Source organism: Pistacia vera, unplaced genomic scaffold (genome assembly GCF_008641045.1).
Source record: "Pistacia vera cultivar Batoury unplaced genomic scaffold, PisVer_v2 Contig1006, whole genome shotgun sequence".
Lineage (NCBI taxonomy): Eukaryota > Viridiplantae > Streptophyta > Magnoliopsida > Sapindales > Anacardiaceae > Pistacia > Pistacia vera.
In genome coordinates, this window is record NW_022195035.1 from 61,405 (window position 1) to 133,493 (window position 72,089).

A 72,089-nucleotide genomic window follows, 5' to 3' on the forward strand; every position below is an offset into this window, starting at 1 on the left:
CGCCTCATTGGATTCTGGAGGCACGACCCAATCCAATCGGTCTAGCCTTTGGCTGACCGTTTGAAGAGTATTATTGAACCTTTCCAAGTAACTCATGACGGCCGAGTCGAGCCGCGAGCTTGAAGGAATATCCCCCATGATATTTTGCTGGACTGGCTGCATTTCGGAAGAAGTGTCTTCCTGTACTTGGGGATTTCTTCATTGCCATAATTGGTTGGCTCATATTCGAAACCGCGAGTCATTTACTGTTGTGGGAACAATTAGTCAAAGATTTTCTGATGAAGAGCAGATACTAAATCAAGCCCTCCTTCTAACGCCAAACTGTTGATGCTCGATTTTAGACACCAACTACTCGCACATATAAAATGCTAAGCGGACTTAGAAGACACGCGTGATAAGGGAATATTAAGTTAAATAAGGGATGAGAGGCAATGTTTAAAGTGGTTCGGATACTCAAAAGCAAACCTACGTCCACTGCTATTGTATTAACAAGAGGATAAAGTTCAGGTCACATTCAGCGAGCTGAGCTACCGTAGAGAGAATAAAAGAGAGAGAGAGAAAGTAAGCTATTTTAGAGTAAAATTAGCCAATCCCGCAAATGAGAGGAAATACCTATATTTATAGTGGGAAAAACCAAGGTAATGATTACTAAATCTACAAGTGGGTAGATACCGTGAAAATCCTTCTCTACATCTCATCGTTCACCTGTCCGAGGGATTTCTTTGACTTATGCAGGGTTTAGACACATGGAAGATTTCCAACCACCTGCTAGCCTGGCACTCACCTATCGCACTGACGGGAGCGTGCCACTTGTGCCATTACGCGACGTGACTGCGTCTAGACGGTCACAGATCTTTCTCAAGTTCTAACAATCTCATGCTGACAAGGCTCCACATCAGCCTTACCTTTTCAGGTATAACAAAATCTAATAAAAAAAATTAAATTTTGTCGTATCAATGGTTTCAATTTTATTTAATTTTTTGATTTCGATGATTTAAAAGATATGTAAACATTACAGCAAAGTGGAATTAATTTGAAGGAACATCAAGAACCTCCGATACTTGAAAAATGTATAGAGATAATAAAAGGAAACGATGGTGAAGGCATGCAAAAAGGTCACATGCGGCAGGTGACAGAGTCGGCACCGTCCCCATTTGGAAGAGCAAGTTTGGTTTGGGAATTGCATTATTTGAGTGGAATAAAGTGTTTTCGGGAAATCTTGAAAACCAAACATGTCGTCTCTTGTTTCCAGACACTCACCCATCCTTAGCCTTTGTTTCCTTCTGCTGTCAATTATTTATTTATTTATTCACTTTAATTCAACAACTATTACTTCCTTTATTCACCATACTTTTACAAATCCCATCATCATCATCGTTTAGTGGTTGAGGAACTTAAAAGAAAATCACTTTTAAAGCAATGTTTTTGAAAATCACTTTATTTACGATAAATTAAATAAACTTCAATTATAAAATAATTATAAATTTGAAAGGTTTTGTCAATTGTGTTATATTATTCAGACAAATATGTTGAGTATATTTTTATCTTTGTGTTTTTCAATTTTTTTTAATATTTCAGAAAACGAAAAATAGATTTACAAAATTTATAAAAGAACACACCTATAATTCGAATATTATAACTTAAATTTTTAACAATATAGTTTTTGAATAATTAATTTATTTATATCAAATAATGTTCAGCAGAGATTTTTTTGTCTCAAATTAATCTGAATTAAAACAACATATTGATCCACATGAAAAAATTAGCCATATTATCAGAAGATCAGATTATAACTTGGAGTACAGAGTAATTACAATGAGATCGTCCTCATAGAAGTACTCCCTTGAATAAAAAAGAAGGGTACGAATCACTGAATGAAATGGGACCTACATAAGCATCTAGGAATGAGTATTGAAATCCAGTGGCTATTATCATGCTTGAGTAAAATGATAAAATAATATCTAAAACTAAAGTAGTAACACTTTAATCGAAGTCTGCGCCACTCTTTCATTTTAGCTTACGTCATCTCTAGTGTGGTACCGCATCTAAATTATTCACTACCCTCCCACTGGTCTGTGTCCATCCATCTGCAGATAAATCTTCCATCACACGGTATCAGATTAACTTCATTAGAATAACGGGGACCCACCTTCCTTTAGAGGTAAAAGAGGATTGTTACTGTACTACGCATCAAGATTTTGCTGTTGGGATTGTAAAACTAAAATCAAATTTAATTTATATTGAGACGTGCTCTTGCATTGCACCATTCAAACCACCCATCTGGTTCACCAATTTCAAATTCAGTGAGACTGTCTCCATCAACATCAAATGCCATTCCTAGTAACTACCACGTCACCCTTTAGAACCTTACAGCCTGGCAAACCTCCTTCACATTTCCCAACTAATTATATATTCCCACGTGGCACTCTTCAATGTTGACGCCTTCCTTCCTTCACAGCTGTTTCCCTTTCAAACCATTACTATAAATACCACTCTTCTCAACTTCGCACTTCACTCTCTTAACTTATAAAAAAACTATCTCTTCTCTTTGCACTATCTCATGGCATCTATTTACCATTCTGCCATTCTCTCTCTTTTCCTCTTCTTCTTCTGTTCTATCTCCCCCACGCTTTCTGCTTTAGTTCAAGAACAACCTCTTGTTTTAAAATACCACAACGGCCTTCTTCTCAAAGGTAACGTCACCGTTAATCTCATCTGGTACGGTAAGTTTACTCCCATACAACGCTCCATAATCGTCGATTTTATCCATTCCTTGAACTCCAACCGGGCTCCACAGCCCTCCGCCTCATCCTGGTGGAAAACCACTGAAAAGTACAAAGGAGGTTCATCTAACCTCGTTGTGCAGCATCAAATCCTCCTCGAAAACTACTCCCTCGGCAAGTCCCTCAAGACTTCCCATTTAATGGCTTTAGCTAAGAAAGTAAGTAACACGCTTACTTCCACCATTAATGTCGTTTTAACGGCCAAGGACGTTGCCGTTGATGGGTTCTGTATGAGGTGCGGCAGCCACGGGACTAATAAGTCGGCGGGCCGTGGATCAGACCGAGGAACTTATGTGTGGGTAGGCAACTCCGAGACTCAGTGCCCGGGCCAATGTGCGTGGCCCTTCCACCAGCCCATTTACGGCCCGCAAACCCCACCGTTAGTGGCTCCTAACGGCGACGTGGGAGTTGACGGCATGATTATAAACTTGGCCACCCTTTTGGCTAACACCGTCACCAACCCGTTTAACAATGGATATTTCCAAGGCCCAGCCAGCGCGCCACTGGAAGCCGTCTCAGCTTGCACGGGGATATTTGGGTCGGGTTCTTACCCGGGATACCCGGGGCGGGTGTTGGTGGATAAGGTAACCGGAGCGAGTTATAACGCTCACGGGGTTAACGGGAGAAAGTACTTGCTGCCGGCTATGTGGGACCCACAGACATCAGCGTGTAAGAGTATTGTGTGAGAGGCATGAAACGTGTGAAATTGGTGTAGACTATGTATATAGATAAAATTTGAGGTTTTGTTTTGTTGTAAAATAATGTGGGAAGTGAAAAGGCATAATGGAAGATCAGATGAAAATGAAAATATTATAATAAATAAAGTAAAGTGGATAAGAATAAGTAGAGTTTTTGTTTCTATGTGTTTAGGTAATGATGAGGATGATGCTGGGCCTAGGAGACCATTATGATTGTGAATAATAATAGGTGTGTTTGGTTTATTATTTTGGATAGAATTTTAGGAATAATATTGAGTAGTTGGATAGTAGAGTATTACGAGGTAAAATTTAAAAATTAATGGAAAAGCTCATAGGTTTGTTAATTTAATTAAACACCCTAATATATAAAATGATAAAAATACATCCATCACCTGTAATGCTAGATTCCAGCCACCACCGCTGGAATCTGGTCAGAAAATTTCGTTACGACACAGACTGGTCGGATTTGTGTCGTAACGCGTTGCTATAGTCTTTTTCAGTCAAATCCATCACGGATCTGGTCGGAAAAGACCAGATCTACGGTTAAATATTGCCATCGACGGTCAAAAAACGTCAAAAGAAGACCTCCTTTGGTCGTCGCTGACGACCAGATCTGTGGTGGATCTGGCTGGAAAAGGCCAGATCGGTAAACTTTTGGTCATTTTTGGTCGGTAGGTAGGTCGTTGTACAGATTCTGGCTACCACCGACGGTGGTTGTCGGAATTTGGCAAGTATGGGTTGATGGGGGTGTTTTTGTTAATTTTTAAACTTTTTTTTCTGGGGGTATTTAATGAAATTAATAAGCTTAAGGGGTCTAAAAGTAATTAAAAAAATATAGTAATATCTCTGGAATATGTGCCAAACAATATTTGGGAAATAGGATTAGGAATGTAGATATAAATACTGAACCAAACGCACCCAATGTTATTGGGCCTGGAGAACTTTATGGGTTTATGATTGTGAATAGTAATGTTATTGGGACTATTTGGATGCATCTCATCACTATTATTATTATTGATCCCATACTTGAACGAGTAATATTAGCTTTACTCCCATTTCTTACTCCTTTCTCTTACTCACTCTGTGGTAGGTGGGTATAAGAAGAAAGAGAATGGAGTAAGAAGGGAGATTAATATGAGTAAGTAAGAGAAATGAGTATGAAGAGGAAGTAAGGCTAGCATTATTCTACTTAAATTAAAGTTATGGAAGTGATGCATTATAATCTGATAATCATACTAAAGGTTATATAATAATAGAGTAAACGACATGTTCTCACCCAAATATTATTGAAATAGTAAGTTTCTACCTTCCGCTTTATTTATTTTGGATTCTCACATTTAAATTAACGTCATTAAGGATTTTTTAATTTTAACACAAAGTAGTGTTATTATTAGAAGTGAACGGTTTTAGGTACCTCTTAGAATTACTAAAAAGCAGAATCGAAACCGAAATCGGAATTGGTCGATTCTTAGCATAATGAACCAGAGTCAGAATTAATCAATTTCGATTCTCTGAGTCTTGGAATTGGAACCTGAAATACTGGTTCCAATTGTTCTCGGGTACCTTGTAAAATTATATTATCCCTATTAACTTAAAAAATGACAAATATACCCTAAACAATTACAAATACACCCCTAACAGTTCACAAAATTCCAATCTTTTAAAACCCAGCCCGACCCAGCTGGTTTAACCGGGACCCGGCCACTGAGCCGGGTCAGGCAGGATTAAAAACCGAAAATATTAATCTACCTAGTTTGACCCGCGGTTGAACCGGTTTACTATAGCGATCCACCGGTCCAACCGCTTTTGGGAGAAAACTGAGTGAACTTTTATACATGGTTTTCAATTCCAAAAAGTGGGTTTCTTTTCTGCTTTTCCCTAGTTTTTCATTCCTTGTCAAGCCCTAACTCATATTTTCTCTCTTCCATTGTCGATCTCTTCATTTCATCTTCATTATTTTCATTTCTTCTCGTTACTTCTTCATATTTTTACTTCAGGCTATTGGGTTTTTGTGAGGAGGCTATTAATTTTTGCGATTTTGGTTGATTTTGCGATTTGAATGAAGGAGGTTGCTGGGTTCTTTTTTATTTGAATGGAGTAAGCTATTGGGATTTTTCGATTTGGTTAAGTGATTTGAATGGAGGAGGTTGCTCGGTTCTTTGAGAGGAGGCTGCTAGTTTTTGGCTTTTTGCTATTTGGATCGATTTTGCGATTTGAATGGAGGAGATTATTGGGTTTTTTCGATTTGAATGGAGTAGGTTGTTGGGTTTTGCGATTTAGGTCGATTTTGGGATTTAAATGGAGAAGGTTGCTGGGTTTTTGGGAGGAGATTGCTGGGTTTCTTTTATTTGAATGGAGTAAATGGAGGCTACTGGGTTTTGGGATTTAGATTGATTTTGGGATTTGGGTCGATTTTGGGATTTGAATGGAGAAGGTTACTAGGTTTTTGGGAGGAGGCTGCTGATTTTTGCTATTTAGATTGATTTTGCAATTTAAATGGAGGAGATTGTTAAGTTTCTTTTATTTAAATGGGTTTTTGCGATTTGAATGGAGTAGGTTGTTGGGTTTTTGCGATTTGGGCCGATTTTGGGATTTGAATGGGGAAGGTTGCTGAGTTTTTGGGAAGAGGCTGCTGGTTTTTGCGATTAGAATGCAGTAGGCCATTGTTTGTTTTATTGTGAGGGAGTTGGATTATGAGAAGGAGGAAGAAGCAACCATAGTTTAAGAGAAGAATGATTGTTTTATTTTAGGATTTATAATTTTCAAAGTCATGTTGACATCAGCACCGGTCTGACCCACCGGTTAGATCGCTTCAACTGCCCAACTCAGGACCCGGTCCCTTGGCCGGGTTTTACCCCGGGTCGGGTATTAAAACATTGCAAAATTCACACATACACATTGCAACTTGTTTTAAAAAATCACATCTACTGCAACTACTGTTCCAAACTTAAAATTATAAATAACATTCATCATTTCAAATAACATAACAACAAAATAAACACACGAAGTTTAACCCCAAGGGGTCGGCTTGACAGTTAAGGAGATTTACTCTCTTCCTTGAATTTTTGGGTTCAAACCTTGGGCCATCTACCGCAATAACATTATGACTTATCAGGTCCTTTGCGCTTGTAGGGTATTTAATGAACCTCGGAGATTAATTGAAGTACGTGTAAGCTGACTCAGACATCCCAATTATAGAAAAAAAAGAAAAAAAAAAAGAAAAAAAGAACACAAGATACTGAAATACAATCAATAAAACATTTAAACATCATGGCTCATGCATGCTCCAAATTTGCCGTGGATATTCCTTCGTCAAGTCTAATCATTTCTACAAAATAAACATAAGAAAGTCAATATTATGTTAGCAACCTCCAAAATGTCCAACCAATTTTAATGGAAATTTCCAGACAACAAATTCATACTAATGACTTCCTAAAACCTCCAGCCGAACACTAACAAAACAATGCAGAAAGCATTCATATTTAATGCAATTTCCAGCAAACAATTTCATGTCCAATCCTTCTCAAAACCTTCAGCCGACCACATAACACATTAGCACAGCAAGGTTTTCAATTTTTAAGCAAAATCTCACTTAACAATTAACCACAATAATACAAATATTTTAGGTTTCAACCAAACCATGTCAAGAAAACTTTCCTAACAACATCTAAAATCTTTCCATGCAAAACTTCACCATTTCAATTTAATATAAATCACTTCTAAATTTCTAATTATCTAATTAAACAAACCAGCCCCACCAATTTGCTGGATTTTTCTACTTCAACAATCAACTCATTACACAATACCCACCCATACCATCCCTGAACACCAAAAATAACATGCATATATATAATTTATTTAAACATGCATGTAATATAAACCATACTAAATGTTTCCAAGAATTCATATATAAGTGTATATAAAAAAAAAATAACCCCATTTTGTCTGCTAATGATTGGGTTGAACTTTCAATCTTGGCTGCAGCTTATTGCTTATTACATAATTCTGCAATTTTCCCTTCTGTTGAAAACAATACCAGACAAAAAGTCCACTAAGAGTGGTTCTGGTTTTTACTTGATATAAAATATAGGACTGGCGTAGAATATATATTTGTGAAGTTGCCTAAAACCAGTTTGCAGCTTTTAAAAAATCCTGAAATATTTTAAATCTGATTTTTTTTTTTTTTTAATTGAAAACTGTTTTCATTCAAACCAATTAATTTATACAATTTTTCGAAGAATTGAAGTGGGATTTATATTTTTTAAAATATAAACTTGATCTTCTTAACCAAAGCTTATACAAATCAGTTGACCATAATTTCCACTAAAATAATTGAAATGTCTTGGGTTAGGTGCTACTGGTATAAAACACAGTTTCAATTTATGCTTATCTTGGATTACAAATTACATACCTTTGCCGGAATAAAGTGAATCGGCGCCGCAAGTCTTGCGTACTGGAGAGAATGCGCCATAGTGGGCTGGGGACGGACGGACTGGAGTGGACGCCGGACGGAAGGACTTCAGTGGACGGACGTAACAACCACAGTTCGTTCTTCCCCAAATCGTGAAATTTCAGAACACAAGAAGCCAAGAACCCTCCATCTCTAAATCCCTAAATCTGTAAATCACATTTGTTTTAATTTTCTTATATGTTAAATTACAGAACACCCCGAACATTTTTTAATTATACGCCATTGAAGCTCCGGTTCCAAGCCAATTCCTAAGGGGTACCTAGATCCCAGTTCCGAGCCGGGTCCTCGATTCCTATTGGGTTGGAACTAGAACCGAACATGGGTAGTCCTGATTCCAATTTTTTGGAACCGGAATCATCGATCTGGGTACTCACCGGTTCCAGGTCTATCCTCTACCCATGCTCAACCTTTAGCTATTACCGATGACAAATAAATTAATAAATTACTTTTAACCCCAAATTAGTAGAATTAGAAAAATAACCATCTTACTTTCAAATTTATTTCAATAACATCTTCTTTTTTAATATTCCTCTTCTTTGCGGCACATTTTAGTAGGTGATGGCGCATGTTAGTGGTGTTGTCCCTAGTTGTTTTCTAGCACTTTTCGACGACGAAAATAGCCCCCTACCCCACTTTTTGACTCCCCGACACCTCACCATCTCAGCACAATGCCACACCCCACCTCTTTCTCTTCTCTTTTCTCTTTCTCTTTCTCCTTTCCTCTCCTCCATGGTGGATCTAGGTTGGATTGCAAGGATTATTGTTGCAACGATTTTAGCTACTAAGGGGGATCTGGGTTTTTCTATCGTAGGGGTGTAATCAACATATTTCAAACTTTCCTATTTCTCAGGAGTGCTTTGAGAGAAATTTGAGATATAAAGCGTTATTTTGAAATGTTTATTTTTATTTTAAATTTAATACAGTGCAGATGCTGACTTTACCAGTTAACTATTACATTAAATAATTTTCTATTAATTTAAAGTAGGAATCTAAGATAACATTGTCTCTTCTCAACTACTTAGAAGGTTTTGCCATCAACGGTGAGTGATTAATATAATATCAATGACTACTTTACCATTTAACTATTACATTAAATAATTTTCTATTAATTTAAGGATAAAAATTGGAATAAATAAAATAAGGGGTGTAAACTTGCCATTTCGCTAATCTTTGGGTGAGAACATGTTGTTTACTTTATAATAATATGTTAAGTACACAAATTTGACGTAAAATTAGAATCATTGTTTTAAAACCCAGCCCGACCAGTTGGAGACCCGGCCGGGGGAGTCATTTCACCTAGATTCAATTGGGGTTGGATCGGGGATACTGTAGCAATAGCTGGTCCACCCGGTTTTAGGGGAAGACCGGGTTGCACCTAGTTTTCAAGCTGTAAAAATGAATTTCTTTTATGGTTTCCCCTTTTTTTTTTTCCGGTCTTTGTCGAGCCCTAACCCATTTTTCTCTCTTCCATTGTTGATTTCTTCATCTCAATCTCTTCAGTTCTTCATCTCATCTCTTCAATTCTTCGCAGCACTTTCATTTCACTTCGGCTATTAAAAAAGTCTCCTAACCAATTAACGCAAGCAACCAGTAACCTTCCCCAACAAACCATCAATACAATCCCCACCCACACCACCAAAGCAACACCATATTCCTAACTCACACATCAATCAAAGCCAATCAAATCAATTAAAGCATTTCAAAAACATGAAATCTTTTAAGGAAAAAAAATGTGAAGAAAATGGGATGGGCGGTTGTGAGGCTGTGAGAGGTATGGGCAATGGGGTGGGAAGAGAAATGGGTTGGGCAAGGTATGGGGTGCCATAGAGTGGTGGTGGGGGCATGCAACGACAAGATGGAGGTGGGGGATGCCATCGCTTAGATGGAAGTAGGGGTTGCCGTCGCTTAGATGGAAGTACGGGCTGTCGTTGCTTAGATGGAGGGCTACCGCCGCTATTGTCTATGGTGGGGTAAGGCCATTGACGATGGCTAAGTAGGACTGGCAATGGGGTGTGGGGTGATGGTTAACGACATGGTTGGATGGGGGAAAGGGTGGGGAGGCGGTGATTCACTTTATGCTATTGGATTTTTGTGAGGAGGCTGTTAGTTTTTGTGATTTGGCTGGGTTTTTTTCGATTTGAATGGAGTAGGCTACTGGGTTTCTACGATTTGGGTTGATTTTGGGATTTGAATGGAGAAGGTTGTTGGGCTTTTGAGAGGAGGTTGCGGTTGCTTTTTGTTTTATTGTGAGAGAGTTGGGTAATGAGGAAGAAGAAGAAGATGATTTGATTTTGGGATTTGAATGGAGAAGGTTGTTGGGTTTTTGAGAGGAGGTTGTGGCTACTTTTTGTTTTATTGTGAGGGAGTTGGGTTTTGAGGAAGAAGAAGAAAATGAAGCCGCCATTGTTTTGTCCGGGGATTTATTAATTTTTTAACGGTTGAATCATGCTGACATCAGCACCGGTTTGACCCTATAAAACACAGGTTTTACCCCAGGTTGGGTTTTAAAACATTGATTAGAACTCCTATAAAACATTGCTTCTTTATTGAAGCAAAAGCTAAAAGGTAAAAACAAAGATTAATTATTTAATTAAGATAAAAACTATTCATATCATGATCTAATTTCTTGAAAGAAGCCAATAATTCCTATATACAAGTATTCTATTAAGCTTTTAACATAATATTCGGTGTTTATTTAAATCCCAAAAGAATTGATTAGCAATAATAGAGATGTGCTGTTGAGATAAAAAGATAAAAACAGAAAGAAGGTGAAGTTGGCTGTTATGCCTATCAATTTCTTTATCATTTAGTTTATTAAACACTTTCTTATATATGTTTATTGGATGAAAATCACTTTTAAAAGCATTAACCAACTGTATGACTATTTGTAGAGTCCCAATTTAACGTTTGGTTTGTGGTTTAAATTTAATTTCAAAAATAAAATTTGAATTATGTTTCATATTTTTAAGATTTATCTTCAAAAACTACTTACTTTGACTAAAACTTATAGAAGACGACTGATTTTTACGTACAAAAGAAATGTTTTAAAAACATTCACTTATATCAACCAACACACATTTTGTATTTAAATTCTATATCTAATAAACTCTAAAACAAAAAAAAATTAAAATTAAAAATTAAAAATTAAATAATCAGTTAAGCATAGCAAAACAGCATGCAACCTAGAAATATAAACCAACCATTTTGATACAAGTATAAGCCAATTCATACTAATAATTTAAGCACACACATTATATTTATACCCCAGAGTAAAATACAATATTAGCATCTCCTTCAAACACACAAATACTGATACCAACATCTATAGATGGATATCTACCATCAACTGTTCTACATTAACTTAAACATCTTTACCATACTAGCACTGAGATTTCAGGTGTCCGCTTACTTCCTCTCTACTTGCTGGTGCTCACTGGATCACTTCCACCGTCATATTAACACCAGCTACTCCACAAAGATAGATAATACGCCTTGAAACCAAATTCTAAAACCACGCATACTACTATAGCTATAACCAAAGCCTTCTAGGCCCGAACAGAGGCCAAAGAATACCGCGGTCCAAGCCTTCTTTTCCTTAACCGCTCGGATATAATGAAGGCAAGCTCTAGAGATTGAGAAGCATTGAGCCTTGGATCACAGTGGGTGTGGTAACGTGAGTGCAGGTCGTCATAAGTTATAGTTCGAGAGCCTCCCACACACTCTGTCACATTCTGTCCTGTCATCTCTAAATGAACTCCTCCAGGATAGCTTCCTTCTTGATCATGCACATCAAAGAATGCCCTTACCTCAGCCTATTAACACATATTAAGAAAGCCATTATTATCATTACAACCATTGTTATTAAAGTATAATTTCAAAGAGGGCGAAATGGATGTAGACTTCACATGAAAGATACTCAGATGTCGCAATTTATGTTACAATCTAGGATGGAGGAACAACAGAGATACAATTGTGTTCTTAAGTGAAAGCAAGACAATTTGATAAACTGACCAAGTTTCATAATTCAACCTGTTTATGTTCCATCTTACAGACTCCAGTACATTTGCACCGTTGCCATCCAATTAGTGATCAAACAATTAAGTAATGTTTTATCCCAGCCAGACAAGTCATCAACAAGGAAAGTCATACACAAGGCAACTTAATATCACACTTGTCAAGATAAAACTTCTTCATCAAAAGGCTCTTTTGGAATACTTGTCTGTGTACAATAAGCAGTAGATATGGTACATATCAAGAAAATATGACCACTCCGGCAGTATTCACAAAATTCAGAAGTGGTGTGACCAGACAACCAAGTTTATGAAGTGCAAAGAAGTCTAAACATAATCCATATATAACATATATTATTTTGATAAATACCAAACTTACCCTGATTGCATCAAAGGAACGAGTTTTGAGTCCAGATGGAGCTTTTATGGTGTTTCCATGCATGGGGTCGCTAACCCAAGTGACAATTTGACCTGCTCTACGTACAGACCTTATCAGATGGGGAAGCTTAACTCTCATGTTTTCAGCTCCCATCCTTACAATCACTGTTATCCTCCCTGGCTTGTTCTTTGGATTTAGGATTTCTATGAGCCTAACTAGCTCATCTGGATCCATCTTATCGCTCACCTGTGTCACAACACATGACAGAACAAATTACTTCAATCTTTACTAAGATATCCAGAGTCAAATCACAAACCAATTACTTGACAGAAAAGCATGAATATGTATACAAGTTCAAGGCACAAATAACTAAAAAAATAAATAACCATGTAGAAAAATATTGCTAAGCATATATCAAAAACTATTGGTTCAGTTCCCAGTCTCCAGATTAATAGAGATCAGTAGAGAAAAGAATTCCAGTTTTCAGAAAAATACAGCACCTTGATACCAAGGGGATTAGCAACTCCTCTCAAAAATTCAACATGAGCACCATCAAGTTGGCGGGTACGTTCTCCAACCCAAATCATGTGAGCAGAGCAGTCATAGTAAAGCCCAGAAGTTGAATCCTCTCTTGTAAGAGCTTGTTCGTAAGGCAGGAGCAAGCACTCGTGAGATGTCCAAAACTCTGTTGTGGTCATAGTTGGGTGGCCACTTGTGAGTCCAGCAGCAGCCATGAATGCCATGGCCTCATCAACTCGGTGAGCCAATTCACGGTATCTATTCAACAACACAGACAAAAAACACTTTCAAGTAATTGCCTTTATAGTTAAGGGCTGTAGGTAAGGGCTTCTTTGTTTTCTTGAGAGAGATACCTCTGATACATGTTTTGATCATTGTTTATCATTCTCATCTAAATTTTACCATTGAGATACATTTAATCTTAGATTATCATTGATATGCAAGATTCAAATGATGATCACGCCACATATTGAAATTTTAACAATTACAGATGATAAAATTCCTGTTATGCAAATCATTTTGCTTATCCAAACGGACTCCTATTTATTTATTTTTTAAATTTATAGAAGAGTAAAAGTTATGCACCACATAATACATTAACTCAATTTAAAGCCACCGAAATTAGTAAACTCGATAAAAAATAAAAAAAAATAAATAAATAAAAATTGTTCAAAGTGGAAAGACATACCGATCACCCTGCTCACTGTGCTCTGTGAAATCGAGATTCCAATGAGTGACTCTCTGCATTGCAGCATAACCTCCGGTTGCGAATGCCCTTAAGAGGTTCAAAGTTGCGACAGATTGCAAATAAGCTCTAGTCATCCTATGGGGGTCTGGAACTCTTGATTTTGTATCAAATTCATCACCATTCACATTGTCACCTCTATAACTAGGTAGCTTCACTCCATTCTTCTCTTCAAATGGATCTGACCTCGGTTTTGCAAATTGACCTGCCATTCTTCCCACCTACATTCTCAAATTCAACCTCCACATCGTCAACAACAATTACTAGCAGCTATACCAATTAACATATTCAATGATCAACAGTATAACATTAAAGAGAATATAACTTTCCTTGTCAATCATAATTTGGAATTAATTAATTGGAAATAATAGCCATGATTGTAAAATCATACAGGAAGAAGAAATTAAAAAAAAACCTTGATAACAGGCATTTGACCACCAAACATTAGCACAATACTCATCTGAAGAAGAACACGAAAAGTGTCACGAATGTTATTGGCATTGAATTCTTTAAAACTCTCAGCACAATCACCACCCTGAAGCAAGAAAGCATTTCCAAGAGCAGCCTGTCCCAGTTTCTCTTCAAGGCTTCTGGCCTCGCCAGCAAACACGATTGGAGGGAATGTTGAGAGAGAATCAAGAACAGACTGAAGCTCGTCTTTGTCGGGATATTCTGGGAGCTGGAGAGCCTTCTTGGTCTTCCAACTGTCCAGATTCCATTTTGTGGATGACGCGGATTTGGTGGACTGGACGGCTGAGATGGGTTTGAGTTTGAGAGATGTGTAGGGGCGGAGGAGAGAGGTGTGGTGGCGACGGTGGTGGTGAATGAAGGTCTTGGAGGAGAGAAGAGAAGAGGTGGATAGAGCCATAGTTGGTGACGACAGGCAAGTGAGAAAATATCCTCAACTGAAAGTAGTAAAGAAAAAGTCCAAAACCATATTGGGCAATTTACAAATATATCCGTCTTTAAGCGTGTGAAATAACTATTTTATTCTAAGATATTAGAAATGTTAAAATACAAGGATCTAGTGAGATTTCTTCCACACACAAATAGAGTTGTATTGTATTCATGTATTGTACCTAATCTGTTACACGTACTGAGAAGAAATATATAATTTTCTAGAGAAACTTATTAAAGAAATCTGAAAATAGCTAAAAACAGTCCTATTAGGCAAAATAGCCATTTTGTATTTTATAATTAATAATGAAATATTTAATAAATACTAAAAAGAATTATGCAAATAAATTACTTAAATTATTTAACAAGTTCTGGCAGAATGATAATAACTCATTTTTTTTATGTTGAGCTCAATTTTAATGACTTAGCTAAAAATGAAGTGTAAACTTTGCTCGAAAATAAGTAAGAAGAAAAACAAAGAACTTTAAAGCTGAGAAAAAAGAAGGGAAGATGTGAGAAATATAAACTATTAAATTATAAATTATAAAAGCTGAGAAATATAAATTATTTCTTCAAATTATTAAAGAGTAGAACGAAAAAGCCTAAGATTGAAGCCAAGCCAAAGAGAGAATCCTTGTCCATATTTGGAAGTTTCAGAAAACAAAAGAAGTTACTAGCTCCATTAATTAATGGGGATTTAGTTCCAAAACAATCTCATCAATTTTAAATTCAAAATTAAAACAAGTCCAATATATAATAAGGATTGATAAAAACTTGAAAATACATATTTTGTTAGTGATTCAATTGGATTATTTGTGAAAAAATGTGTTTAATTTGTGAAATTTAACTTAATTATTTCATAAATGTCTTTTATAGGATTACGGATATGTTTTGAGTGTTTTCAGGTTCTTAAAGATGATATTCAAATAAAGGTTATATCGACAATGGAATGTGGGATGACAAGAATCAAATGGTTCGTGATTCGGAGCTGAAACGAAGAAGTTATGGCGATTTGAAGTTAAAGTGGAAATCCTGGAAAACGCTCCAATTTTGAACATGTGACAATAATTCGACAATAACTTGAGTTGTAGATTTTGGATTGAGATGATTCTTGAACCGTTGGAAAGATGATTCAAAGGGCTACAATTCATATTTTTACCACTTGTCAAGATTCGAAAGTTATCATGCTAAAAAACCACCGTCTTTTCAAGATTGCAAGTTCTAGGGCAGAACCAACTTTGCCTAGGCACAGTGCTACGGCACAACTGCGATTCTGGATTTTTTTTACATTAAATTTATGACGTGTATTTCCTGTTTTAAGAGTTCTAAAGTGATTAGGATAGTGGGAAATAAATAGATATCTTTAGTTGAGTTTTGGGAGACTAGAAGGGAGAGAAGTTCAGCTCTTCTCTGGAGATTGCAAATTCCTGCAACTTTGAGTCATCAATTAGAGAAGTTTTTCTACTCTTTCTTATAATCATGTTTTTGAATACAATGACTTTTATTATTGAAAGTATGAACTAATTTTATTTTTTTTAAGGCTAAGATATAACCCAATTTTATGAATATGCATTGAATTATTATTGCTAATTTTTATTAAGTTTTGTTTTAAGTTTTATTATTACGCTTAAAGCATTCAATTCTTAAGGGTCCTAGAGTTGAATGATTTTATGAGTTAGGTTGAGATCGAGAGATGAAACCTAATTAGTTTAAGGTAAAAAAACCATAGATTGAGCGAACGCTAAAGATAAGTTACCGCGATCTGTGAGGTTCTGGTAAATTCCATAAAATTTAATGATCTCCCATTACTTAAATCTGATTATAGATAATTCGGGTTAATAATTAAGAGTTAATTTGTTAATTGTTTGAGAAAAAATTAGTAAAATATTAGAGAGTTTGACCTTTAGAATAAGCTTAATTGGGTTAACGATAATTGTCGATGCATAGTATTAAATTGGTGTGAAATCTATGCCCTATGTTTAGTCATATTAATTTCATACTAAAGTATTAATAAAAATATGTTTTTGTTTTGTTTCTAAATTGTTTTATTTTTCATTGAATTATTCTGAAAATCTAATTGATCAAATAGCAATAAAATAGGTTAGTGTGATACTTGGTATTAGTAATTCTTTTGGGATTCGATACTCGTTACTCGAGCTTTATTATTTGCACGATTCCGTACACTTGCGGATTTCAACAAGCATCACCAGAAGCTAGCAAACAAACCATATGCAGCCATATATTTGCAAAGGCAGACATGTAGAGGGAGCCACAAAAAGAATTTTAAACATAAAATTTGATGACTCACATCACAAAAGCAAGCATTATAATTACAGTGTTTGCCATCAACAAACCTAAATCTCATCTTCCCAAAACATCACCTTCCATTAAAGAAAAAAAAAAAAAAGGACCAAAACTGGATTTTCTTGAATGTATCCACTAACCAGAGCTCTGTCAAACAAAATTGAGCCCTCAGTAGTAGGGACCATAGCGCATTGGCATTCTGTACCTCGGAAACTTCCTGCAACATGAAGAGAAGTGCCAATTTCCAGCAATGGTCAAAAGTTAAAGACCACGTATATCATGAATTTGTCCACAAAAAGTGATTAGAAATTATAAGAGAAGCATACCGATAACCATAAGGAGCGTAGAAATAAGGTGGAGGTATAAATGGAGCCCTAGATCGATATGGCATGATAGGGTTGGCTCGGCGAGGTTGATACTGCTTCATTCCAGGTACATTGGTCCGTTTAACAGTTACCTGCAGTGGTATCAGAAAGCTTTGGTCAAAGTATAGATCATAAAGAAAAGAAGCAAATAAGGAATCAAAGTTCATTACTGTGAAACTATTCAACTGCAGAAAAAGGGGGCATAAATAAAAATTTTTAAATGATTGTTTTACTTTCAATTGACGGCCATGAAGTTCAGATTCATTCAGAAGAAGAGCTTCTTGAACAGCCTGTGGTTCAAGAAATTCCACATATGCATAACCTTTTGGTTGGCCGAACTTATCAGTGCGAATGGTAACTCTATTCACTGTCCCACATGACTGGAAATGCTGCTGGACTTCTTCAGGGGTACAGGAATAATCCACCTACAAATCAAGATTGATCCCAAAGACTTCATTCATGGCCAGGAAGAAAGATATATATATCAATTGTATAAACAGCTGATGTTAATCATAACTACAACAGAACAAGAGATAGGATGGTCAAAAACATTGCTTCCTGGTTCATTTTTTGAATGAATTTCAGGGGTTCATCGCTTAGTTACCAAACAGTAGTAAAACCAGAGAGCAAAAATTATAAAGCATATGCCATTAACACAACTCTAGAATTAGAAAAAGTCAGAAGAATCTGCAATTCTTGCTCTGAGTTATGAAGAAAACAAAAAAGTTACAACCAATAGCTACCAAAGTTAATACAGCCACATACCTACAGCTACAGCATCCTATGATACAATTTGTATGTAAAAATAGATTTTAATAAAGTCCATAAGAATGTTATTAAGTATTAAACTTAGGTTTACATTTTCTTTCTATTTTAATTTGGATACTTCCTTTCTATTATTTAAATGAGCAACACTACTGAAGAAGTAAATGTAAAACAAGCAGTTGTTAACTGTAAGACTTAAAAGAACTTATCACAAAACAAGCAACTTCTTTACTTTCATACAGTTTTCTCCCCAATATATAACAAAACATACAAGCATAATGCTAGAAACCCAACCTTCACCTGCAAATATCACTCACAACAGCAACTACCCAGAACCACTTCCACAACCACACACACAGAGTCAAACAGCACAGAACTCCAAAACACACCAGAATAATCCAAGAACAAGCAAATACTGAATTATATCAATTCATATATAAACAGAACTACAACACTACACCAAGTCAGTTCCACCAACATAAGAAGAAAATAACCAGAACCAGAAAACAAGACCTACAATAAGAGCAAAATGAAGAACCAGCTGGACTTCGAGGGCCAGCACCTCCCCCAATCGTTTCCCTTTTTACTTTTTTGAATGAATCTCTGAAGTTCCCAGCAATTCTCTTTTATTCTGCTCACTTCTCTCACCATAACCGAATTCAGCATTCTCCCATTCATCAGTTGCCACTTGTCAGTCTCTCATAAACCTAGTATCACACACACAGCATGCATAAAGCCTGACAATATTGTCCATCATCCTCCTTTCACCCCCCTTGTTTCTCCTCTATGTTAGTGGATACATCACATTAACATCCCAAGCCCTGCTGAGATAAATATGTGTATATAATAGCAAAACATATTTTGATTTATTCTCTATAGAAGCCTTATTAAATAATTCAATAACAATTATTATTTCGTCCCTCCTATCTGAGATAATGAAAAGAAACCAGAGACCCCCATTTATTCAAAGTGAAGAAAAAGGAGATCATAGATACCCCACCACAAGAACAAAACACTTAGATTTCCTAAAGCATTAACTGCCACAGAAGCAGCCCCTCTGGCATGCAAATTAATAGCAAAACTACTAGCCAGTCCTCACTTTTCCATGCCTGTAACTCTTTCAAATGATTTGTCTGGATTCAAAATTCTAAGACATCTCTCCTATAGGTATCCCATCCCAGTCAAATCTACAACGGTCAAGTACATTATCACCCTAACAGTAGCTTTGATGATCTGGAGATTTTGGCCAACAATACTTTCCTTTCTCTACCTTTATTTCTTTCTTTGATCAGATAATTTTCCATTAAAAACCATCACTTTTTCGTGTAAAAATTTCCAAACCTATCCTTCATTCCTGTTCCTAATCCCTCTATAGTATCTTAATTTCAGTCTCTATGAAGGACAGAGATTTTCTCCTAATTATAGTATAGTTACACCCCCAACCCCCCCCCCCCCCCCCCCCACACCACCCCACCCCCCACCCCCAACCCCCCCCGGGAAAAAAAAAAAACATATGTTAATCATCCTAGAAGATCTTGCAAAGTGTAACTGAACTTGTAAACAAAGAGGATCCTGATTTCCCTAAAAATAAGTAACCATTCAGGTTTGGTGGCATGCCAATCATATCCAGGCACTCAATAGTTTTCTAACAGAAACAAGTAGAGAGTTACACAGAGACTAAGATAAAACCAACTAATCATATGATCACACAGCAGCTACAGGTATGGCAGGTGAGATAGATAACAGCATAATGAATGCTTTGGATGAAGACTCATAGTTAAATAAGACAGTATCTACCTATAAGTGTTTAGGGATAGACATAAAATTATGCAATAGAAGCATCAATATGGTTATCACTTTCTGATTAAAGTGATGCAAAAACTGAATGCAATACATGATTTATATGGAAGCAAATATGTAGATCCATTTATACTTTTTAGGCATACAAATATGCAGATTATTTCCGACAAAGTGATACAAATGTCATAAATTACAAATGAAAGCAATACAAAATCATCATACTATATGACCTTACAAACAATTATCTTTTTCTAAAAGCATAAAAACCTTAAAAATAAGAAGATATCTAATCTACGGATGACAGAAAATGATTCAAATAAGCAAATGTTAATGTGTCATACATATAAAACCACATTTAGATACTGTTACAGATATACATGACTTCCTAGATGATGGGGATCACATTATAATCCTTGATTATAGGGATCACTACTATCCTAATTTAGATTGATCACCTACCTAGTTTAGAACATTACAAGTGTATATAAATATGTATCCTTTTAAGCTAAGAAAGTTAAGTGTGAATATTCATTACGTTTATTTTACAGATACAAATAAAAGCGAAGCAACTACTGGCACTAATAAGCAGTGTTTTCAAAACTACTTCCACAAAGAGAACTACACAAAAAGTGACTAATGGCCAGAAAGAGCATCGACAAATATCTGATTTCTAACAGTTGAATCATCACTTTGGACAAAGGAATTGACAAGGTCAAGAACAATTGCATTTGAATATCAAATCAGGTAGGGCTTTGAGCCACTAGTTCATTTTCAGTCAATTGTAATCGTATTTTACATGCTTTTTGAAGCAAAGAATGTTGTTGGTTTAATTATAAATTAATTAAGTCAAGGTCAGATTTCTAACAGAATACCTAAAATGAAATGTAGCACTACACATGCCTGTTATTTAAAATGTATTTGTCTTATTAATCTTTTACATATATATTTTGATTTGATATTTTCTAGCCTGATTGCTTCCAAGTTCACTAATTAGGAACTACCCCCAAAGGTTTGCAGAACCATAACACCTCTATAAAGCATATGTGATCTGTCAGTTAAATTAAAGAGACAGGAACAGAACGAACCAGATTATTGAATGTTTTAAGACTTTATTTCAGGGTGATATTCGTCCGAGGTGTAATTGCTTATGTTCTATCCCTTTTATCATCTGTAACATTGTTCCAAGTTTCTACAATATCCTCTCTCATTTTCAGCACCTCAATGGCACTAAACATTAATTTTTCAACCTCAGTTCAATCCCCAATATCTAAAATCCAAGCCATAATGCTGGATTTACTATCATTTGCAGCAGACTTTTTCAGTTTTGCATCATGAATCAATGGCAATAATCAATCCAAAAATATGTCCATAGGTGAAGTCAATTAAAGAAAAATTTAGAAAGGCAAAAATATAACATAAACAAGTAAAAGAAGTCTCACATTGCCAACAAAGACCGATCGAGAATCTACTTCTTCTTTATTTGCCTGAGAAGTAGCTCCAGCAGCAGGATCTGGTGGCACACAAAATCCTAATATGAATGACAGAATGGAAGAAAGATATAACAAAGCGACTATTCATCAAAGTTTTGTATCTTTGTCCCATCACAAAACAAACCACAAAATTTCTTACCAAAATCACATAGAAAAACCATAAGCAATTTTGAATTGGATCTACATTTTAAAGAAATCACACAACTTCATCAATTTTTCTTTTTTTTCATTTCAAAATATTACTCGAATATAGCAAATAGTGAGCAAACAACTTTAATCGAACTTGAATAACAAGCCAATTAACCTTACAACCTAATACTAAGATACAGAAACAGAGAAAATTGAAAAGGGAAGTTTGGTTATAGATTTTGCATTGAAATTCCAAGTTAATAATATAATGATTGTTAAAAGAGTAACAAAATAATGCTGGACAGACAATGTAAGTTTAAAAGACCTTGTAACGACGACATGTCGTTTTGAACCTTGGTTTGCATCTCTTTGAGAGCGGCGGCTTCGTCTTCCATCTCTTTGGACCGCTTCTTCATGTGATCAAGTTCCTGCAATACAATAAGTACAGTTGCAAGTAAACCCCAAAATACAAATTGGTTTTGAAATTAGATGATAACTATTATATAGTATTATGAGACGAAGTATGAAAGAGGGAAGGCTACTGTTTCTATTTGGCTGTCGTGTGCGTCAGTCACAGTGTGTGTCATGTTGACGTCTTCTCCTTCACCTTCCATATCCATCCCTCTCCCACACTCTACCCTTTGTATCTACTCAACTCAAGATACTCAAATACTTTTCATAAAGCATTATTTTGTTGGTGACCTATGGGCATTCGGTGTATTCTTTTATATGGGTAAATGCGCGGCTGTGTTTGTTTAAGTACTTATAATCATATTGCTGAAAAAGTTGATTAGTTGTTTTTGGGTAAATGCGCGGCTGTGTTTGTTTAAGTACTTAGAATAGTAATTTTTAAAAAGTTGATTTGGGGTTGAGTTGGTTTTATAAGAATAGGATATGCATTTAAAAATGTGTAGTTAAATTTTTGGAAAATATTTTTAAAAAAAATTTAGATTATTTTTAACCCCTTATATTTGGTAATTTCACAAAGTACCCCATATAATTTAGCTCAAAGACCAGATTGGTTTACGATCAACTAGATCCAATCGATTATGTGTCATTCCAGTGACTTTTGACCACGGTCCAATGGTGGTGGCTGACTGTTTACAATTATTGAATGGGTGGAAGTGTTTTTATTTATTTATAAACTTTTATTGAGAAAAGTTGAGGTATTTTTGTTAATTTTAAAATTTTTATTGAGAAAATAATTATTGATGTTTTGAGTTGAATAAAATAGAGTTGGATTTTGAGAATATCGAAACGATGTATCTTTCATTTTTTTGGATTAAATAATAAGATAGGATAGGGTTTGAACTTTGAATAATGCTCCAAAAACAGCCCTCCCTTAAAGCTTTCAAAAATAATATAAATTCACTTATAGCTATATTGTTGATATTAAATCTAATTAAAATTGTCTTTATGTGAAACAATGGACACTGAAAAACAAAACTTTTAGTGCATTACATGTAATAGAAATAAATAAATTCTTTGTCATCTCATTTCCTTAGTAGGCCTTAACCGGTTAAACCAAACCGTAATTGGACAATTTAGTAATGTTTACTTACTCATAATAGTATAAATTTTAACAATTCATTAATGGTAGGTAACAAATTTTTTATTATTTCAGAAACATTTGAAAAAGTTTTATTATTACAGTAATACTACATTCACAAACCCTTCCACTAACTTTCTTCAACAAATGCGATGTGTCAGTTCGCAATGGGTTTCGTCTGACTAAATGCAAACTGATTAATTGTGAACTATCATGTCAGCGTTTGTGAGAGAAAATTGTAAGAAATGTTTGTCAATATATCTTTATTCCTATTATTATATCATACATATGGGGTCTATGTTAACTCCTTTATTATAATATTTGATTATTCTCTATTCCATAAGGTATTAATTATGCAGATATTCCTTGTATAGCCATATCATTAATTCCAATTTCCAAAATGTCAAGCTATGTTTAAAAAATATATTTAACCATAAAATTACACTATTTAACTTAATTACCCTTAATGAAAAATAACACAAATAAAAGCAGTGCAAATGTGCTAGACTATCAAATCTATCAAGTCTCGGATGGTCTAGCATGGTTACACATACTTTAATTAGACTATTAAATTATATTATTAAACTAGTTGACACGCCCGCGTACTGCGTAAGTTTATTTATTATATTGTTTTTATTTTATTATCGAATTTTTATATTTTAAGAAATTGTAAATGACTATTGTTTCACAACAAAATATGTCAAATATTGATTATATTAGAACATTTTGTTATTGTTCTTTTTTTTTTAATCGGGTTTTTATATTTAAAGATTGCTGAGAATCGTGATATGATTGCCATTTAGGATGTCGTTAATTGGTCCCCGTGTTTGCTGCTTATTGGTGTTGATAAAATAGAGATGATTCACATGCGTTCAATTAATGTATGCAGTACAGATCTTTCACATTCCTCTTTTAATTTGATAAAATGCAAGTGATGGAAGATTGAAATGGTCAGTTTGTAATTGAGCAGGAATTGAATTAATTAAATTCAATACATAGAAGTTGAAAGTCCCGCAACTTATGAAAATGGTTTTGACACAAATAAATAAATTAATTGAAGAACGAAATAATACTGGAACCTTTTAGTGATAGGAATATATTCCATTTTGAAAGCAAAAGAAGAGTTGCAACACTTTTCTTACAACAATTTGGTACATAATAATATAATTGAAATGACAATTTTGCCCTTCTTAAAATTAGTAGTTCCTGCATGGAATATAACCATTGCTTTGAGGTCCAACAGTTAATCTTGTACTATTTTAAAAGGTTGCCTAGCACCATGAAATGAGCAAAAATAAAATAAAATAAAACTTGTCATCCTTCATCATCCAACACAAACTCTATTCGCCACAAAACACAAACTCTATTCACCACAAAACACAAACTATTACTGGCTACAGAGTCCACAACAAAAACATGTATAACCTATCTAAGAATGTAAGTTTGCAACTTTTTGATAATAAAATATGCTTAATTGATAAACACTTTGCAATATAACATTGTTTATAAGACACAGAAAAACAAAATAAATGGACAATTTTTTTTTTAAATGGTTCATACTGTGTCTACACCAAAAAAGAAGTGTTTATTAAATTATTCTGAATGTCACCCCCATCAATGCTCACTGTGACCATCACTGCCAAAGGTTGGCTGCATAATAAAGGAATCAAAACTGAATCAATTTACGTTCAGAAATAAATAAGTAATAATATGAAATTTTATAAACAAACAATGGTTTAAAGTAAGCACCCGTGAGTGGGGCAATGGCTAGCTACATTTGGAATGACCACTTCCGGTTGCTCAACAGGTAGTGTATAGGTTGTTGTTGTAGGTGGAACAACTCTTAGTCAAGCACAGAGAGAAAGATGGGAATTGTAGTTCCAAGCTCCATGAATATATCAAAAACTGATAATGAAACAGACATCATTGATTCTCCAAAGAGCTTGATGTTGGAGCATAGTTCGTCCTCAAGTCAAGAGGTTAGTCAAATTAGCCAAATATGAATATGAATATCCAAGAATTTGTCAAACATCCACATATGTTTTAATCCAAACTTAAGTTCTACGCAAAAGTTCACTAAAAACTTAAAAATTTCTATTTGAAAAACTCTTTCTGCAAGAAGTTTGAGTTTATACTCAAAGAAAATAATGGGTTACTAAATTTAGTCTTGTTACATAAAAGCACCAAGAAAAAAAAAATTTCAACTGCTTTTAGACATTAAGAAAACTTAAAGAGTAAGTGTTTTTAAGATTACACTAAGTTGGCACATAAATCATCAAATTTTTACTCTATAAAAGAAAAGATTATCTTTCGAATATGGTCTCTGCTTTTCATCATGTTAGCTACTGGGTTTGAGAACTAATCAAGTTCATTTATTGAAAAAAAAAAAAAAAAAAAGAACAATTAACAGGATGTTACTCATTTATCCCACCACACACACATGCACATGCACACACATGCACACATACTGTATATGCATTAAATGTGATAAAGTAAGAGAAAGTTGTGCAATTCTTGGAAGCTAATACATTGTGCAGTAGCTAAAACATATCATATCCAATTTGATGGAGATCTATGGACAAAACCATACCATTATGCTCTGTACCATAATCAATTTATAACTTCACATAGAAAATATATGTAATGTATGAAAGAAATAATACCAGACATTGACGGAGTTAGAATGCCATCACCAATAACCATGATGGTTCCCAAAAGCACTACCAGTAGCAATAGAAGTTACTCATTCCTCAATTGATCTTATGTTTCATCTAGTTTTCTAGCACAACTCTTGTGTTATACAAAGGGCTGCAATCTCACAATACAAACATCAAAGAGCCGCAATCTCACAATACAAGCATCATAATTTCATGCCTTAGTCTAACATATCATAAGAAAATAATTAGAAGGAAACAAAAAAGAAATGAAACTTGTTAGAATCATTCACAATGGCTTCAAAAACAATCTCATCAACCTACAGGAAATCCCAATTCAATTAAATCACAAAAACAATCAAACACCGCTATCAAATTTCCAATAAACATTTGAATTCTTCACACAAACATACCCACCTAGCAAGGCCAAGGCTAACACAATCAAGAATCTTGAAATCAGACATCTTGAACCTTATAACATGCCCTGACTCTTCTTCCTCCACAGAAACAACCTCAGATTCCACTCAAGAAACAACCTTCCTCGAAGATGAACACTGAACTCCAAAACTTCTCCTCTGAAACATCACACATGACTTTGACTTCCCACAAACTGCCTACTAATAAGCCTTGTTGACAAATTCCCACTTAAACTCCATCTCTTAACACCCTCCAAACCCTGACTGGAACCAATCCCACATATCGCCATATAACCAATTTGCAAAAAGACAATTTTGGATCATTCTGAGAACAAAAACAATTGTAGACGTTTATTTCTCATGTCATTTTAAGGAACATATAAAAAAAAAAATCAATATTTAAATCAAGTCATTGAATTATACAAAGAAATGAATCATTCAACACATATAGAATAAGTTTAAGTTCAATTGTTGAGAAACTTATTCACTACTTAATTAAAAAACTTTTAAAATTTAAATCCAACCCATTATGTTATACAATGAAATGGAATCTTTAAGAAATGGATTAAAATGTGTAAAATAGTAATGTAGAATTATGCGTTAACTGTAGAATAAACAATATTTATATTAGCTTCTGGTATCATCATTCAGTGGGAACAATATACTGTGAATCTTTAATCTATTTTATTAATAATAGAACTGTCTATCTATATCGTTCTATTTTTTTCCTTGAGGAATACCAAGTTCCTTTTCTTTGGCAATAATAAGGGATTCACGTTTCCGTAAATAGAATATTACATGTATGGTTGAGCCTGTTATTTCTAATAAAGCATTCATTATATCTCTGTTCATCACTCTGGCAGTGTTGAGTTTGTCCAGCGTGACTTTAAGGTTTTGTAGAATACCTTCCAGTTCAGGTGAACCATTTGACGTTGCTGCTTGACCTGCTAAAAAAAAAAAAAAAATGGACATGTAAAAGTAGATATGTAGAAGGAATATAAGAGTAATCAGTTGATGTTATTTACCGCACGCTTTTGTTTGTTTGGATTTTGGATTGACAATAGTTGGTCCTTTGTCTTCCATTTGTTAATGGTATCTGTGTGAAATGAAAGAAATATTTGAAGGTGTATGGATTGTTGAATTCTCTACTCTTATATAGCTTTAGATGTCATTAAGTAATATTATATGATAATTAATGATTACAACAACTGTTCGTGTTATGTTCAATGTAATTGAATTATTGCTAATTAATATGACTTTTGATATTTTTTAGCATGTTATTGGCTATGGTTATTTTGATTTAAATGTTTTATTGATATTGGTTGAGTTTAAAATTTTTCAGATTTATATTAAATGTTAAATGATAATACGTTTTATAAAAAAACATTTTTCGTTATTATGTTTGATATTTTTGTTTATTGAATGTGAAGGGGTAAAGATATATTAATATTAATAATAATTAATTGAATTTGAAGGGGTACAAAAATATTAATATTAATTAATAATAATAATTAATATGCATGAATGAACGTTGAATATTAATGGATTAATAAAGTGTATTATTGAATTTCATGAATGTGAAAAGATATGTTGTATCTTTATCAAATTAAAAGAGGAATGTGAAAGATCTCAAATTAAAAGAGGAATGTGAAAGATTTGTATTGAATACATTAATTGAATGCATGTGAATAATTTCTATTATAGCAATCTTTTAATATTCATGGAAATGAATAACACACAAGCGAATCATTTGTAATTTATCAAATTAAAAGAAGAATGTGAAAGATCTCAAATTAAAAGAGGAATCTGAAAGATTTGTATAGAATACATTAATTGAATGCATGTGACTAATCCTTATTATAACAAGCCCAATAAACAGCAAACACGTGGACCAATTAACGACATCCTACATGGCGATCATATATTAATCCTACGTGGCATCAGAAGAAGCAGTCTGCTTCAGCATTATATAAATATATAGATAGTAAACTATAAAGTCTAATATAGTCTAACTTGAGAACATATCATTTGTTGTTTCATTAATGGTATAAATAATAAGTTATTGAATTTTATGACTAAATTTGTTTAAGATTATTGAGTTGGTATACATGTCCAAACCTCTAATTTATTTATTTTATTTTTCATTATATAGTAAATATTTAAGTGTTAATTTTAATGGAATGTACTCAATTCTAAGATGCGTTAATTTGTATTAAAATTAAACATATATGACGATTAAATATGTCTAAATTCATAAATTAAAATAATATATATGTTTGTAATTTTTAAATAATTAATTATAAATATTAAGTTGATTGTAATTATAAATTATAAATGTATTTCTAGTAAAATTTTACATAAATATCGAAATGAAGGCTAACTATCATAGATGTTTATAATTGACATTACAAATCCTTTATTCGATGAAATACAACAAAAGTTGTTTTCATTATGGCAACATTTTGTATTTTGTATATTAAATTTGACAGATTATGACTTAACCAATTTCATTAAACTTATGCGGAATAAATTAATCTTGTTCATTTGTGCTTGTGGGTATGTCTATTCATCATCAACACACAAGACAAAAAGTAAAGCATACAAATGGTCTTTACATGGTTTGATCAACTGCATACATTCATGGGATCACATCTAAACGAAGTAAATCCACTATAATAAACATTCAACTGTAATTGTAGTTAGGCAAACAAATGTAAAACACTCATTGTTTTCACAAAGCTCCAACTTCAACATTTGGATGATCCACCGTCTTACAACAGCTTGCTTGAATCCATGACTCCTTTTGGATTGCTTAAGCTCCACTCAGGCTTCAACGTCGAGTACACCCTTCAGCTCCACAACTTAAAATCATATCAAGCTTTTCATCAATGGAACCACATTCCAACAACACTCAAACAACAAAGGTTAACATGATATTTTTAAGCTTCTCAAAGCATAAAGGAACCTAACCAAATATGAAATAAACCTCAAAGGATTTTCAGAGAACAATAAGGAGAATATTCATGTTTAAATGTAAATGCAAGAATGAAGAAGATTAAATAGAATTCTTGCATAAGAACTGTAAAACCCCTCTCCAGTCAGGTATCCTCTGAATATCCCTCAATGAGAATCCCGAGGATACATGTCTGGAGAACGAGTTGTATTTAGAAAAATCTGTATAAGGATAATAATAATAATATCCAAAACATGCATATAAAATATCACGCAGAATCTAAACTTATAATTTACAAACTTTAAGAAATTACAAGATCAAAACATATTTATAGGGTGGAAGCTTCCAAATGTATTTCACAGATATTTATCATTTACATATTTACATCAAGATAAAAACATCGAGATGATAATAAATCATCTCCCCTCACGTGTAGTCCCGCTGTCTCTAGCATCCCTCGCTTCTAGTCTACCTGCAAAGCAATCAACAATGAAAGGGTGAGCGCTAATCGCTCAGTAAGGAATGATCCGTTTCATTCTAAATGTACTATTTGATCTTTATTTAAACATATTTATTAACACATCACTTATCTTTTACATCTAGGGATACTTCCCCTTTTATTACTAATTCATATGCTTTTCATCATTTTATCCCATGGCTATATAAACATCAATGTGTACACATACAAATAAGTATGTAAACATAGTACACACACATCACATATCATGACATAACATCTAAAATCATCTAACATGAGTATAAATCATCTCATGATGTAAATAACATCATAACTCATGTAATGCAACTAAATGCATATGAAACATTTAACGTCTAGCCGATCGGACCTTTCTTAGCATCTTAAGCACTTCATATCATCTAGCCTCAAATTTCATCTAGAGCTCATATCATCGGGAGGCGTGCTTACGCGTTATTTAGCATCTAAAGCATATATTCATCTTTCCTCAACCGGTATACGAGGATATGCTTACGCGTTTTCCATCGTGTCTATATGCATCTCTATCATGTCTATTTGCATCTCTAACATCTTATGGCATGTAAATACATATTTTGGTGAGCTTAATACTTTTAATTCATCTATGGATTATCAATCCATTTACATTACCTCTTGCTCACATACATCATCTTAAAACATGTATTACATTGCATCTTCATGCCATTTCATAACATTAATCATGCATTGACATCATGACCATGTATATCTTTCAAAGATCATCTAACTAATGGGTAAACATTAGTACATGGCATAATTACAATAATACATTAATAATCAATTCATAATCATAAGAATTGATTATGTTAAATCTTAAACTTTAATAACCAGTTTATGCTTCAGGCCATTTTCCATCCTTTTCTCAAACGAATTGGCTCTTGGCATAAACATAAAAGTTATAGGTCTGTGTCTTAGCTTTCTAATGCTTCAAGAATCATCTCATTTCGATTTTTATAACTCAAGTTATGGTCGAAATACAGAAGCAGGGTTACCAAAACCCCTAAGCCCATTAAATCCGAATTTTCATATTAACTATGCCACATCAATTCCTATTGACATTAACCAATAGGTTAACTTGTGGATCAAATAAACCTCCCCTTAATAGTCTTTAACATCTTAAAGGAAGTGTAAAATCTCATTTCCATAATCATCCATTATTGCTATAACATTGTAAGCTAATGCAAACAACACATCAACACTTCTAATAGCAACCATTCAACACCATGTGGCCTCCAATACTACAATTTTTGCCACAATCAGTATCCACACTTCATTTTCTTCAATCAAACATAACAACTCATAAAACATAAAGAGCAATAACTTCATGTATAATGAATTCAAGGCAATAAGTAGAATAAATGAGTTCAACTACACTTGCCATCAACTAATTCTATGCCTTAAAGCCTTAATTTAAGGTTTCATAAAAATCTACAAACCCTAGCATAAACCCTAAAGTCATGGGAGGTTCTTCCTTACCTTTTTAAAGACTTCCTCCAACAAATCCTTTGCCTTTGACTTCTTTTACACCTTAATCCTACATATATAACATTATACCTCAACATCTACCTCAAATCTTCAAATCACATCAAAACTAAAGTTTTTAATCCTTACCTTAAACCCTTCAAATTGAAGATCCAAGGCTCCTATCTTGTTCTCCTTGAAAAATTATGCAAAACTCCTTGAAAACCTAGAGAAAGAAAGCTTGTTTCATGGAAGATTTGAGAGAAAATGGAAGAAATGTTGAAGAAAGGCTCTCTCCTTTGGCTTGAACGAATTTCATCTCATTTATAGGAAAATATTTCATTTATTTTCCAAAATTATGCTATTGGCCCAATTATTTTAATTGTATAACTCATAAGTCCTTAATTCTTCATATAAGGGCATTTTGGTCATTTCACACTAGACATAATTATTACTTAATTAATGCCATTAAATGCAATGAAGCCTACTCATCCTTGACTTTTTCAATGCTTATCCATAGGCAAAATAACCATTTTGCCCCTAAGCCTCTTTATGGATAATTGATTCATACCATTCCAAATGAATTAACTATTTTGCCCTTAGTTAGATTTTATGCTTTTTAACATAAAATAAACATTTAAAGGACTATTTTGAGTTAGGAACATACCTTTGACATCTTGGGTATTACAAGAACCCCTTAGCAGCCAGTCGACAACCTTTACACATGTTTATCTAAAAGAGGAAAGTTTCTAACAACTTTGTTAGGACCACTTCTAAAAAGTAAAAAAAAATTCCAGGACCACATGTGAATAACATGACACTTGTTATACGGACCACTCATGCATAATTCAATCCTGGACAAAATCCTAACATTCAATGAAAACTTAACATTTGTGTAAAAAGGTGACTGAACGACTGTTGGCACATCAAACTCTAATGTGCTCACATGATATGTGCACACATCAACTTTGAATGTCATGACATATGAACTAAAGAAACAATTGTGCAATAAACAAAAGGATGTGTAGACATCAAAAATGAATGTGCACACACGCAAATTTCATAAGTTGATAAAAATACTTACAAAATTTAACAAGAATATATATTTTACTTTTTATATAATTATTAGTTTACTACTTATAAAATTATTGTTAGTTTAATCTTATTTTTAATTTAAAATAGTTTTAATTTACAACTGATTTTCAAATATTAGGAAAATTTTTGAACCCGGCTTTTGTGTGTGTGTGTGTGTTAAAACTTGTGACCATTTCTAATCACTTTACCAAAAAAGTGTCTATAAATTGATAATATCATATAAAACATATTATACGCAATATCAATGGTCAAAATTTCAAAATAAATATCAAACAGTGTAAAGAGTCGCTTCACATATAATTGTCTAGTTCACATAATAGAATACGTGAATTAGATTATAAGATTTAATTTGTGAATTTTACCACACGAATTGAACAATTATACGCAGAATGATCATGTAAACCATTTTCTCTCCTCTTTTTCTTCCTTTTCTTAACAACATGTGAATTATAAGCTAACTAAAGATCGTATAAAATAGAAACTTATAACCAAGCTACGTATCAACAAAATATCAATTATGAGAGCATATATTGTTAATTCATTTTGCAACAACAAAGAAAAAAGAACTACTTCTCGAAACTTGGTGATGGAGAGGCAAGAAAAGCAACTTGGTGGCTCAGTATGCCGAGAGGAAACGATGGAGAGGCAAGAGAAGCAACTTGGTTGCTGGGTATGCCGAGAGGAAAAGAAGACCAAAAAGCTTTGTAGTGAAAATGTATTTGATTGATATGTTTCTAATGTACAATTTACATCAATTTATACAAGAAAGAATAAGACTTGTAAGGAAATGTTATAAAAGAAAATAATGTCATAATATCCAGAATAAGGTAACAGCATAATATCTGATATACATACTCCAATTAGAACCATATTGTATCTCAATTTAATGCATAATATCCTCATTCCATGTCAGCACACTTTGTAGATGTTGAGCCCTCATATGTTTTGATGTGCCAAAACTAACCAAAGAGTTGATTGGTTATCGAACAAACATGCTAAGGTATGACAAGAAGTCATAACCAAAATAAAAATGCATTTTCCCAATTGGTATGATCGTGCAGGACAAGTTCTTTGTATCACAAAGTTACCCAGATGCACGCTTCTCTCAGCACAACAACGTTTCATGTGATTGTGCATGCTTCTACCCAAAATGGAGTTCAGTCACTCACAACAACACAACCAAGCAACACGCCCGTTCCATCCAAGTCAAAAGTCAAAGTTCTCATAATTCAAACTCTTCACGCCTTTGACAAATCTTGGAAGACAAGCCTTGAAAATCAAGTTGAAGTTCTTGTATCAAAAGTGGAATGACTGTTCTCCGTGGTGGAATGACCGTTCACACTCAAAGATCGTTCTTGGCTGAATGTCAACGTTCTAACAAAACGGTCATGCTTTTGGAATTTTTATGCATTTTAAGGAGCCAATAGATTGACCATTCCTGGTGGTGGAATGACCATTCACAATGGTGCTATGATCGTTCCTCGTGGTGGAATGATCATACTAGAAACCCTAAAGTTGTATGAATTGACCGTTGGTGTTAGAAACGACCGTTTGCAAAGGTGGATTGCCCGTTCCTCTGTATCTACAGGCTTTTTGAACATGCATTAAATGCAACAACCACTCTTTGCATCTAAGGGAAGAGATGAGCAATAAATAAGGTATTTTATTGCTAAGAAAGACAACGAGAATATCATAGGTACAAAGTCTTATCAAATATCATAGGTACAAAGTCTTATCAAAATCATTCTCATATATTCCCTAGAGCTAAAAATCCAAATCAAAACATCCCTCTCTTGCACTTCTTTGTAAAGCTTTGAGAGTATTGTTCTTATTGTGTGTTTAAGCCTAGTTTAAGAGGCAATCTTTCTCACACTTTTATTCAAACACTTCGTGGGCGAAATCATGTAAATCTAGAGGTGAAATCCTGTCAAACTATTGGAAGAGGCTAAATCATGTCAAATTAGTGTAAAGGGCAAAATCTGATTCTAGTGGAACTTCAAGGAGGTGCCTTGAAGAAGTGGATATAGGAAGCTTGTGGATATAGCTCTGAACCACTATAAATCTCTAAGCATTTCTTCTCTCTCAAATCATTTATTATTCCATTGTGTTGTGTGTGATCTTTCAATCAAGCTCGAAGTATCATGAGGTTATAGCCCGACCCGGTAACAGCTCTACTTCACCAATTATCTGACCCAGCATAAGCTCGTCGAGGTATAGCTTGACCCAGCACAAGCTAGTCGCGAATAATCTGAGCGATCGTTTAACTAATTCCTAGATAACTTTAGATCCCAGATATCTCGAAAGAGATCAAATTGACAGTAATCTTTGTGCAATCACAACGCTTGATCGCAAGAATATCAGAGTTGCATTTCAATTCAATTGTAATCCCTTTATTTTCGTTCTTTCCTTTGTACAAACTCTATATATAAACCCCCTCAAACAGTGAGAAATGGGTTAGAGAATACTTCTAGAATTACTATTGTAAGTTATCACAGCAAATACAAAAAATATTGGACGTAGGCTCAAAAGTTCACATTGCCGAACCACTTTAAAAATCTCTTTGCTATTTTCTTCACTGCATTTATTATTCTTTTATTGCTAGTTACCTGTAATCACACACACACCAGTTTTGATCTTATCAAGGTCAATCAGATCACTCTAGTTGGTGTAGATTTCTGTATCAACATTTTGGCGCTAAAAGGAGGGCACTCTGCCAACATCTTAGAAATTCTGGCAAACAGCCATAACGACTTAATCAATCCAAGCCATGATGGTGCATACCAGATCAAAAACCATTACTGAAAACCATGATGATGTGGAGACCACCCATCAAGATGTGTAAGAGGACGTCGCTAGGTGTCGACCACCATTGCTGCCATCTTAGCAAGCCACGAATAACCAGGGGGTAGGGACATTAAACCCCGAAAACGGCCAACTAACAGAGATGATTAGAATCATGGTTGCACAGGCGGTGCAACAAAACGTGGCTGAGCTGAGAAATAGGCAACCAATTGCCCAGAACCTTGACTAGCCGTGTTTCACTGATACCACCCCGATAAGTCAGAATTCAGTCGGGGGCCAGTTTGGCTTATCGGTGCCAAAGGGCGACTAACACCATAAGTGTCATAGAGTGCACTCTACTCATAAGTGTGAGTCCCGTGAGCAAACTAACCCCGAGAGGCGGCCAAGGAAGCAACCAATGGGTGAAAGCGAAGGTAATGGTCACCCACGAGATGCTCGACCTACCCGATGGTGTTCCTAGCGTCAGCGTGCCAGTCTTAACCCACGCCCAAAGCAAGCTTGACCCTCTCAAGCTCGCGAGACGAGTAATATGCACCAATCTGGCAATGAACGATGTTCTGGTTATAACTGATGTCGTGAGCAACGCACTGACGAGCATGATAACACTTATCAACCAAGCCATTCGCACATCAATGCACGTAATGGAGAGGGTTCACAAGCGACAGATGTGCAAACTCCTTTGCTTGAGGTAAGGCTGAATAGAGCCAGTCAGGGCAATCACAATGAAGACTTAGATAATATGCAAAAAATGTTTGATGATCTAAGAGCTCGCCAAAATGCCGCTGCGAAAGAAATAGTGAGTTCCCCCTTCACAGAGAAGGTTCATCAGGCCCCGCTTCTACAGGGATTTAGGGCCCCAGAAAGTAAGTTCGACAGGAGCGGAGACCCTAGAGACCACCTCGACAATTTTAATGACCTGATGGAGTTGCACTAGATCTATGACTTAGTAAAGTGTCGCTGCTTCACGGTCACATTGGTAAGGGATGCCAAGAGGTGGTACAAGAGACTAAAGGCGAACTTCATCAGTTCGTGGCAACAATTCTACTCGCTTTACTTGTAGCAATTTCAAGCGAGGAGACAGTTTGCAATGCCGTTTAGCTACCTGAGCAACATTCATAAGGAGAGAGATGAAACTCTGACCTTGTATTTAATGAGGTTCCAAAACGAATAAGCAAAGGTTGCAGATGCACCCAAAGAGTCAATCTGGACTTTGCTAATTGCAGGCGACAGACCAAACATGAAGCTGTGGAAAGAGCTCCAAAGCGAAGATCATGTGAGCCTGGGGAAGTTGTATTAGATGGCTGCAAAGCACCAACGAGTAGAAAGCTCGCTAGCAGCTTTAGCCAGAAGCTCGCCACTAAGAGCCCCAAATAGGCGACAAGATCGCCCATCAGATAAGCGGAGGGGCCAAGACCACAATGATAAGGACTGAAACAGGTCCCAAAAAGATAGAAAATAGATAACCGTGGGGACAGGCAACCCTTCCCACAGTACGCAGAATATACCCCCCTCACGCAAGACATAGTTCACATCTACGAAGTCTCTTGTGAGGCGAAAATGTTGCCTGCTCCAAAAAGAATGAGAGATGCTCTAGGTAGAAGAGATCGACAAAAATATTGTCGATATCACCGAGACATCGGACACAACACCAACGAGTGTCGGGCTTTAAAGGATGCCATCAAAGACCTGATACAAAGGGGCCACCTAAAGGAATTTGTTAAGGAGGCACCAGCTCGCAAAAATATTGGCGAGCAAAACAACTAGGTCCAACAAGCCCCAGCCAACGCCAATGATGATGTCTTGGTGGGTATGATCTATGGGGGACCCAACATAGCAAGAAGCTCAGGCGCGCCCACGAGCAATATGCTCATGAGGCTAGAATAGATTCGATCCCCTAGGTAATGAGCTATAAACAGAAGTCGCCAAAGTGGCCCAGACAGGAAAGCGAGGTGTTAGGGTTCACTGTTGAAGAATGTGAAGAATCCCTTCGCCACCATCATGATGCGATCGTAATCGTAGTCAGGGTCGACAATGCCAAAGTACTAAGGGTGATGGTCGTTAACGGAAGTGTAGCAAACATCATCTTCTTGGAAGCCTTCTAAGAGATATGGTTCACAGATAAGGACTTGAGGGCGTGTCCTTCGCCACTTTATGGATTCATCGGGGATAGTCTAGTTCCCAAAGGAATGATCAACCTTCCCATGACTCTATGGGCAGAACCCAAAATTAGGACAATAATGGCTAAATTCTTAGTGGTAGATTGCCCAACCATATACAACGTCACCCTAGAAAGACTGATATTGGATGATTTGAGAGTAGTCACATCAATGCGCTACCAAGCAATGAGGTTCCCAACTCCCAAGGGAGTCGCAACGATCAGGAGCTGCCAAAAAGAATCTTGGGAATGTTAAAATCGGGTCATAAATGCTACACTAAAATGGCCACTCTCAAGAACAATGATTATTATAGAGTCCGAATCGCACCCTGGACCTCTCGAGGATACCATAGATCCTTGCATCTATAGAGAAGAGCCCGCGGCAGGGTCGACAGAAGAGTTACGAGAAATATGTGTTAGCAAGGAAAATCCAACTTGCGTATTAAAGATTGGCAACAACTTGAGCAAAGAAATGGCTGATAGTTTGGCAGGGTTTCTAAAGAAAAACCTCGACATGTTCGCGTGGGTGTATGCAGATATAGTGAGGATTAGCCCCGAAGTAATGTGTCATAGGTTGAACATTGACCCAAAAGCTCGGCCAATAAGACAGAAGAGAAGGTCTAGTTCTAAAGTGCTCAAAGATGAAGTTGATAAACTCTTGAACATCAACTTCATCAGAGAAGTGAAGTACTCGGATTGGCTCGTCAACCCAGTCTTGGTTAACAAGTCAAACAGCAAGTGGCAAACTTGTGTTGACTTCACAGACTTGAATAAACCCTGTCCCAAAGACAACTTTCCGCTACCATAGTTGACCAAATAGTAGATGCGACAACTGGCAATGCACTACTTAGTTTCATGGACGCATACTTAGGATATAACCAAATCCTGATGAAGAATATACCTCCTTTATTACTGACCGTGGGATTTACTATTACAGGGTTATGCCATTTGGCCTGAAGAATGATGGGGCGACCCACTAGTGCTTAGTGAAAAAGATGTTTGCTACCCAAATTGACAAAACTATGAAGAATATACCTCCTTTATTACTGACCGTGGGAAGTGTAGCTAGGGGAGCCAAAGCCTCAACTTCTTTCTTTAGGCCAATCTTCTCCCCAACTTCCTCGACCTTTTCCTAGCCCTCACCATCAGCCTTGAAATCATCTGAGTATACATAGGCCATTCCCTGAGCTTCGGTCTTCATCCTATCGACCTATCTCTAGTAAGCTTGCGGAAGGAAGGAGAAATCGATCGAAGGGTAAGCATTCTACAATTTCTATACCAAGTAGATAGACGTCTCCTAAGCTTGAGCGATGATGGCCTCATTCAATTCCCTGATCTAAAGCCTGAGCTGCTCAGCCTCAGTTTTGGCCCTCCGTCGACCTTCCGCTTCCTGGGAAGGTCGAGTGAGACCTGTTTGAACTTTGCCTCCTATTCCGAAGCAGTTTTTTGAGCTGGAGAGAGCTCGAAATTCAACTTGTTATTAGCACCTCCCTATTGTGCCAAACTCTTCCCAACCTTGGATGCTTCGGCTTTGGCCTTAGCTCACGTAGCCTTGCTCACCTTGATCTTGTCAAAGAACTCCCCTTCCTTGACCCCGAAGGCCGCCATCTCCTATTTGAGCTACTCAAGCTCAGCTTGCCTCACTTGCTCTCATTCTCTACAACCTGGGCCTTGGCCAGAGCATCCTCCTTCACTGTCTCCGCCAACTTCCATTCTTGATAAGTGCCCTCCAATGTGGTATATCACTCATCATAGAGAAAGCCTGCTCACCGTGGTAGCCTAAAGAAAGGAAGGCAAGTCAGTGAGAAACAATGATAGCATGCATAAAAGAATAAAAAGGGCGAACTTTTAGTACCTTTGCCGTGTAGCTATACACCTAGGCTAGCATCTTGGTGGGAGATGAATCCCTAACGCTCGTGAATGTTCGTGGGGTACCACCATCTTTAGCCGCTGCGGCCTCAATGCTGATATGGTCGGGGGAGTTGGTTGATCAAAGCATCAATCACAGCTTGGGCTACTTCATCCATCTTCTTGCCTCCCTGCCGAGACGAGTTGGACTTACTTCCGTCGGTGGCGGCAGTTTTGCTCGTGGGAGCAGACTTCTTCTTAGCCAAGTCCTTGACGATAGACTTCTTTTGGCTGTCAGCCTACATGGCGACCTCCTTGCTTGAGCCAACCTGTTGCTCGACCACCTCCTGCTTATTCTTAGGCCGCTTACTAAAGGCGGCGTGCATGTGGGGAAAATTCTTCTTGTCACTCACAGGTTCCCCATCGCAATAACCTTTTCTTCTTGTTATCTTTTTACACTTCTTTAAATAAAAATTTAGATTTAAACTTCTTTAATTTTCTCATTTCTTTCTATTTACTCTTTAACATTCTTTAGTGCTTTTTCATGCTCTTATGAGTATGTATGCTTGTAGATGGTTTCATGCTTATAATTCTTTCTAAATTCACATGTTTAAATGCAATTATGCAATATGGAATGCAAACATTTCATTCTCCACCATCTACAAACTCATCTAAATATAACACATAATCATACTCATACATGCACTTCTCTTTGACATTTCATCAAACAACTTATGTGCACAAAGCAACTCTAATTTGACTACACTTTTATTGCTTTTCTAAGCCACTAAAAATTTGGTATAACATCCTCCATATTTAACGCCAAACCTGTCCAAAATGTACACTCCAAAATTTCTACTCCAATTCTTCCAAATTTCTACTCCAATTCTTTCAAATTTCATACAAACATTCATCAAACATCAAATACACCAACACAACTTCTCATGATAAGTTATAATCATCATTCAACACCAAATCCATTAACAATTCTTCATATAAAACATATACATGCATAAAAGAAACTTTTCTGCACAATATTACTTATATCATACTTAGGGTAGGATTTACTTACCTTATATGTGAGCAATCCAACACTTTAAAAATCTTCTTTGATCCAACTCCCTTTCTCTTAAATCCTATGAATATAAATCATCAAAATTCAACACTTTAAAAATTAAAACTCACTTCTTGGTGCAAGGATCTTATCTAAGGATGCTTGGGATTGAAAATCCACTCAAAAATACCCAAAATCTATGAATTTCCCTTGAAGAAGAATTGAAGAAATTGAGAGAATATGAAGATGAAGGTGGCATGAAAATGGATGAAGAGTGGCTAGGGTTTCACTCTTCAATCCTTGATATAACATAATATTATTTATAATTTCCCATTTTGCCCTTGCACTTTCTATGAAATTCCATCTATATCCCTTAGTCAATTACCAAAATACCCTTATTTTTATTGCATTCTCCATGAAATTCTATCTCTTTTCACTCCCCAAAATTTCAACTAATTTTGTGTAAAATACCATTTTACCCCTAATGAAATTTTAAGGCATTTTCTCAAAATAACTTTAACAAAAATCAACTAAGAGTATAAGGGCATAAGTAAAGCTACGTACCTCGATGTGGGCGTTACATTAAGTATAGGTCAAATGAAAAATATTGCTAACTATGAAACGAATAAGAATGCATGGGATAGACTCAAAGTTAAAAATCAAGGAACCAATATTGTGAAAAAGACTAGGATTAGAAGATTAATCATGGACTATGAAAATCTTATTATGCATGATAATGAATCCATCACTGGTTTTCATGGTAGATTGTGTGATATCACTAATGAGTGTTTTGCTTTAGGTAAAATCTTTTCTGATGTTGAACTTATTAAGAAGGTGTTGTGCTCCTTGCCTCAAAGATTCATGTCCAAAGCAACCTCCATTGAAGAATGTCGTAACCTTGACGAGAAGCAACTAAATGAATTGATTGGATCTTTGTAAACCTTCAAGCTTAGCCTGAAACGGTGGGCAAAGAAATTAGGTAAAGGGCTTGTGCTAAAACATGACGTATCTTCTGATTCTCTAGTTATTTGTGATACTAATGATAATGAAGATGATGAGTTTTCTCTAATCACTCAAAACTTTTCAAAATTACAGAAAAAGAACATGAGAAAGCCAAATGTGGCTAAAAAGGGAAAACAACCCTTTGTTAAAAGATTTTCTGACCAATCTAGTTAAGGTGGGTTCTTGAAAAGATTTCTGAGAGAAAATGAAAAGAAAAGCAAAGGGATCAAATGCTTTGAGTTTGAAGGCCATGGCCATATTACGTATGAGTGTGCGAACACTCTAAAGAAAAAGGGAAAAGTCATGGCTGCCACATTAAGTGAGAGTGAAGACACTGAGAGTGAGGGTGATGACATCAATGAGAACAAACATTTTTTGACATTTATGGCTAACCAAGAGGACAGTGATAGTGTGTCCTTGGATCACTCAAGTGATGTCTACAAAGAGCAACAAGAGGCTTATGACAAGATGTATAAGGCTTGGTTAAAAGCCATCAAGAGGATTAAATCTCTTGAATCTGAAAAATCTTCCTTGATAGAAGATAAGAAAATTTCGAATGATAAAATGAAAGCCCTGTTATCTGATTTGTGCAATAAGGAAATTTTGTTGAATCAAGCTTTAAATGAACTAACTGAGGCCAAGGCCATTGTTGAAAGGTTAAATGCAGGTTCATACAAGCTTGACGAAGTTCTTGGACAAGGGAAGATCTTTGGTGATAAATTGGGTTTGGATTTCTCTTCTAGTGCTAGCACCTCCAAACCTGGTGTGACCACATTCATCAAGGTCTCTGAATCAATTCAAAAAATTGTTGCTGCCCCACATATCAGACCGTGAAGGTAAAAAGATTCATTTCTATCTATCTTTTTTGCCAAAAGAAAGGTCATATCAAACCAAACTGTTTTAAACTCATTATATATTTGAAAAGATGCATTGGAAATCATGATTTTAATTTAGTAAGGCCACCACTTCAGCCTCTCATGTCACCACACCAAAACAATTTTTTCAAAAATCAATAAGTGTGGAAACCCAAGCTTAGGGCTAGTCTTATTGCCCATACTTCATTGCTTGCTTTTCAAGATGACCTATGGTACTTTGACAGTGGCTGTTCAAGATACATGACAGGTAACAAAGCCTTATTGACTAATCTTGAATTTGTGAAAGATGGCCATGTGACCTATGGTGATAGGAAAAAGGGTAAGATTCTTAGAAAAGGTTCTATTGTCATTCCTGGCTTCCCAATGCTACATGACGTGTTTTATGTTGAAGGTCTTAAGGCAAATCTTATTAGCATTAGTCAAATTTGTGACAAGGATTGTGTTGTGCAATTCTCAAAGAATATGCGTCAAGTCTTGAATGCTAATGGTTCTTCTTTGCTTGAGGGAAAGAGATCAAATGATAATTGCTATTTATTATCTAACAAAGTTTCTTGTTTGAGAACTAAATCAGATTACGTTGATCTATGGCAAAAGAAACTTGGACATATGAACTTCAAAGATCTCATGAAACTCTTTAAGAAGGATACTATTAAGGGATTGTCGAAGCTTGAGTTTCCCAAAGATAAAGTGTGTGGCCCTTGCCAACAGGGTAAGCAAACCAAGAGCTCTCACAAACCTCTTTCTTCTTTAACTACCTCTTGTGTTTTAGAACTACTTCATATGGATTTTATAGGTACTATTCAAACTGAAAGTTTAGGTGGAAAGAGATATGTCTATGTTTGTGTTGATGATTTTTCTAGATTTTCATGGGTTGATTTTTTAAGAGAAAAATATGATGCATTTGAAGCTTTTCATGTTAGAGTAGGTGACCTAAAGCCAATCCAGTTGTGTAAATTGACTCTTTGTTATCATGTTTTATTATCAATAAAAGGCATTTATCTATACCATATGATCTGATTATATTCGTATAAGAAAATGGTATATGTCCTTAGGATGGTAGAACCGTGACGAGGGCACTAAGTGTTTGAAATATCGATAGCGAGAACACTATGAGCACATATGGTGGCCATTCTAGAAATGTCCATAACCCCAGTATTATCCTAACCTAGGACATAGATAATATGATAAGGCTATCATAGTGTTGGATGATCCTGTCGAAACGCAACGACAGATCTCACTTGTCAAGGTTGTTTGGTGACAACCTGGTGCAACACATGGGTGCTTGCTATAGGCAAGTTCATCGGACCGACCCACCAGAGGATTCCATATGGATGGTAACCCTAATGTCTATAGAATAAATCCTCTAACAGAATGGTGGTGCATGTGATCCTTAGACTTGAGATCACCAGAGCGCTTTGTGCACTGATTGGAATACTTTGACACTAGCCCAACGTAGTTCTATTCAGAGCTATCAATACGGTAGTGATTGGTTACATCGAGGAGTGTATCAAGACTATAGTGGATCGATAGAGGATTCATCACTCCTAGGTATAGGAGAAATTATCTCATTGAATAATTTGGTAGATGGCAACGACATTAAATATGTGGTCATAGTGGGATTGAGTTGTAGCTTAATCCAATCAATTCTAGTCGTTGGTCTAATAACCGAATACGAGATATCAAGGATATCCAAGATTGACACTACTTCTATGCCTCGACCTTGATGAGATAATAGATGATGAAATGATTGAATTGCACGGTAACCGTATCATTGATAGGTAGCGGTTTCGCTGAATCCGAATCTATCGGGTGGCCATGATGTCTAGCTAGAGGCCAATCTTGGCTTGTGTCGAGTGGAGCGATTGACTGATTGTCAATCGTGATACTATTCACTACTGATACAAAGAGGAGTCTTCGGGTCGCACACATAGAAGACATTAAGAATATAATTCGTGACAGGGGTATTTTCGTCATTTATGATGAAAGGGCATTTTGGTAATCTTATAGTGTAATTAAATTTGCTGAGATTGTTGCCTAAATTTAATTTCATATGGAAATTAAATTAGTGAGATTATGTATATTTAAATATATATATTATTTAAATATAAAGGATATTATCTAATATTAATATTAATAATATGAAATTCAAATTTGGTTTTTAAATTTGAATTGAATTGAATTTAAATATAATGGATATTATCTAATATTAATATTTATTATTAATATTGATACTATGAAATTTAAATTTTGGTTTTTAAATTTGAATTAGAAATGTCATGTTTGGTTGCAAGGGGAATCTATTCCAAATTGGAATAAGTTGTTTGCTATTCCAAGTCAGAATAGGATTCTAGTGTGCACTATTTAAATGCAGCTAAAAATTAAATCATTTAATGATTGAGTTGCAAAATAGAAACCCTAGCCACCCTTTTATGAGGAAAACAATTTTTCTTTCAAGAAAAAATCTGTTGTGATTTGTTCTTGTAGGTGAGTAATCTTCCTAGCCTAGAAGTCTCTCATCGACGATATCCTTGTCTTTGTGTGGATACCGGGATTGCACTTCTATTTTGAAGTGGTTTTCGAATCCAACATCAAATTGAAGGAGCCTCCAACGATGGTATGAAACTCCTTTTCTTTGATTTGATTTATGCAAAATAATGCTATTGGTGTAAGGATCATGGGTTAAAGGTTAGCGGATCTTCAAATAATTTTTTAAAATTTCACTATGTAATAGATCCATTAACCTACAGTGGTATCAGAGCCTCTTACACTTGATTTCATTATTTAATTATCGATTGATGTTTGTCGGTGATGATTATTTGTGATTTTAATTTGCTGATTAAAATCTGGAATTTTTTGCCAACTAGTTTTTTTGAGATTTGTGTTTGGATTTTGCATCTGTTTTGTTTTTGTTTCAGGTTTAAAGAAATCAAATAAAACTTGATTTCATTGCTGGACGGATCTGCCCTTAACAGGCTGTGGGTGGCTGCCCTTAAAATGGGCAGCAGCTGCGCAAAGAAGGAGCAGCAGCGTGCAAATGCACACTGCTTGGGGCAGCGCCCCACGTGGGCAAAACGTGTCGTGTTTGGGCGCCTTCCAGCGTGCAGCAGCAGCCTTGGTGCAGGTATGTTGCTGCATGCCCTGGCATGTGGCCTTGGCTGATGCTGCAGCCAGCAGCACGGCAGCAGCCTTGCAAAGCTGCTGCTTGTTGCGCGCTGCTGCTGTCCCGACCTTTTTTGCCCCGCTTGCAGTGGCCCCGTGGCTTTGAATGGCACTTGGTTTTTCAGCCAAGTGCCTGATCTGATGTGCATGCGAATGCACATCAGATCCGGAAAAACGGGACAGCCCACGTAAAAGATGCAATGGGTCAAATTTTGGGCTTTTTCGCATTTTTGTGCAATAAAGACAAAATCCAGAAATTTTTGGATACATGTTGCTGCATGTTGGAAATGTTCAGGAGGCCCAACTGAGTGAGGACTGAATCAATGGGTCAGATTGCAATTTTTTAAAGTTGGTGGACCAAAAAATATTGCTAAACTTTAAAGGGTAATGCAAAATTTACCAAAACATATCAGAATTTAATTTTGATTGTTTGATGAATGATTCTTGTATGTGAATATGCATGGTGTCTGGTGCATAAGCCTTTGGACATAGTTTAATTTTTGGATTATGTAATTTTAAAATAGGGCCTACGTGCGCTGCATTTCTCTATTACCTCCAATGTATTTCTTTCTCTCATCTCACTCCCTTCAAATGTAACTCGAGGTTTCTTTTCAAATATGTAAAATTAGAAATGTAATTTTAATTTGAAAGTTGTGTAATGTTCAAGAAGAAGAAGCGAAGGAAGGAGAAGGTGAATTACTTGAAGAATCCAAATTTATAATTAAAACCTAGGTTAACCTACCGATTCCTCTAGGCTTGGGGTATTGGTTTTAGTTAAGGCTACTCACCAACTCGTTTTTTTACGCTTAGTATGCATGCTTAGTGTGTTATGACTATAACATGTTAAGAAAGATAAAATTTGTGAGACATAAAAATAAAAACCCCTCATCTAAAGTATATTAAGTCAAAATTGAAATGTCCTCCATCACCATGAGTTTAATCAAACCATTGTTTATTGAAACCTTGTTCGCCAAAGCAAAGGGTACACTTTTACCAGTGGGAGGTTGAATGTCATTGGAGTTTTCATTAATTTTGATGGATCGACTTAAAATGATGAGTTTTGCTTGTTCGTCAAAGCGAAGGTTGATAAACTCGTCATAGGCATAGTAGAGAAGTGCACTTGTTGTGTGTTCGTGGTGACATCACTACAAGAATTTAGGCTTCTTGCAACAAAATAATTTGTCACTATAAATATTAAAATTGTGACCATTTCGCTAATGTGAGAAATTGTATTAGTCACCAGGTTGGTCACATTAAACTCGTAGTCTTAAGTATATGGTGATGAAAGAACATTTGGTCATTATAGCCTAATTATTTATAATGACAATAATAATTTGTCACTGTAAACTACTTTATTATGATAAATTATTTGTAACAATAGAAGACAATTTTTATCACTATAAATAATATTTTGTCATAATTGATTTACATTTAAATACCAAATGATAAGCTTTATAGTGAGAAATTAATATATGATGACGAAATTGATTTTATCAAAAATTGTGAATAATGACTAATTTATCTTCTCATAATTTAATAGTGACAAAAATTTATTTGTCATTGACTTTATTGTGACAACATTTACTTTGTCACATGTTTGTTTATATGATAATATTATTTATCAAAAATTATATAGTGAGAAAAATAATTTGTAAAAAATTTAATAACATAGACAAATAATTTTTAATACAAATATTTTTACATGACAAATTTTTTATTGTCAAAATAATATAGGCATAACAAATATTTTTTATCATCTCAATGTACTTTGTTTCTCCATTTCCATAACCTTTCTTGTATATTTTTTGGGTAAAAGGTAATTGTATAAAGAATAAAAAAATAAGTCCCAACCCCTACAAAGTCAAGTCCCTTGGACAAGCCCAAGCAACTAAGCCGAAGAAAACAAAAAACGCGGCATGGATTTACATTCCAAAAAGCCACCAAACAAGCCTCAAAGAGGACCATACAAAATGACCAGCAACACAAAAACAGTGTCAGACTTTTGGTTTACAAAGGCCAACTGCATATACACGCAACCAAAACAAGAAGAAAAGGAGGAAGCAGCAGCTTGCAATCTGTAAATAATTCCCCAGTGAAAACAGCTCTGGAAAAGCTTCTGGTCAGTGGTGAGAAAAGTCTTCTTCCAAGCCTCCAAGGTTTCGACATAGAAATATCTATAGACCAAACAGTAATACTCTCCACTTTGTAGGAGCAAGCACTACTAGAAAATCACTAGTGTAAGCAACTGCGGACCTGGCACAAGAAATATAATGGCAGGATAAATCTAGAACATCAATATAAATATATATACACTTTTTAGTCAACATAATTAGAACAAAAGAATGACCTGAAAACGTGCCCAATGACCAATGTGACTTTATAATGCGCTGGAGATCCAAGAAATATAGCATTAGCATGGAATTCAAACCTTGTAAATTAGTAAAGCCTAAAATAAATCCATTAAGAAGTGAAGTAACATGAAACTAGCATTAGATAGGACCAAGAGCTTATTTCATACAAATCTTAAATAAAGTTGTAGACAATTGGATTAAAGTAATAGAAACTAACCAATGGGTCTTAAAATATGGCATACGAAAAATAATCAATCTGTCAATCCAAAATTGCTTACTCTAAGTTTTGCACAAAACTAATTATAAAAGACTTATTATCAAAGATATGTTTTATCAATAACTCTCATTCAACTGAAACGTAATAAGCTTGATACACCAAATTCACTTGTTTTCTTGAGCTATAAACATTGTATTATTAAAAGAAGTTGAATTAATTATCTTGAAAACAATGAAAGAGTGCAAAGGGCAAGTACTTTGCCACGAGAGAGTTGGTAGCAATTGAGAGAGCAATGTTAGGCTTCTCTGCAACCTGAGATATGTATATTACAAATAGTGAGAAAGAAACGAGTGAGAAATAGAAATCTATTCAATACATAATGCAAAAGAACTCAACAAGGCACAAGAAACAGAGAAAAGATAAATCAATACTACTAGTTATTTAGGATAACCAAAGAACTTAAAGCAAAGACATAACGCTGAACTCAACAAGCAATCAATAAGGCAACCCAAAGTTTGAATGTTAAGACAAAAAGTGCCATCAAACACAGAATCAATGTAACAACAAAATAGACATCTCTTCTTCTAGGGCTCTAGACACAAATAAATTTATTTAACTGTGAAAACATATCTCATGGGAACTCCTTGTTGTGAATGTGCAGATATGGGTAGGGCTGCATACAAGTAGACGGCATTCAGATGTTTGTCATAATGCATATAGTAGAGACCTCTACAAAAACCAAAAATAACCGCTGTAAATTCAAGAAAAAATCTTAAGGAAAAGAGAAAAATAAAAATACAGCTCACTAGAGGCTCTTCATAGTGGGGATGATCCTTTGAGAGGTTGTAAATGGCAAGCACAATGCATGTAGCAATGTCTAAATATGTTATCTTCTCCCACTTCACCGTCTCATCTAATCAAAATTTTTCAAGTAAATCAATCACACCAATCGAAATCTTCAAAAAGATATTTCTAAATACACAAACTATATAGACAGCAAATATTTAGATTCTCATTTTGATAAACCCAAAAACACAACAAAACATGCCACAAAGACTGTTTCCTTTTTACTCTCATCTTCAAAGAGATTCCAAATTTTATAGGCCTTTCATACCGAATCCAGGAACTCCCACGCCCCATTCATGATTCATGACATAATCTAATCATCAAAATTACAAAACAAAAAACAAAATTGTAACACAGAATCCTTCAAAATACAGACCAAAATCGAAAATATACCAAATGCATGTGATATGATGACTAAATTAAAATATGAATCAAATAAAAATCAAAACCTAGATTAACGAAACATTTTAGGGATGCTTACAAGCATCGTCGTGATGACCTAAAGAAGTGAATCCTCGCTTGCGAGGAGCAAATTAGGGGTGGAGTTTTTGAGGCGGTTGGGTGGGGGAAAAAGATAAAAAGGGGTTGGGGCATTTTTTTCTATTTATTGGAAATTTGATTTTTTCCTTAATTATTAAAAATTGGTTTTTTTCTTTTGTTTAAAAAACTTAATTTTTTCTTTTATTTAATAGACTAATTTTTAATAAAAATAAAAATGTTTATCTTTAATACATAAAATATATATTATTATTCATCATATCCAACACAAATTATATTATTCAACCTTTCATAATTTTTATAAATTTATCGACCAAAACTTTTCAATTAAGTTTTTTTTCAAGTTTTGATATCTGTTTAATTAATCAATGACTTATGCTTATAAAGAAAAAAAATGTCTATCTTTAATATATAAAATATATATTATTATTTGTCATAACTATAAATATTGTAATTGATTTTTTGTTATAATTTCAAGCTAATACATATTCATCATTTACATACATATATATTCTCATTCGCCTTATAAAATTAGAAGTTTAAATTAATCACTCAATTGAGTTCTTGCTGCAATAAATTAGAAATGGCATTAAATTAAATAGGGTATTAACTAAACCATATATCAAACACCTACCTTAAGGATAGCTTGAATTGCATAATTTACCTCAATTTTCTAATTTTATATGATCATATATTGTATATACTTTAGTATGTGACAACCCAAAAGAATGAAAACGTTCCAAAATGGATGAGACAACCGCATGTATAGTGTAAAAATTATGTTATTCATCAATCAAATATTGGTTGTAGGGTCGTTTTCTGATATTAATTACTTTAGTCAAGTTTTTTTAGTCTAGAGTTATTATTAGAAGTTGGAGTAGTATTAGGATTAAGTATTGTTAGGTATGATGAACAATATAACTCATTACAAAATTAGGATATTATATCATTAGAATCCTTTTAAGATTAGGAATTAGGATAACTTGTAAGTCTATATAGGAAGCATGAACCATAGATTATTCATTGTATTTTTATTGGATTACGATAGATTCTAATATGCTAAAATTGGTTCTTTTTTTCTTTTCGTTTTCCAAATTAAGAGTAAATTGTGTGCAAAGATCATTGTGGAGCTGCTAAAGATTAATGAAATAAATTTAAAAAAAAAAAAAGAGCAAAGAAAAAACCATTTAAAAATAAAATAAAAAAAAGACCATAGAAAAAAACCATTTTTTTTTTAAAAGAACGGTACTGCGGGATTCGTACCAGTGCACTCTTCTCTCAATTCTTTCCTTTAACCACTCAAGCAAACCTACTCATCTATTTCTCTTCCTTAATAATTATATATATTCATTTCGTTCTACATGTCTATCTATAAATACAAACTCACAGCTGAAATGTGAGGGAAACAATTGTGTTTTAGAGAGTGTTTGTCCCCTCTCCCTGCTTCTTCTCCTTCTTGCGTTTTATTTTTCTTCTTTCAGGATTTGGTTTTCCCAATTCAATTTTACAAAGAAAAGAAGAGACCAAAGGCGGCTCACTTCACCCAATTCAAATTTTCCCTTTTTCGTTGTAACACCGAAGAAAATTAGGAGAATCAAAGAAGAGTTCATAAAGACATTATCTTTTTCCCTTTTTTGCCCAATTCAGTTTTTCCCTTTTTCCCTTTTTGTAATCATGATTGAATCGATTTATTTTTGTAATTTAATCTTTGATGTAAACTTGTAATACATACATTAATATTTAACATGTGATTCAAATATCAAGTCTATAACATTAAAGCCGAAAATGTAAATATTTTTATCATTAAAGCCGAAAATGGTACATAATATTTACATTTATAAAATTGTTAATGATTTTGTATTTTTTACATTTTTTTGGCCTTTTTGAGTTTTTAAAAATAAAAATTAAAGGAGACCATATTATATTTTTTTTAGCAAATTTTGTCACGAAATATCACATTTAATTGAACTCAAATATTTTGTCACTAATACCTCCATTATAACATTTATAAATAATTTTTTTTTTTTTTTTGGAATGATAAATAATTCTTTTGTGACAAATTAGTTTGTAATTATAGCATGTATTATTAAATATAGTGACCAAAGTTTTTTATGACAATATGTTTGTCACGATAAATAATTTATCTTGGTGCTTAAATTTTGACTCAAACATTTTGTTATTAATATCTCTATTTCAGTATATATTATGACAACTTTTTAATAATAAATAAATTATTTTGTAACAAAATAATTTGTAGTTATAGTATGTATAACTAGATATAGTGACTAAAATGTTTTATGACAAAATATGTTTGTTACAATAAACAATTTACCCAGGCGCCAAAATTTTGTGACAAAATATTATGATAAATTTTTTTTTCTTCACTATATTTATTATGAATCTCTTTATTGTGATAAATTATTATGACAATATTTTTTTAGTCACTGTATATTCTCTTTGTCATACTTAACGTGATGTTTCTTTATTTTTTCATAATAACTATATTATTCGTGACAAAATAATATTTGATAAAACTAATTTTGTTACAGTACAATATATCTCTTGTAGTGCATGTAGTGTCCACTCTACTGATACTAAGGATCACACTTGAGAACAATGGCTTTAGCCATTGAATTGTGTGATTGGTTTGTTAGCTTATTTCGCATTTGAGGTTAATAGTTAGAGCTATCAACTGGTGTGAATTAAGTTTGTTGGCCAACCTAATCAACTCATTTTGGTTTGTTCACTAAAGCAAAGGTTTGAAATGGGCTAGATGGGATCTCAGTCCATTAGGAAAGCCAACGGGCTTTCTAGAGTTAATAGTGAGGGCTCTTGGCTTGAGAAAAATAGTGGAAGCGATTATTTAATAAAAGGCCTTATTAAATAATACTAATAAAACATGATGGGATTGATATTTTTTTTTTTTTTTTTTGGCACTTGTAGAGTTATAAAAAGAGCAAACAACAAACTTACAATGCATTCAATAATCAAAACAGGTTGGATGGTAGAAATTTTTCAAATTGGTATATAGATCTTTGGATTGTACTTGAGTTTGAAATACCATTGACCAGGCTCTAGCTCAAGAGCCTAGTGATTACATCAGTTGAGAATAGCGAGATGTTTGCTAAGACATCTAGATGATACTAACATTAAGTTAGCATAAGTAACACCTGAATTTCAAAACCAATATGAAAACATGGATCTTTCTACCATGATTTATACCTTCAGCATAATGAGAGGTATGAGGTGTTGAAATAGCTGTTAAGATGCAAAATGGATGAGGGTGCTGAAGTAACCTCTCATGTGCTCAAGATGATTGGGTAAATTGAAAGGCTTGAGATTTTGGGTTGTGGTTTGAACAATGACTTGGCAATCGACTTAGTCTTGAAGTCCTTACCCATTTCTTATTCTTAGTTCATAGATAATATGAGCACGAAAGAGAAGACTCTTTTTGAGCTCCTAACCCTTTTAAAGACAGTAGAGCAAGACATTAAAAGTCTAAACCAGTGATGTTAGTTGCTTCTAATACTAGTAGAGGAGTAATCAAAGGTAAAGGTAAGGCTAAGTCTAAACCTCAGGATGCTCTTAAGTCTAGGGGTGACATCAACAATGGTAGGAAAGGTAGTTTGCTTCTATTGTGGCAAGCTTGACCACTATCGGAAACACTGCAAGGCCTTCCTAGAGAATAGAAGAAGAGAGCTTCTTCTTCTAAAGGTGTGTATTGAGATTTATCTCCTGTTACATCTTGGGTCATTGACACTAGATGTGGTTCTCACATTTGTAGTAATGTGAATGGACTATGGTAGAGTAGATAGCTCGGTCGAGGAGATGTGGACCTACTAGTTGGAAATGGAGCACGTGATGTTGCATTAGTTATAAGATCTCATTGTTTGATTTTGCCTACGGGCTTGTTATTTGGAACTTATGGCTTATTATGATTTTCCCTCAGTTTCTAGAAATAATATTATTGTGTCCACCTTGGACAAGTAAGAATATTGCTTTACTAATGGATTGTTGTCTTTTAGTATAAATAATATTCTTTATGGAACTGTTTCATAATAATTTTATATGTTCTTGAAATAAACAATATGGATACTCCCAAAGTAACAACTATGCCAAGTGTGGCAAGTTGAGTTAAATATACTTGAAGGCATGTGGAAAAATATCATAATTCACCTGTCCATATACAGTCCAACACAATGGAGTGTCTGAAAGGAGGAATATGATCTTTCTTGATATGGTTAGGTCTATGATGAGTTTTAGTGATCAACCTGTATCATTTTGGGGTCATGCCGTAGAGGTTGCAACTCACGTACTGAAATGTGTACCGTCAAAGTTTGTAGATAAGACTCCATATGAACTATGGAGTGGGCGAAAGCCCAACTTGTCTTATCTAAGGATTTGGGGTTGTGAAGCTTATGTCAAGAAATTGACATCAAACAAGCTGGGCCCGAAATCTAATAAATGTATTTTTGTGGGTTATCCTAAGGAGATCAAAGGATACTATTTCTACCACCCAGAAGAGTGCAAAATTTTTGTTGCTTGTACTGCTGTCTTCTTAGAGAAAGAGTTTTTCCTAAGAAGTACTAGTGGGAGAAAAATAGAATTCGATGAAGTTCTGGAACCACAAGATGCATTAGATGAAGGACGGGAGGATGTGCAACAGGAAGTGGTTGAACATTGATAAGTGCTTAAAAATACACTTATACTTAGTGGTTTATAGGTATTGTTTGTGGGAAATTAGGATTAATTTGCATGAATTAACTTAATTGTTTCATAAACGCACTTTTCGGGATGACGGGTTTTTTTGTTGTGTTTTCAGGGAATAAGGCTTAAAAATAATATTCGGATTAGAGATGATGTTGGCAAGATAATTTGTGATGACTGGAAACAAATGGATCGAGAATCGGAGTTGAATTGAAGAAGTTATGGCAATTTGAAGTTAAGGAGGAAATTCTAGATTACTTTCCAATTTGAGCATCTCTCAGTTTTTCGACAATAACTTGAGATGTAGATATTATATAGAGATGATTCTTGAATTGTTAGAAAGCTGATTCAAAGGGCTAAATTTTATATGTTTACCACATTGCCAGATTTTATTGTTATCATGCTAAAAAATTACCATCTCTGGAGTGCTGAAGAATGATGCAAGGTTAGAAGAGGAATTGGACCATGCCGCAGCACTGTGCTGCAGCACAACAAGACCAGAACCAACCATGCCACAGCACTGTGCCACAGCACACTTAGTCCAGAATCAACCATGCCGCAGCATAGTATCGGGGCACAGTCATGACAGCTGGAAATTTTCCTTCCGTTTTTTACTAGGAAAATAGGGTTTAAGAGTCCTAAACTAACTAGAATTAAGGAAAACAAAACCCTAACCCTTGTGGGATATAAATAGAAGTCTTTTAGCATTATTTTAGCAAATCTTTGTAGAGAGCAAAAATACTCAATAATGTAGAGATTAAGAGAGAGTGAAAGAGGCTTGGACTGAAGAATTGGAGAAGATCATCATCGACTCCATTGTTCTACCCAAGGTTTCCTAAGTTTTTCTTATCTCTTGTTATTATTTTTTTATTCATTAATATGATTATGTTTTTATTCTTCTCCATGAGTAACTAATTCTTTTGTGATTGAGGGTGATTTCAAAGCCCTGGACATGTCTTGTGGTTAATAAAATCTGCATCTATTTATCTTTTGATCCATCTTGATTATGTGATTATTTCTCTGTGAATAGGTTATAGATAGATTGTCTTAATAGTTTAAGTGCGCAATTAAATAGTTAGGATTAATTTATTAATGCCAATTTAGGTTGTTTAGTACGGAATCGCTTTATTAACCTAAATAACTAGTGGTAAAGTGTATGCCTGCATAAATGGGGGATAATCACTCAAGATAACTAAACTAACCATATGAGTTTAGCCTTGATTCAGTAGGTCTCTCACAACTTAATGCTTTTATTACTCTGAATCTAGAGATCGTATCCTAGGTTATCTAATAAATAGGGAATTGGGTTATGACTGTGTCTAATCCAATGACTCAGTAAGGAGAGATGAAACTTATCAATGTTTCGTATTTTTTTAGCTGATGTGATTAAGAGGGTAGAAAGTTAAAGAGTTCTTTTATTATATGTAATTCATGTCTAGTGGTGGCGAATAAACCTTCAATATAGTTTCTCTTATTTATCTCTGTTGTGATTGTTACCTTGTTTTACTTTGTTTAATTTTAGCTTTATAGTTTTTGTTGAGTTTTTATAGTTCGTGACAAACCCTGTTTGAAGAAGATAATTAATTGAGTTCACAAATCCTATGCGGGAAAGACCCTTACTTGCTCTTTGCTAATACATGACTTTGCATTAGAATTTAGTGAGGTAAAATTAGGTGTTGCATTTGCATGCATCAAACATCGTGAAAAGTTTACTCCACCCTCTGTGGATCAAAGTGAACCACTTCATGTAGCACAAGAGCTACGTAGGTCTAGGAGAGTACGTCATGAGCCTAAGAGATATGGTTTTCTTATGACTCAGCATGGTGACGTATTGGTCTACCAAGATAATGAACCTAGAACCTATGATGATGCTATATCAGATCCATATTTTGTTAATTGGCTTGAAGTCATGAAATCTGAGTGGACTCCATGTACCAAAACTAGGTATGGTCTCTGGTGGATCCACTTGAAGGGTAAAACCCATAGGGTGTAAATAAGTCTTCAAGAAGAAGACTGACATGGATGGCAAGGTGCATACCTATAAGGCACAACTGGTTACCAAAGGTTTCAAACAAATTCATGGCATTAACTATGAAGAAACCTTTTCTTCGGTTGCCATGATTAAGTCCATCCAGATTATGCTTGCGATTGCTGCATATCACGACAATGAAATTTGGCAAATAGATGTTAAAAAAAATTCCTGAATGGAAAGCTTGAAGAGGATGTGTATATGACACAACCCGATAGTTTTGTTCTTGATAAAAAAGCTGATAAGATGTGCATGTTGCAGAGGACTATTTATGGACTTAAGCAAGCTTCAAGGAACTGGAACATTCATTTTGATGAAGCCGTAAAAGAATTTGGTTTCATCAAGAACAAAGATGAGCCTTGTGTTTACAAGAAAGTAAGTAGGAGCGTAGTGGCATTCTGGGTATTGTATGTTGATGACATACTTCTGATCTAGAATGATATACCAAACTTGCAGTTCGTAAAGACTTGGTTATCCAAGTGCTACTCCATGAAAGACTTAGGCGAAGTAGCCTACATTCTCAGAATAAGGATCTATCGTGATAGATCACGTAGGTTGCTTGGCCTAAGTTAGAGTACACATATAGACAAGGTATTGAAGAGATTTAGTATGGAAGAATCCAAGAAGGGATTTCTTCCGATGTGACATGGTGTCTATCTCTCTAAGGATATGTATCCTAAAACACACGATGAGAGAAATAGAATGAAGAGGATCCCATATGCGTCAACAATTGGATCCATTATGTATGCCATGTTGTGTACTCGGATTGATGTCTTATGTGCATTAAGCATTTGTAGTAGATATCAATCAGATCTAGGTGAGCGTTACTGAATGGCTGTCAAGAACATCTTTAAGTACCTGAAAAGGACTAAGGATATGTTCCTGGTTTATGGAGGGGAAGATGAGCTTACTACAAGAGGATACAGTGCTGCTAGTTTCCAAATAGACAAGAATGACTATCAAACACAGTCGAGTTTTGTATTTTGTCTCAACAGGGCTACAGTGAGCTGGAAAAGCTCAAAGCAAAGTACTGTAGTGGATTCTACAACTAATGCTAAGTATATCGCATTATCTAATGCAACCATGGAGGCAGTTTGGATCAAGAAGTTCATTAATGAACTTGATGTGGTTCCAAGCATTACTGATCCAGTAAAGATCTACTATGACAATAATAGAGCCATTGCTATGGCTAAGGAACCACGGTCTCACCAGTGATCCAAACACATACTTAGTTGATTCAATCGGATCTAAGAAATCGATTAGAGAGGGGATGTGTAGAATACCTACTAACTCACTGTTGAAGTTTCTATTGTAGAAGAAGCATGATAGGCATTTAGCATCATTTGGTATTAAATATATGAATGGTTGGCTATAGTGCAACTGGGAGATTGTTAGAGTAGGTGCCTTAGAGCCAATCCAGTTGTGTAAATTGACTCTTTGTAACCATGTTTTATTATCAATAAAAGACATTTATCTATACCATATGATTTGATTATATCCGTATAAGAAAATGGTATATGTCCTTAGGATGGTAAAATCATGACAAGGGCATCGAGTGTTTGAGATCTTGATAGTGAGAACCCTATGAGCACATATGGTGGCCATTTTAGAAACATCCATAGCCCTAGTATTATCCTGACCTAAGGCATATATAATACGGTAAGACTATCATAGTGTTGGACGACCCTGTTGAAAGGTAGTGATAGATCTCACTTGTCAAGGTTGTTTGGTGACAACACAATGCAACACATGGGTGCTTGCTATAGGCAAGTTCACCAAACCGACCCACCAGAGGATTCCATATGGATGGTAACCCCAGTTTCTATGGAATAAATCCTCTAACAAATGGTGGTGCATGTGATCCTTAGACTTGAGATCACCGAAGCACCTTGTGCACCGATTGGTGTAGTTTGACACTAACCCAACATAGTTCTATTAAGAGCTATCAATACTGTAGTGATTGGCTACATCGAGGAGTGTATCAAGACTATGGTGGATCGATAGAGGATTCATTACTCCCAGGTACAAGAGAAATTATCTCACTGAGTAATTCGGTAGATGGCAATAACATTAAATCTGTGGCTACAGTGGGATTGAGTTATAGCTCAATCCAATTTATTTTGGTTGTTGGTCCAATAATCGAATACTGAGATGTCAAGAATATATGAGGTTGACACTACTTCTATGCCTCGACCTTGATGAGATAATAGATGATGAAGGGATTGAATTGCATGGTAACCATATATTTGATAGGTAGCAGTTTCGCTGAATCCAATCTATTAGGTGGCCATGAGGCCTGGCTAGAGGCCAATCTTGGTGTGTGTCGAGTGGGAAGATTGATTGATTGTCAATGGAGATACTATTCACTACCGATACGAAGAGGAGCCTTCGGGTCGCACACATAAAAAACAGATTAAGAACATAATTCGTGAGAGGGGTATTTTCATCATTTATGATAAAAAGACATTTTGGTAATCTCACAATGCAATTAAATTTGCTGAGGTTGCTGCCTAAATTTAATTTTATATGGAAATTCAATTAGTAAGATTATGTATATATATATGTATTTGAATTTAAGTATAAAGGATATTATCTAGTATTAATATTAATAATATGAAATTCAAATTGGGTTTTTAAATTTGAATTGAATTGAATTTAAATATAATGGATATTATCTAATATTATTAATATGAAATTGAAATTTTGGTTTTTAAATTTGAATTAGAAATGCCATGTTTGGTTGCAAGGGGAATCTATTCCAAATTGGAATAAGTTGTTTGCAATTCCAAGTAGAATAGGATTTTACCATGCAATATTTAAGTGTAACTAAAAATTAAATCATTTAATGATTGAGTTGCAAAATTGAAATGTAACTCTCACATTGAGGTACGTAACTTATTTTATGCTTGTTTGCCGTTAGTGTTGCTTGTTTGTCCTTAGTTTTGCTTGGTTTAAGGTAGAGGATTGGCAAAGTTAGGAATTGCAGACTTTGTCGTTGCCGCGGCAAAGAAGAAAGTTCGTCGCAGCGACGTATGCTCTAGAATTTTTCACCATGGCGAAGAAAAAGCTTCGCCAGCGCAAAGAGCTGGTTGGAATTCTTGAGAAAATTCTAGAGAAATTTCCTTAAGGGAAAAATGACCATTCTACCCCTAATTAGTTGAAAATGTGGGGGGGTGAAAAGTAAGGAAATTTTATAGAGAATGCAATGGTGATGAGGGCATTTTTGTAATTGACTAAAGGACAAAGATGAAATTTTCAAGAAAGTGTAAGGGCAAAATGGGAAAGTATGAATATTAATATGAGATATTAAGGGTTCAAGCACACAAACCCTACCATTCTCTACACCCTACAAGCCACCTTCATTCTCAATTCTCTTAATCTCTTCATCAAATTTCCAAGGAAAATTGAAGGGCTTTTGGTTGGATTTTGGTAGAGATTCATTCCTAAGCATTCCAAGGTAAGAATTCTTGCAAATAGAGGTGTGATAAATTATTAAAGTGTTGAATTCTTATAGTTTCTATGCTTAGGATTTTGGAGAAAGTGGAAGTCTACCAAAGAGAGAGAGAGATTCTAGTGAAATTATTCAAGTTCAAGGTAAGTAAATCCAACTCAAGTTATGATTTGAGAAATCAAGTGAGTAAAGAATTTTTATATGTATGTATGTGTTTATGTTTTTTAGAATTGTTTGATGATTGTGGATGAGTAGAATTTAGCCATGAGAAGTGGAAGTTGTTGTGTGGTGATTGATAGAAGTTGGGTTGAATTTAGAAAGAGTTTGAGAAGAATTATGAAGTGTATTTTTCCTGGCCAGGTTTAGTATTGATTTAAGGGAGTTTTACTCCAAATATTGGTGGCTTGAGAAAGAAACAGAAGTATAGCTAAAATAGAAGTTGAATATGCATGCATTATGTTTGATGAAATGTCCAGGAGATTCGTGATCTTGATATGAGCTTGTAGATGATAGAGAAAGACTTATTTTTATGCTACATGGCATTCTTGCATTGAATATTTGCATTTAGAGGGAATAATAAGCATGAATCATCTACATGCAAACATTGCATATGTATGAGAAGTTAAAGAGTAAAGAGAAAGAAAGAAAAGCACTAAAGAACAAAAAGAAAGAAAGAAGAGAGCTAAAGACGAGAAAAGAAAGGTTGTCGCGATGGGGAACCTGTGAGTGACAAGAAGAAGATTCCCACATGCACGCCGCCTTCAGTGAGCGGCCTAAGAATGAGAAGAAAAATTTGTACATCTCATGAGAGTGCATTTGGATGAGGGCTGTACCCAGAAGAAGTACCTACATGCACGCCACCTTAAATGAGTGGCCTGTTGCGTTGTAACTACAACATGCAATGTATAGCACGTGCACTAGTCGGAAAAAGTAATAAAGTGATAAGAAAAGTATTGTTCCCATGAGGATTGGCTCTTAAGCACTGATTTTCCTAATTGTTATCAAGTTGGAGAAATTGAAAAGTGTTGGATTGACGGGAGGAATTTAAACAAAAATGAAAACAAAATTTACCAGGTATTTAAAAGGCTAATTAATGAAAGCAAGATTAAAGCAAGAGTAATATCAAGTAAGGCAAACGGTTAGGGTTTTGACTTTATTAGGATTTTATGAATTAATCTACGAATTATGCTACTTCTACACTCACATGCATGGATTGTAAATCGAATTCCCTAATGTGTAAAACATACCTTATCGGGCTATGAATTCCTACTTTTCCCTATTAATCTTCCGCACCCAACAATTTGAAGATTAATAGATCAAAGTTCATTGAGCTAATGAAATCCTAGATTGATTTCATTGATTCTCAAACCTATCTCTAGTATTCAATACAATAATGGTGATTTCCCTAAGACGCTCATACATGATTCATTTCTCAATCTCATCATGTTTAACAAATACTTTCAAGAAAAACAAGAGAAATCACAAAATCCATGCAATGGAATGCAGAAACAACACTAATTCATTGATTAAACATAGAAATCCCAAATTACATCAAAACCCTAACCCAAGATGAGTTAGTTCATACTGAAATTAACACAAATCTAATTAAAATTTTTGAGCAATGTATTCAACATATTGAAACTAAGAAAAGAGAACAAAGATCTTCCCTATTTGACGAATCCCCAAGGTTCAATCTCAATCTTCTCTCATTCTTTCCCAAAATGTTAAACTTACTCTAAAAGTGACGAACCTCTAAAAATGGCTAAGTTTTTCTTCTATAGTCGGTCCAAAAACCTAAAAACTTTCCTAAAATAAAACTGTGTGTTTTGAATAAAATTGGAAATCGCAGACTTCCCCGCGGCAAAGGATATTCTTCTCCATGGCAACGAGTTAAGTTGAAATCCCATGTCGAGAGTCTATCGTCGTGGCAAAGAATGAACTCTGCTATAGCGAACCTTCCTGAACAATTCTGAATTTATGGAATTGCCCTCCGCTTGCTTCTTTGCTTGAATATTCAATCTTCGATGCTCTCAAATGGGAACAAGCTTCATAGTGCTTCAAATCTGCTTCAGAACTTCCTCAAATTCTGAGATTTGCTTGCTTCTAGTCTAGAAACTCAATTCCGCTTATTATTTGCTCAAAGTGCACGTTTTGGCCTGAAACATAAAATATGTGAAATTAAGTTGCAATTCAGGCACAAACGAAATAAGAAGTATCTAAAATCCGGCCAAAAAGCCTAAATGAAACAGTATAATCCTCGGATTATCAAATACCTCAAAACTAAAGACATGCTCGTCCCCGAGCATCAGGTACAAAACACGACTCCAAGAAAAACAACTAACAAACAAAAGCAGAAACAACAAAATTGAAAATGAAATGAGAAAACTTGAAAATAAAAAATCACACACAAAGAACTGCCTAGAATTTATACAAGTCTAAAAAATTGTTGAAACATTATTACTGGAAAATGCTCAACACTCCAAGAAGTTATAAGTTGCATTGAATATCTTTCTCTATTGGTCCCTTGAGTAGGTAATCCCCACTTCAGTCCACATTCCAACTTCCTGGATTATTTTATGCAGAAATGCAGAGTTTATCAAATGGTGGCAGACTCCATAAGCCTAAGTATAGAACTACTCACCACTAATGAGGATTCGACATCACTAAAGATCAAAAGGTCTTTACAGGCTTGTAACGTTAGACATGATTAGTGGGCTCCAAAGAAAAGGAAAAGTTAAACAAAGCAAGAGAACTGGGTTTCTTTTAAGCAAACACTAAGAACTACATCACTTCCCCGTTTCTTTCTCAACCACCGCTCAAGGTGTCAACCATTTTGTGAACCTCAAACATGTGCAATTCTTATTTTTTATTCTGAAATGCACTCTCAAATTTCTATAAATTTTTTTGTTATTTCTTTTATTTAAAAAAAAAAAAAACAGAAATAACACTAAATTTTTGAGGTTAAATACCCTTTTTTTTCTTGCCCTTCTCGCGACCCTCAAACTTATTCTTTTGGTTCATTAGCATCTCACACAACTCTCTAAGCTCTTTTGTGTCTGCAATAGGTTCAGAATTCTCTTAAAGGTTGTGAAACGTGTTTAGGGTGAAAGGGTTGGGCATTATTGGTTGCACAAGAAAAAATAGGACAACGATGATTTCATAAGGCTCAAATGGGTGACTAAGGATAAATTTTCATGGTTGGCTGGAAAGGCTCAAACGTTTCAAAAAACCACATAAATCACTTTCTCAATAATGTCTATTCCTAGAATTTCGCCTCAAGCACTTCTCAACTAGGTTCTAGAGTCCACCAACATTATCAAGACTTCACCTAACCACATAAAATGAATCTAGGCATGCCGAAATAATGAAAATGGTGGTTGAACCACTCAACAAACCTCAAGCTAAATCAAGTCAACCAACCTAAACTTGAAGCAATGCTTAACATTTTTCAAAAATAAAATTCCAACAATCCTATTCTCATCATAGACTTATGCAATTCATCATTGGCACAACAATACAAAACATGAAAACCACTAAACACAAATCAAAATTTTGAATTTTCCTACCCCCAAACTAAAGATGACATTGTCCCCAATGTCACACTATGCACAATTTAAGAATAGAAAAATAGTATTTAAAAAGGTACGAGATAGTTCCCTGATTAATCCGTGAAGTTTGAGTTTCGTTCAACAGCATGCACACCCATTCCTTGGCTCTCTCATAATCATAATCTGTAAAACAATTGAAATTCTGTGGTGTCCACTGTGTTAGAAAATTTCACTGAATAATATGGAAATATTACAACCTAATCTCGCCCTTACAACTACTAGAAAGTTCAAACAAAAATTAACAATTCTAAAACGAAAAGAAAATTAGTTCCAATGTTCAAAACAAAAAGAAACAATAACAAATGAAAATATAAACTACAAAAACAAGTGCTCAGGTTTCATTCTTCGTCCTCCTCCTCTCCTTCAGTGTCATCATCTTCTGCTTCGGAATCATTCCATTCCTCAGAATCTCAGTCTTCCCATTGGAAGCTCGAAACGTCGACGCCTAGATTGGTGCAACAGCTGTGCTGCATATCATATAGCATTCGGGTCTGCTCTGCCATCCAATCTTGACGTCGTTCCATCCGTTTCATCTTACCCAAAATCTGCTGCAGCAGCTCTTTTGTTGTGGATGTTGAACTAGATGTTGCGGCAGCTTCTGAGGTTCTTTGTCTTTTCATTACAGAGCCGGATTCTTCTCTGGGAGGACTTCCAAGTAGCTTGCGATAGTAGGTGGCATCGAGGGGTGGGCAAAATTAATAAGTGGTTCATCATCTGCTGTCTTGACTCCTGCTCAAGTGCACATCTCTATAATGAGATGTGGGAAGGTGAAACTCCCTTGCCCTGGTTTGGCCGCATGTCGTATACTATCCATGATAATGTTCCCTACATCCATTTTCTTTCCAATGGCAATGCAATAGAGTAACATTGCCCGATCAAAAACCACTGTGCTATAATGCGTCTCCGAAACCATCCTGGCACACAAAAAGTACTGCCACAATCTAGCCATAGGAATCAGATTCGTTCCCTTAATGCTTCTTCTTTCCTTCTTCGAAATATTCCAAGAGGTACCTGACTTTGCTATGACCTTAAGTATCTCCTCCTCGTTAATTTGCTTCTTCTTAAATTTCTGATACTCATCATGGTCAATGAGATCGATTCTGTAAAAATCATTGATAACCTTCACATCAATTGGCACATCAATACCTCTCACATACACATGTCCGGGATCACACTCAAGGAAATTAGCATAGAATTCTCTCACTATTGGCTCTACGGCTAAATGTTTAGGTTCACTCATGAAGCTATCCCAACCTCTTCCTCGATTCCAATCTTCTGCATGGGCGGTGGTCAATACACGCTCAGCAATAAACCCCTTATCTTTCCTTTTGATTGCACCTTCATAACGTTGCCGAGCCTTTTCACTAACAAACCTATTGTCTACTTGTTTCCCTTTCCCTTTACCTTTGGAAGCCATTTTGAGCAGCATTTTTGGTTTTCACTATGAATACTCAAAGCTACCCCCAAACTAAGAATTCAACCCGACAATTCAACGCTAAATGCCCTTACTATTGACCACAATCACTCTTAAATGTACACCAAAGTTTCAAAATGTTGCACCTACACCCCCGAATTCATTACTCTTCTAAACTCAATCAAAAGAACTCCAAATCTAAAACCCAACTTCCTCAACGACCCACAAATCAAACTCCACACTCCTTCAATCAATATCACACCACAAACTTCACCAAAATTCACAACTCAACACATTCAATCAATATCTCAAATTCAAAACACTTATAATCAAAATTGATCAATTTAAAGGCTGGAGAACTCAGAATCTTACCAATCCCAAGATGAATGCACCACCAATCTCTTCAATTTCGGCCCATATTGCAAGATCCCCAATTTTTTAAAACCTAGGGTTTCCAAAATTTTCTTCAAATTTCACAAAAATCCTTGGCAAAATGAATTGATTTAGTGTTTTTAAGGGTTAAGGACTTAGGTATAGGGATGGAAATTCACTGGACAAGCTCTGGATTAAAGGTGGAAGTGTTTGGCTCTTGGGTGTGTTTTGAAACTTTTCGCAAAAATGAAAAGTCCTGTTGGGTATTTATAGAAAGCAGTTTTCGCCACGGCGAAGTTCTTTGTTTAATATGCAAAACCCAGTCGATGCTGCGGCAAAGAAAATTTCTTCGCCGCAGAGAAAAATTCTAGTGTATACATTGCCGCGGCAAAATTTCCTTAGCATAATACCATTTATGCCGCGGGAAAGAAAATTTTCTCGCCACGGTGAAAAATTCTAGAGAGCACAATGCCTTGGGGAAGAGCAAACTTTGCCATAGCGAAGTTTAGAACTTTTCGAATCTTTTTCTTGCATGGTGTACATCGCTGCGGCGAAAACTGGAAATTTCCTTTTTTTCGCCATAGTTTGATCATTCACCTGAAACACTCGAAAACACACAAAATTAAAATTATTCTAAATCATAAAACAACTAAACAGATTCAAAACAACAACAAACAAATGAAAACACTTGGGTTGCCTCCCAAGAAACGCTTGTTTATAGTTGGAAGCTTGACTTTCTCATGTCATCATTTTGGGATGTCAAGTTGGATGGGAAGTGACTTGCAACTCATCACCCCATCAATGTATGGCTTCAATCTTTGTCCATTGACCTTAAATGTGCCCTTTTCTTCACGTGAAACCTCCATCGCCCCGTATGGGTAAACTTTTGTAGGTATGAAGGGTTCGGACCATCTAGACTTAAGTTTTCCAGGGAAGAGTCTAAGTCTAGAATTATACAACAAAACTTTTTTACCCACTTCAAAGTTCTTCTTCCTGATATGCTTGTCATGCCACATCTTGGTCTTTTCTTTGTAAATCTGGGCATTCTCATATGCTTCATGACGAAACTCGTCAAGTTCATTCAATTTCAGCATCCTTTCCTCCTTAGTAGCTCGTAAATCCATGTTTAGCTGCTTAACTGCCCAATATGCCTTATGCTCGAGTTCCACTAGCAAGTGACATGCCTTCCCATATAATAACCTAAATGGAGACATACCAATTGGAGTCTTGAATGCAGTGCGATATGCCCATAATGCATCATCTAACTTCCATGACCAATCCTTCCTGGAAGCATTAACTGTCTTCTTTAGAATTCTTTTCAACTCTCTGGTTGACAGTTCCACTTGCCCGCTGGTCTGAGGATGGTACGGTGTAGCCACTCTATGTTTCACTCCATATTTTCCCAACAGTGCATCAAATTGCCTATTACAAAAATGAGACCCTCCATCACTAATAATTGCCTGTGGTACCCCAAATCTTGAGAAAATGTTCTTTCTCACAAAGTTAACCACCACCCTGGCATCATTGGATGGCAATGCAACTGCTTCCACCCATTTCGACACGTAGTCTACAGCCACCAAGATGTACACATTTCTATACGAATTTGGGAAGGGACCCATGAAGTCAATTCCCCACACATCAAACAGCTTAACAACTAGGATGTTATTCAATGACATCTCATCTCATCTCATCTCTCCTTGAAATATTTCCACTCCGTTGACATTGGTCACATTCTTGAACTACCTAGAAGGCATCATTGAATAGGGTTGGCCAATAAAATCCAGATTGAAAGACCTTGGCTACTGTCCTAGTTCCTCCAAAATGACCACCCACTTCCCTTTCATGGCAATGCCGTAGAATACTCTCCATCTCTTCTTCTGGGACACACCTACGTATCATCTGATCAGCACAGTGTCTATACAGAAATAGTTCTTCCTAGAAATAATACTTCAAGTCAGAGAAAAACTTCCTCTTTTGTTGGAAGGTCATGCCATTTGGAAGCACTCTCGATGACAAGTAGTTTGCAATATCTGCATACCAAGGAGCTTCTTCAACTCTCATCAATTTCTCATCCGAGAAAGCCTCTTTGATTTGAGTTTCCTCTTCACTTCCCTGGGTTGGTAGTTTAATTCTCAACAAATGATCCGCCACCAATTTTCTGACCCCTTCTTATCTCGGATCTCCAACTCAAATTCTTGTAATAGTAAGATCCATCTTATCAGCCTCGGTTTTGCTTCTTGCTTTGCCAACAGATGCTTGAGCGTCAAATGATCCATGTAGACTATCACCTTAGCACCTAGCAAATAAGAATGAAATTTGTCAAATGCAAAAACAACGGCTAACAACTATTTTTCAGTAGTGGTGTAATTCATCTGTGCATTAGTGAGTGTCTTGCTAGCATACTGAATTACATGCAAAACTTTGTTCTTTCTTTGTCCTAAAACTACTCCTAGTGCAAAATCACTAGCATCACACATCAATTCGAAAGGTAGTTCCCAATTAGGAACTACAATAATAGGTGCTGACACGAATAATTTCTTAAGAGTTTGAAAAGCATGCATGCATGCATTCATCATCAAAATCAAAAGGAACATCCTCAATCAGTAAATTGCAAAAGGGTTTAGAGATTTTAGAGAAATCCTTGATAAACCGTCTGTAGAACCCCACATGCCCCAAGAAACTCCGGATTGCTTAACGTTTATAGGTGGTGGCAGCTTCTCAATCACTTCTGTTTTTGCTTGATCCATGTCGATGCCATCCTTTGAAATTCTGTGACCGAATACTATTCCTTTCTGTACCATGAAATGGCATTTCTCCTAGTTGAGCACGAAATTCGTCTCTTGACATCGCTGCAAAACAAATGAGAGATTAGATAAACAATTGTCAAAAGAAGAACCAAAAACAAAGAAGTCATCCATGAAGACTTCTATAAACTGCTCCACCATGTCACCAAAGATTGCCATCATGTATCGCTGAAATGTGGTCGGTGCATTGCATAACCCGAAAGGCATCCTTCTGTAAGCAAAGGTGCCATAGGGATGAGTGAATGTCGTTTTCTCTTGATCTTCAAGAGCAATGACAATCTAATTATAACCTGAAAAATTATCCAAGAAACAATGATAAGCATGCCCTGCCAATCTCTCCAACATTTGATCGATGAAAGGAAGTGGGAAATGATCCTTCCTTGTCACTTCATTCAGTTTCTTGTAATCGATTCACAACCTCCAACCCGTGACTGTCCTAGTTGGTATCAATTCATTGTTGTCATTCTTAATCACCGTGATACCTCCTTTCTTTGGAACCACTTGCACCTGGCTCACTTATGGACTATCTGAAATAGGATAGATTATTCCTGCATCTAGAAGTTTCACCACTTCCTTTCTGACCACTTCGTTCATCGAAGGATTCAATCTCTGTTATGGTTGCACCCTAGGCTTGACATTATCTTCCATGAGTATCTTGTGCATACAAAAAGATGGAGAGATGCCTCTAATGTCTGATATAGTCTATCCAATTGCTTATCTATGCTCCCTTAACACCCGAATCAACTACTCTTCTTCCAATTTACTCAGCCTTGAATTGATAATCACTGGGAAGGTTTCTGATTCACCAAGATACACATATTTGAGTTAAGAAGGTAAAGGTTTCAGTTCAAGTTTTGGAGATTCTTTCGTTCTTGCCTTTTCCTTTTCTTTCTCAATATCAAACTCTTCAAATTCTGAATCTTGGCTCGCATTAATCAGCTAAAGTGCTTCCAAAAATCTAGCACACTCATTCTTCGTCAGCTCATCTACCTCTATTGTTTTTTATTGGGCAATGCATGCTTCTAGAGGTAGTTGAAAGATGTTCTCTTCAATAGCCTCTGCTACTAATCTATCCACCACGTCTACACTAAAGCATGAATCTAACTCTGATGGGAATTTCATGGCCTCAAAGACATTGAACGTTACTGTTTCATCTTGGACCCTTAACAACAATTTTCCTTCTTGCACATCAATGAGGGCTCTTCTGGTGGCCAGAAATGGTCGCCCCAAGATGAGAGGCATTTCCTTGTCCTCTTCCATGTCCAATACAACAAAGTCCACAGGAAAGATAACTTTATCCACCTTCACCAAAACATCTCAACTATGCCCCTCAAATGCTTGATGGATATATCTGCAAGCTGCAAAGATATGGTTGTTGGCTTCACTTCACTAATCCCTAATCTCCTGAAAATAGAAAAAGGCATTAGATTTATGCTTGCACCTAAATCATCAAAAGTAATGTCTCCTATAACACAAGGAATAGTAAAACTCCTTGGATCTTTAAGTTTCGGTGGCAACTTCTTCCGTAGAATGGCACTGCATTCTTCCGTAAGCATCACTGTTTCCTCATCTTCTAACTTCCTTTTGTTTGATAAAATCTCCTTGAGAAATTTTGCGTAGCTTGGCATCTTTTGTAATTCATCTACAAAAGGAATGTTAATATGCAGTTTTTTAAATATTTCAATGAATTTGGTAAACTGCTTATCCTGATTTTTCTTTCTAAGTCTCTGAGGAAAAGGCATAGGAGGGGTGTGATGTGCCAACTCTGGTGGTATCTCAGGGAATGGCAATTTTTCTTTCTTTTGCCTTTGCCTCTCTTCTCGCTTTGATTCATCTTCCCTAAGACTGGTTGGTTTCTCTTTAGCAATGATCTCTTTGTCAACTTCCTCATCAGAATCTTCATTTTCTTTTGGCGGGCTTTCTTATTTCTTTGATTGTTCCACCTCTTCCAAGACTGTCCCACTTCACAGAGTTATTGCATTCGCTTGTTCACGTGGGATTGTCACTGTGTTGCTTAGTAGGGAACCTTGTGGTCTCTCATTTAGCTTATCGGCCAATTGACCCACCTGTACCTCCAAGTTTCAAATGGATGCGCCTTGGTTTCTGAAATTCGCCCTTGTCTCATTCATGAAACTTATGGTCTCTTGCATAAATTTTCTGAACATATCCTCTAGTTTTGTCACTCTTTCATCTCCTAGTTGATTATTCACCCCCGCTTGATTGTTTGGCATCATTCTTTGGTTCCATTGGTTATTCTGCTAATTCTATTGATTCTGATTGCCCCAAGACAAGTTTGAATGATTCCTCCAACCATGATTATACATGTTGGAATAAGAATTGTTTTGTTGTCTTTGATTTCTTGCCAAGTAGTTGACTTGTTCTGATGATGATGAAGCTGAAGCAAAAGTGTTCCCTACTTGACATTCATTGCTCATATGGTTACCTGCACAAAAATCACAAGTTAATTGAGGTGCTTGAATAGAATTCACTTGCATACCTCCTAATTGCTTCTGAAGTGCTATAAGTTAGGTTGAAATGGCCATGTATGCATCAACTTCATGAAGACCCATAGATTTCGTCGATTGTATCCTCTCATTCGGTCTTTGATAATTGTTACTTGCTAGAACTTCAAGCAACTCATGAGCTTCTCCAGGTGTCTTGTTTTGCAATGCTCTTCCTGATGCTGCATCCACCATCGTTTGCACATTAACCATCAACCCATTATAGAACGTTTGGACTTGCATCCAAACTGGCAAACCATGGTGTGGACACCTCCTCAGTAGTTCCTTGTATCTTTCCCAAGCCTCATATAATGATTCAGACTCTTCCTATAGAAACGATGTGATATCATTTCTCATCTTCGCAGATTTTGCTAGAGAAAAGAATTTAGTCAGGAACTTCTGTGCTAATTCATTCCATGTAGTGATTGTTCTTGGTGGTAGTGCCATTAACCATCCCTTTGCATTATCCCTTAATGAAAAAGGGAGCAATCTCAATCTGATGGCATCATCTGACACTCTATTTGACTTGAAGGTATCGTAGATCTCTAAAAGGTTTGCAATGTGCAGATTTGGATCTTCCTTCAAATCTCCCTTAAACTGTACCGACTGTTGGATCATCTGGATGATTGTCGGCTTTATTTCGAAAGTGTTGGCTTGTATTGCTGGTCTAGTTATACTTGACCTACTGCCATCAACCGTGGGAACTGAGAATTCCCTCAATGTTCTGTTTTCTGCCATCTCAACAACTATGGCCTCTTGTTCTCTTCTCTCTCTGTTAAGTCTTCTTGTAGTTCTTTCAATCTCTAGATCAATAGGAACCACTGGCTAACGTCTAGCTCTTCGCATAAACTACACAAAAGAGAGAAAAAGTGAGATCACAAGCTAACAGAAAAGAACAACAAAAATTAACCAATAAACAATTAAAAAAAAAAACTCCAATCTAGCTACACAAGAAAAATTCAATGTTAACACAAAAATCAATCCCCGGCAACGGCGCCAAAAACTTGTTGCGTTGTAACTACAACATGCAATGTATAGCAAGTGCACTAGTCGGAAAAAGTAATAAAGTGATAAGAAAAGTATCGTTCCCATGAGGATTGGATGTTAAGCACTGATTTTCCTAATTGTTATCAAGTTGGAGAAATCGAAAAGTGTTGGATTGACGGGAGGAATTTAAACTAAAATGAAAACAAAATTTACCAAGTATTTAAAAGGCTAATTAATGAAAGCAAGATTAAAGCAAGAGTAATATCAAGTAAGGCAAACGGTTAGGGTTTTGACTTCATTAGGATTCTATGAATTAATCTACGAATTATGCTAGTTCTACACTCACATGCACGGATTGTAAATCAAACTCCCTAATGTGTAAAACATACCTTATCAGGCTATGAATTCCTACTTTTCCCTATTAAGCTTACGTACCCAACAATTTGAAGATTAATAAATCCAAGTTCATTGAGCTAATGTAATTCTAGATTGATTTCATTGATTCTCAAACCTATCTCTAGCGTTCAATAAAACAATGGTGATTTCCCTAAGAAGTTCATACATGATTCATTTCTCAATCTCATCATGTTCAACAAATACTTTCAAGAAAAACCAGAGAAATCACAAAATCCATGCAATGGAACGTAGAAACAACACTAATTCATTGATTAAACGTAGAAATCCCAAATTGCATCAAAACCCTAACCCAAGATGAGTTAGTTCATACTGAAATTAACACAAATCGAAGGAAAAACGGTGAGCAATGTATTCAAAATATTGAAATTAAGAAAAGAGAATAGAGATCTTCCCTATTTGATGAATCCCTAAGGTTCAATCTCAATCTTCTCTCCTTATTTCCCAAAATGTTAAACTTACTCTAAAAGTGACGAACCTCTAAAAATGGCTAAGTTTTTCTTATATAGTCGATCCAAAAACCTAAAAACTTTCCTAAAATGAAACTATGTGTTTTGAATAAAATTGAAAATCGCAGACTTCGCCGCGGTGCAGAATATTCTTCGCCGCAGCAACGAGTTAAGTTGAAATCTCATATCGAGAGTCTATCGCCACAGCGAAGAATGAACTCCGCTGTGGCGTGTTAGGAAATGGTCTATATACGCAGCAGAAACAAAAAAAAAAAAAAAATGATACAAGGATCGTTTACTTGAGCCAAGATCAAGGGTATAATTTTACAATTTATATTAAAGTAAAATCTACACAAAAAGGTTAATCATGAGTTAAGAGAATCATACGCGTGTTTGGAGGCTCCACCATGTTTGTCTTTGAATGTTTTTGCTACCGACCCAAGCATAGGATTGAACTGACGTAGTCCACATGAAGACAATCACAAAGAACCAAAGAGGGATTTGCTAGATCCTCTTTGACTTTAAGATTAAAGAAGAATGAAATCAAAATGA

General features: G+C 35.4%; 3 protein-coding genes and 1 non-coding gene across 4 annotated transcripts; 2 read left to right on the top strand and 2 right to left on the bottom strand.

The window, feature by feature from the left end:
• Positions 1-2,501: 2,501 nt before the first annotated feature.
• On the top strand, positions 2,502-3,623 carry LOC116143411 (protein EXORDIUM-like 2). Its single transcript, XM_031428903.1, has one exon. The coding sequence runs from the start codon at positions 2,561-2,563 to the stop codon at positions 3,467-3,469; it is 909 nt and encodes a 302-aa protein (XP_031284763.1). The 5' UTR covers positions 2,502-2,560; the 3' UTR covers positions 3,470-3,623.
• Positions 3,624-11,180: 7,557 nt separating this feature from the next.
• LOC116143491 (phospho-2-dehydro-3-deoxyheptonate aldolase 2, chloroplastic-like) lies at positions 11,181-14,519 on the bottom strand. Its single transcript, XM_031428968.1, has 5 exons — positions 14,021-14,519; positions 13,549-13,826; positions 12,842-13,118; positions 12,342-12,587; positions 11,181-11,764 (listed from the first exon to the last, which is right to left on the bottom strand). Exons 1-5 carry the CDS (start codon positions 14,471-14,473, stop codon positions 11,498-11,500), a joined length of 1,521 nt encoding a protein of 506 aa, XP_031284828.1. The 5' UTR covers positions 14,474-14,519; the 3' UTR covers positions 11,181-11,497.
• Positions 14,520-16,710: 2,191 nt separating this feature from the next.
• On the bottom strand, positions 16,711-22,086 carry LOC116143865 (polyadenylate-binding protein 3-like). Its single transcript, XM_031429335.1, has 6 exons — positions 21,898-22,086; positions 21,681-21,783; positions 21,176-21,246; positions 17,405-17,596; positions 17,133-17,263; positions 16,711-17,023 (listed from the first exon to the last, which is right to left on the bottom strand). Exons 1-6 carry the CDS (start codon positions 21,973-21,975, stop codon positions 16,975-16,977), a joined length of 624 nt encoding a protein of 207 aa, XP_031285195.1. The 5' UTR covers positions 21,976-22,086; the 3' UTR covers positions 16,711-16,974.
• Positions 22,087-69,940: 47,854 nt separating this feature from the next.
• Positions 69,941-70,047, top strand: LOC116144254. The gene has a single exon (XR_004130241.1). It is a non-coding gene; the product is annotated as a small nucleolar RNA R71 (small nucleolar RNA).
• The last annotated feature ends 2,042 nt before the right edge of the window (positions 70,048-72,089 follow it).

Excerpts from the sequence above, each read along its gene's own strand:
- LOC116143411 (XM_031428903.1), top strand. The coding sequence starts at position 2,561 with ATGGCATCTATTTACCATTCTGCCATTCTCTCTCTTTTCCTCTTCTTC.
- LOC116143865 (XM_031429335.1), bottom strand. The coding sequence starts at position 21,975 with ATGGATATGGAAGGTGAAGGAGAAGACGTCAACATGACACACACTGTG. Across the intron at positions 21,784-21,897 it reads ACGACAGCCAAATAGAAACA|GAACTTGATCACATGAAGAA; the intron begins GTAGCCTTCCCT and ends ATTGTATTGCAG. Across the intron at positions 17,264-17,404 it reads TTCATGGCCGTCAATTGAAA|GTAACTGTTAAACGGACCAA; the intron begins GTAAAACAATCA and ends ATACCACTGCAG.
- LOC116143491 (XM_031428968.1), bottom strand. The coding sequence starts at position 14,473 with ATGGCTCTATCCACCTCTTCTCTTCTCTCCTCCAAGACCTTCATTCAC. Across the intron at positions 12,588-12,841 it reads CTAATCCCCTTGGTATCAAG|GTGAGCGATAAGATGGATCC; the intron begins GTGCTGTATTTT and ends GTTGTGACACAG. Across the intron at positions 11,765-12,341 it reads GTTCCTTTGATGCAATCAGG|GCTGAGGTAAGGGCATTCTT; the intron begins GTAAGTTTGGTA and ends ATGTGTTAATAG.